Raw genomic sequence first — 72,089 nt, forward strand, 5'->3', positions numbered from 1 at the left:
CACAATGTAATTTACAATTACCTTCAAATTTTTCTTTTTCTTTTTTATCTTCTAATCTCTTATTTTTGTGTAAGGAATCTTGCTCTACCTCCAAGACTGGGGTGTAGTGCCACAATGATGGCTTATTAATTTTCTAACTGCTGCACTCAAGAAACCTCTCTCCACAACCTCCTGAATACTTGGTAACACAGTTACATTACATGCTACCACAAGGAGTAGTTTTTTTCTTTTCTTTCTTTTCTTTTCTTTTGTTTGTTTCTTTCTTTTTTTAAAAATTTTTGCAGAGTTATGTTACCTAGTATAATTTGGCTTCCTGCATTCAAACAGTCCTCCTACCACAACCTATTAAAGTGCTAGAATAACAGATATGAACCTCTGCTAGGGCTTATTTCTTCCATATTTTAAACCAGTCGCGTTTCTAAAAAAAAACAAAAAACAAAAAACAAAACCATGATTATTATTGTGTACTGCCCCTTTAAAAATAAATCAGTGAATATATTATATTCAAGGTAATATTTGTTTCTTTATCCAGGTTCACAGGAAAGTTTGACTGCTTTTATTTAACACTTTGGCTATCAAGGCTGAACTGAGAGGCAGTCCTCTTTTTTCTGTAACCTAGAAGAATTTTTTTTTTAGTGCTGTTTCATTTATAAAAATTCTTATTCAGTGGTAGTGATGTCAGAGTTCCTATAATATTTTTGGAGAAAAGTTTTTATAACAAAGTCAATTTCTTTAATACATGAAGGCTGTACTAAGCATCTGTTTGGGGTACTGCATTTTGATAATTTTTATTTTCTAGATTAAATGCTATATGGATATTAAAATGTATACTGAATATAGTTAAATATCAATAATGATTGATATCTGTAAAAACCACCATGATTTCTCTTGTTTAATCTAGAAACAAAAATCTGTACCTTATCTGATTTTTGCCATCAATATTCTTTCATCAGAATTTTACAGTTTTTTCAATAAAAATACTTTTGCTTCTTGTACATCCCCACCATAATTGTGTTTAAGGTCATAATTTTATACTATTTATTTATTCCCTTCTACTACTTTGCTTTTATTTACTGGTAGTAAATATCAAATTTCCCATTTTACATTTCCTTGATGAATTCTCAGATAATTCAACTTCTGCTTTTGTCTTTTGTTGTGTATACATTTAAGAAAATCTGTTTTTCACAAGGAAGACTTTATTTTCATGGGATTTTATATAATTTTGAATATTCACTGTGATATTTTTAACCCTTAATTTATTTATAAATATATTACTGAATTATAAGCCATTTGAGTTTTCACATGTTTGGTTAATGATTTATATTTTAAATAACTTATCATCAGAAGGTTTTCTGTGAAGTTGGAAGTTTTCCATATCTGTGTCTAAATGTAACTATCATGCCTGAGGAAGTGATATAAAGTTACTAATTTTTAGTTCATTAATATTAAATCTGAGTAACTGTATTCATGTTTCAACAGGTAAAGCTTGGCTGCCATGGTTCTGCATTGAAAATACAGCACTGTATATTTGTATTAAAATGCTTGGCAAGATGTTATCGTAGTGCACTTTTGGAACATTTTTATGTGAACTTGAAGATATAAATATTTGATATTTGCATAAAGAGTATATGTGTGTTCATATGTGTGTTGATTAATTGTTTAGCTTATGTATTCTATAGGCTCACTGCAATGTCTGTATTACAAGCAGCAAGAAAAGTGTGAAATACCTGTTTTTGAGGACCTATTTAGGTGCTTCTTTCAATTCTATGTTTAATTTGTATTAGCATTCCATATAAACTATTTTTATAATATTACTAATGATTCGATATAAATATATATTTTTAGAAGCATGCTTTTTCATTTGTAATAATGCTTCTTTCTTACATTATGACAGTACATTAACTTTAGAAATTTTTTTTTTTTTTTTTGAATTGGAGTCTCACTCTGTCGCCCAGACTGGAGTGCAGTGGCTGCTCCCGGCCACCGCAGCCTCAACCTGCTGGGCTCCGGCGATCCTTCCGCCTCAGCCTTTCAAATAGCCGGAATTACAGGCATGTACTACCACGCCCGGCTGATTTTTTGATTTATTGTAGAGATGAGATCTCGCTGCCCAGGCGGGTCTCGAACCCTCGGGTTCAGGCAATCCACTCACCTCAGCCTCCCAAAGGAGCGGGATTACAGGCTGAGCCACCAAGCCCGGCTTAACTTTAGCAGTTTTTTTGAGTTTCTTTTGCATGGTCTATGTTTTCATGTCCTTATTTAAATTTTTCTTTAGGCTTATGTAAGGAGTGTCTCATTGAAAGAGCAAAGAGTTATTTTATTATAAACATTCTTGGTATTTTTTAAAATAAAAAGAATTTTATTTCTATATACTGAAGTTATCTCATTTTAAGTATATTTATTTTTATGGGAATATCTTATTTAAAAGAAATAATTATAATACAATAGAGTATATGAATTGAAAATTAGCAATTTTTAAAATTCCAATTCATTAATTTTGTCTTCTCCATTTTTATTGTTGACTTTATAATATACAGATTGGCTTATTTAATGTGCTTTAAATATTCTTTTATTAGTGCCCTGCATTTTACAAAATAGCCTTCTTAAACAGTGAAGAAATGTAACATTCTTTCCTATTGTTTGAATGTTTGTGTCTCCTCTAAAACTCAGGTTGAAATTTAAACCTTATTGTGATGGTATTAAGAGGTGGACCATATTGTGATGGTATTAAGAGGTGGACCATAAAGTACCTCACAAAATTATGACGTTTTGTCATCACGAATATATGTGTGCCTTTAAAAAGTTCTGGAGGGAACAAGCATTCACATTTTTTTCCCTTCTGCCTTTAGCCTTGACTTTAGCTAGAAGTATCACCTTGAAAGCAGAGAGCAGACAAACTACCAAGATTATTATTATTATAATTTTTTAGGGGGGGTTGGAGTCTCACTCTGTCACCCAGACTGGAGTGGTTGGCCGCTCCTGGCCACCGCAGCCTCGACCTGCTGGGCGACAGTGATCCTGCCGCCTCAGCCTTCCGAGTAGCTGGAACTACAGGCGCGCGCCACCCCGCCCGGCTAATTTTTTATTTATTGTAGGGATGAGGTCTTGCCAAGATGCCCAGGCGGGTCTCGAACCCATGGGCTCAGGCAATCCAGTCACCTCAACCTCCCAATGCACAGGATTACAGGCTGAGCTACCAAACCCGGCTTAGTAAGATTATTAATCGTGTACTTTTCAGCATACTGGTCTGTGAAAAATAAATTTCGATTGTTTTCAAATTGCCTGTTACGTTTCATTTTGATATAACAGCATGAAAAAACTAGAGCACAACCCCCTTTGATTTATTGATTATGCAACTACCAATCCCACTTTTGTGCAAAGGTGATAATGTTCAGGTCCCACAGTTGAGTGAAAACGTGGTATTCAATTCATTGTTTCTCTCATAGATAACTGAATATGATGATCTTCAATTCCTTCCAATTTGCTTAAAAGTCCATGATATTGTACTTCTTAATGACTGCATAATACTCCATTGTGTATGTGAACTAAATTTTCTTTATCCAATTCATTTTCAATGGACAGTAAAATTGTTGCCATATTTTGCTATTGTGAATAGGGTGAGGAAAAAAAACATATGTATGCAGTTGTATTTTTTAAAATTTTCTTGTAGAATAATTTATATTCCTCCTGCTATGTCCCCAGGAAGGGGATTGCTGGATTGTAAGGATAGTCCATTTTTAGTTCTATTAGAAATTGACACACTGCTTTTCATAGAGTTTGAAATAGCTTGCACTAACAACAGTGTAGAAGCATTTCCTTTACTCCACAATTACACCAGCATATATATTTTTTAAAATTATTAATAATGACCATCTTTACTGGAGCTAGGTGGTATCTCATTGCACTTTTGATTTTCATTTATCTCATGATAAGTGAGGCTGTGAATTGTTTTTAATGTATCTACTAGCTGTGTGTATAGCTTCTTTTGACAAGAGTTCTCTTGTCTTTACCCACTTTTTATTAGGGTTTTTTTTCCCCCATTCTGCTCCTTTGAGTTCCTTGTAGATGCTGCATATTATGCCTTTGTCAGACACATATTTAGCAAAGGTTTTCACCCACTCTCATGGTTGTCTTTTAACTCTCTTGATAGTTTCTTTTACTGTGCAAAAGTTTTTCAGCTTGATGAGATCCCACTTGTCTATTTTAGTGTGATGGCATTTGCTTTTGGGAATGTGGTCAAAAATTCACTGCTTATTCCAAATTGCTTAAGAGTGTTTGCAACTTTTTTTTTAAAGATTTCTACATTTTGAGGTTTAATCTGTAGGGTCTTTGGTCTTTTTATAGTTAATTTTTGTGTATGGTGATAGGTAGTGTTTCAGTTTCATTCTTCTACATGTTGGTCAGCCAGAAATCTGGCAAAGACCCTACAAGGAAAGATAATTACATAACAATCACCTTGATGAACATAAAGACAAAAATTCTGAGCAAGAGTCTAGCCAATCATATTCAACATCACATCTCAAGGATCCTCTACCATGATGAGATGAGCTTCATTCCAGGGATGCAGGGTGGTTCAACATTTGCAAGACCATAAATGTAATTCAGCATATTGAAAGAGGTAAAGCCAAGAGCCACATGATTTTATCACTGGATGCTAAAACAGCATACGACGAAATCCAACATCCCTTCTTGATAAAATCCCTCAAGCATCTAGACATAGAAGATACATTTCTCAAAGAGTAAGAGCCATCCAAAATAAGCCCACTGACAACATTTTGCTCAATGGACAGAAACTAGAAACATTCTTCTCTAAAATAAGAACAAGACACAGATGCCCCTCACTTGACCTGTTCAAAACAGTGCTGGAAGTCCTCATGAGAGCACTCAGGCAAGAAAAGGAAATTAAGGATATCTGTATAGAAAAAGAGAAAGTTAAGATACCTCTCTTTGTGGATAATACTATTCTTTACCTTGAAAACCTCAGAGAGCCTGTCAAAAACCATCTTGCACTGATAATCAATTTTTGTGACTCTTGGGGTACAAAAGTTATCGCATTTCTACACACCAGCAACAGGCAGACAGAGAACCAAATAAAAGGCACAATCCCATTCACAATAGCAACAATAAAAATGAAATAACTTGGCATCAACTTAACCAAAAAGTGAAAGAGCTTTGCGATGAGAACTACAAAACAATGTTTAAATAATTCAAGGATGACACAAACAAATGGAAAAATATCCCACACTCATTGATTGGAAGAATCGGTATTGACAAGATGTCCTTACTACACAAGGCAATCTACAGATTCAATTCAATGCTCAACAAATTACCAAAATAATATTTCTCAGACCTAAAGAATATGATGCAGAAATTCATATGGAAACAAAAAAAGAGCACAAGCAATCACAAGTTTCCTGGCAGCTGGGCCCACCTTCTCTGTTCCCTTCGGAAAGAAAGGAGTGTGTCAGCTACTGCTTTGTGGTCGTCTTGAATCCTTAAAACTTTGAAAATTAAGTTATTTGCCATCCTACTACAAGAATATTTTAAACTTTTATTGACTTTTAAACCACCCTTCACACTTAGAATACTACGTATACTATGTATTGTCATTATTAAAATAGTAATAGTAATATCTATTTAGATTATATATGTATGTACACATACATACATTTTTATGTCATATTGAGTAAATATCTACACCTGTTTTTGCCTTGTTCAAACTTTTATAATGCCTTTGTATAAGCATAGAGTTCATTAAAGTTAAATTCTCAAACTATAAAAACCTATGCTGTTACATATTAAAGAGACATGAGACATAGTAATTTGTCGCATAATGATATTTTTTGTCAATGTTATACCTATTATACTATTGTTGTGACATACACTTATAATGGATCTAATTTATGTGTCTGATGATGCTGGTGTGAACAAATGTTTTGCACACTCAGTTGTATAAGAGTACAAGGAGGAGACTGCTAAAAAATGGAATTTGTTTACAAAAATATTTTGTATTTATTCTTACATGTTTTAACTTCAGTCACCTTCAAAGTACTCATTATTTGATGCAATTCACTTATAAAGATGCTTTGTCACTACTCAGAATAGTTTTTTAAACTCATCGGTTTTGATGTCTTTAGTGTTTCTGCCATTTTTTGTTACACTTGTTCCACAATGGCAAAACATTTCCCTGTGATGATTTTTCATCTGGTGAAACACAAAAAGCCATTTGGGATGAGATTGGGTGAAATGAGAGAATGAGGTAGTGGCTCATGTCATTTTTATTAAAAACTTTACTGTCGCACATTGTTCATATAAATTCCCAAGACAAATGGCAAAAGAATTGAAAAATCTTAAAAAAAAAAAACACCTCACTGAAGCTGAAAATAGCCTCTCAAAACATTGCTTCTTAGTGTGCTGATGCCAGTGGGTTCTTGGACACTTACCTAGATGGGGAAGCCTGTACTGCAAGGGACCCCCCTCCCCAAAAAAAGGTTGTTGTTTTTTTTTTTTTTTTTTGCTGGAGTGTCTTTCTGTGTATAGCACATACAATTATGTACAGTACATAATAATTTATAATACAAATTATGTGACTGGTTTATATATTTTCTACTTTATACTTTTTAATTGTTATTTTCTAGTGTACTCCTTCTGCTCATAAAAACAATTTACTGTAAAACAGCAGTTTCAGGCAGATCCTTCAGGAGGTGTTGCAGAAGAAGGCATTGTTATCACAGAAGGTGACAGCTCCATGATTGTTATTACCCCTAAAGTCCTCTAGTGGGACAAGATGTGGAAGTGAAGGAAGTAATATCAGAAATACTGGCCTGTGGAAGCATAGGCTAATGTGTACACTCCTGTGTTAGCTTTTTATAAAAACTTTGAAAATTAAAAAACAGTAAAAAAATATTTTAAATAGAAAAAAGTTTATAGAATAAGGATATTAAGAAAATGTTATTTGTATTGTTGTTCATTGTATCTGTGTTTTAAGATGTATTCTTACAAAAGTCAATAACTTATACATAAAGTTTACAAAGAAAAAAGAGACAGTAAGTGAACATTAATTTATTTTGAAGAAAAAAATATTTTTATGGCTTTATTGTAGCCATAGTGCACAATGTTTATGCAATTGCCTGTAGTGTGAAGTAATGCCCTAGACTCTAAACTCACTCAACATTCACTTACTGACACCCAGAATAACTTCCAATTCCTGTCCTACAACTTTCATTCCTGTTAAGTGACCTGAGCAGTATACCGTTTTTTAACTTTTATACAGTGTTTTAACAGAATCTTTTCTATGTTTGTATACGCAAATCCTTACCATTGTTTTATAATTTTCTACAATATTCAATAGACTAGCATACTGTACAGGTTTGTAGCCTAGAAGCCATTGACTACCTTATATAACATAGGTGTTTAATAGGCTATATCCTCTAGGTTTGTGTAAGTGCTCTCTATGTAGTTTAAAAAAATGAAAAAAAAAAAGTCAAATCTTGCATTTCTCAGAACATAACTCCAAAATTAAGGAACACATGACTGTGTTATGTTATCTAATTGAAAAATACTATGTGGATGTTCATAAGAAGAATAGTAGATGTTAGTATCTCAAATTTAAAAAGAGAACATTAGCGAGTGTTACATTATTTTGTGCTTATAATGAATAATTTTGATTTTATCGTTTGACTAATAGAAAAGATATCAATGTAATTTACAAAATTGTATTACATATGTACCTAAAAATAAATTCATTTCTAGTAGAAATACACACATGTAAATAAGCATATGTAAGTATCCGACTACTAATTCAGTTCATACAAATATATTAAAATATAATTAACAGAAATATTTATATAGTTAGCCCCTATTAACCATTCTCTTAAAAGGCTCAAGTAATTGTTCTGATCCCAAGGAAAAAAATAGAGATTTAAATTTTATTTTTCTAGATTTTAGATTCAATCTTTTAAAGGTTGCATGGAATATGCTTTGAAATTACAAAACACCAGAAATTCTATTTATACTGGATGCAAGAGGAAAAATAATAAAATCATTTTGAGATTTCCAACAAGATGGTAATGGGAAAAATTGGACTGTGGGAATCTCCACAAAGAATGACTGCTGCAGCTGGTCTCATGCACCATACCACCACTGTCTCCACAGGGATTGGCTGCTGCAGTCAGACCCATGCCATGTGCTGTCGCCCCTGCAGAAAAGGTGGCTGCTGCAGCAAGTCCCACACAGCCCCCCTTGGTTGAAATTGTTTATTTTTGAGAACTTTGAATATTGTACTCCAAGTTCTCCTAGCCTGAAGTGTTTTTGTGGATTAATCTGCTGTTATTCAATTGGTCTTCCCTGGTAGGTAGTCTGAAATTTTTCCTTGGTGCTTTTAGGATTTTTTCTTTTATACCTACTTTGTTTTGGCAATATTATGTGCCTGGGAGTTGGCCTTCTCATTTGTTGTCTTGCTAAAGTTCTCTGAATCTCTTGTGTTTGAATTTTAGAATCACTGATGAGATGAGGGAAGTTTTCTTGAATCATAATATGGAATGTTTATTCCAGGGTGGTGTCTGTCTCTCTTTCTACCTCAGGAAGTCCAATTACTCCCAGGTACTCTCTTGAAGTAATCATTCATTTCTTGAAGCTTTTGTCTGTCTTTAAGCTTCTTTTCTATGTTTTTGAAAGTTTTGTTTAGTTCTATATTTTGGTCTTCAAGTTCTGAGATTCTGTCTTTTGCTTGGTTAATTCTGCTTTCCATGCTTATTAGTTTATTAATTTCAATCACAGTATTCTTTACTGCTATCTCAGTTATCAACTCCTTCCTATTTTTCTCTTGTATCTCCCCCATTCTTTTTATTCTCTCTATTAATGTCTTGATGTCTGCTTTTGTAGTCTGTGACCATTCTGGGAGTTCTTCATTGTTTGCATTGTGAACTCTGTTTCCTCATTATCTGATCTCCCAGGGGTCTGTGTCATATGTATATTCTTTTTTTTTTCTTCATTTGTGTAGATTTTCCATCTAATTTTTCCTTTATTTCCTCTGATTTCTTTAAATCTGCTCTTCAGGGGTGGTGGGGTTTCTTTTACTTCTGTTTGCTCAATCTCCTATTCTTCCTTGAGTTAATCCTCTGGCTTTGTTCGATTCTGAAGCTGGAATGTAGGCTGGGAGTATAACTTTCGCAGTTTTGAGTTTTATTTGATGGGGGAGATGTGATTCAAAATGTATCTGCAGATCACAGTATCCACTGACAGGTGTATGGATACACTGGAACCTGCTTCCCACTGCCTTGCATTCTATTCATGAAGTGGGAGTATTAATTTGCTCCCTGAAGGTAAAATGATGTAAGAAAAGGGAAAGAAATGGAACTGGGTGGGGGACGGGAGGAGGGGAAGTTGGAGACAGAAGAGAGTAAGAGGAAAAGAGACAAAGGTACCCACTAATAAATGAAAATAGACCTGAAGACAGATAAGAGTAAGCGAAAACAAAAACAAACACAAATAAACAAACATAAAAACAGTAGCAACAACAACAAACTAGGGCACACAAAAATACAGACACACAAGCTGTCCTAACTCCTCATGATGTACTCTTCCCTTATACAAGCATAAGGTCTTAGATTCCAAGTTGGAATCTGGGTAGAGCTGTGTGGGCAAGGCACTGCAGGTCTCTTGCCTGGTCACAGTGCTCCAGATGATCTCTGGTTCTACTGCAGCCAGGTCCAGCTGGGGTAGGCAGAGTGTGACATAGTTGGGTGCTGGGGGTAGGCGTTCACATGGAGCTTGGACCTCTTTTTTCTTTCTTTGTTCTTAGGTCCCAAGCTGGAGGCTGCACAGAGCAGGGTGGAGCTCAAGGGGCAATGCAGATCTGTGCCTGGTCTTGGTGTTCCAGCTGTTCTCTGGTCCTGCTGTGACCAGGGTTGTCCACGGAGGTGGAGTTTGAGACTACTGGGCGTTGCTGGTCAGCATAGTTTGCAGGGTGGCTGGGGTATGGTGGTTCAGCCAACAAGGGAGCCCAGTGCTCCAGGGTGAGGGAGCTGCAGGCCTCCCTGGGTGGTGGAGGCTTGGGGCAGGGCTGGGTTCTGCAGCCAGGGAGGGAGGCTGGAGCTCTTTGGGTGGCCGCAGCTTGGGGCAGAGAGGGTGCTTTAGTCAGGGGGGCCACCCAGAACTCTGAAGGGAAGGAGTTGAGGGCCTCTGTGGGTAGTGGTGACTTGGGGTCGGGTGGGGCGCTTCAGTCAGAGAGGTGGCCCAGAGTTCCGAGAGGCGGAGCCAAGGGCCTCCATGAGCAGAGGCAGCTTGAGGCACCTCTGGGCGCTTCAGCCAGGGAGCCGGTCAGGAGATCTGAGGGGAGGGTGCTGAGATTTTACACGGGCAGTGGCAGCTTGAGACCTAAAGTATTATTTATGTGAATATTATTTATTCTATTAGAAACTTCTGGACTTCCTATAGCAGCCAATATGGATTGGAGTCAGTCATAGCAGTGGTGATCATCCTTAGGTGTCAAGAAATGACTCAATTTTCAAACATAAGTTTTTTAATGGTGTATATAGAATAAAAAATATGAAAAGATAAATTCAAAGAATAATATAATAAGAGTAAGATGAATTACAAACATAAAGAAAAGATTTAAAGTTAGTAAACTTTGATATAGTTTAAAGAATGTACTACAGTAGGCCCTCCTTATGTGCAATTTTATTTTCTGTGATTTCAGTTACTCAGGATCAAAACCACAACCAAAAAATAGCAAAAAAAAGTTAGAAACAATTAATGATTTTTAAATTCTGTAATGTTCTGAGTTGTATGAGCAACTTTTTGAAGTAAACATCTGTCCCACCTGGGACATGAATCATGGCTTTGCCAGAGTATTCACACTGTCTATGTTAATACTAGTCACTTAGTAACTGTCTCAGGTATCAGATGGAATGTCTTGCCAAGGTAGTGCTTGTGTTCAAGCATTTAGGTCTACTTAATAATGGCCCCAAATGCAAGAGTAGTGATGTAGGCATATTGTTATAATTATTTTATATTATGGTTATTGTTTATCTCTTGTGTAAGCAAAATGTATAATAAGTTAAACTTTATTATAGGTTTGTATGTATAGGGAAAACATAGTTTATACAGGAATTTGTACTATCTGGGGTTTCAGGCATCTCCTGGGGTCAATGTCTCCCACCAGGATAAGAGGAAACGACAGTATTCCATTTTCATGATAATCAACTCTTTGTAATATTATACGAAAAATGCCATTATCTGGATTCATAGTATTCATTCTTACAATATATGGAAAAATGCTCTTGTTTCATGCAATAATCCTACAAAATATAACAGAATTATCAATTTTTATTCATTACTAGGTAGGAGAATCAGATCGTGGTCAGCATAAGTGTGTAATAGTATAATCAGATGCACTTGAGCCACACGTAGGTGTCCATCTTCACAAAAATATAGTTGTAAGCATATACTTTAGTATTAAAGCACCTGAGTTTAGTAATTTTTTTTTTTTTTTTTTTTTTGAGTTGGAGTCTCACTCTGTCGCCCAGACTGGAGTGCAGTGGCCGCTTCCGGCCACCGCAGCCTCGACCTGCTGGGCTCCGGCGATCCTTCCGCCTCAGCCTTCCAAGTAGTTGGAATTACAGGCATGCACTACCACACCCAGCTGATTTTTTGATTTATTGTAAAGATGAGGTCTCGCTGCCCAGGCGGGTCTCGAACCCACGGGCTCAAGCAATCCACTCACCTCAGCCTCCCAAAGGCGCGGGATTACAGGCTGAGCCACTGAGCCCGGCTTGAGTTTAGTAATTTTATGTTGCATTAAATGGAAGTAATATGATTGCATGAGTCTGAAAATAAATTTGATTGTGTGTTTAAAGCTGCCATGCTGATCTATTTCACAATTCATTAATGTTTAATCCTTCCCAGATACATTTATTTTTAACAACATGAATCTAAAGATTAAATAATTTGTTTAAAAAACAAAATCAAGCCGGGCTCGGTGGCTCATCCTGTAATCCCGCGCCTTTGGGAGACTGAAGTGAGTGGATTGCCTGAGCCCGCAGGTTCGAGACTCGCCTAGGCAGCGAGACCTCATCTCTACAATAAATCAAAAAAAAAAAAAAAAAAAAATCAACCAGGCGTGATAGCACATGCCTGTAATTCTGGCCACTAGGAAGGCTGAGGCGGAAGGATCGCCGGGGCACAGCAGGCGAGGCTGTGGTGGCCAGGAACGGCCACTGCACTCCAGTCTGGGCGACCGAGTGAGAATCCAACTCAAAAAAAGTAAATAAATAAAAATTTTAAAAATAATAATAATAATAAATAAATAAATAAAATAAAATGTAGGAATTTAAGAACTAATGCAGGAAGTCAAGAATATATTTGTAGATGATGGTGTCTGTGCCAGCTGCTAAGTTGGAACTATAGTAATGTCTCATAATAATTAGTGGTTAATATCAGTAAATACTTGATAATGTATTCATAAGTTTTATAATTTATTCTATCATAATAGAGCAACATAATAAGGATATGAAGGAAAGACGTACGCAATGTTTAAAATTTAGTACTCTCGTCTAAAATTGGCTTTTAAACTGCTCTTAAGAGTTAAGAGACACTCTTAACAAGGCTTAAGTTGGCAATATTTGTGATTGGAATCGAAAAAAGTTTATATATGTAGTAACTCTCTACACTCTATGGTTTGTAGAATATAAAAACAGTTTCTCAGAGGCACTTGAAAATGAACAAGTTAATGACACATGTCCAAAGTTGATTTTGTCCGTTTAATAGGAGCTCAAATCTCCTGTAGTTTGGAGGTGTGTAATAAGAAAAACTTATTTCAAAATAGCCCATGCATGAGAATTTCCTGTTCAAACCTTCAGTGATTGATGAGAAATCAACGTTTTCCATTCTTATCTCATTGTGGGTCTTCACAGGACAGTATGTGAAGATCACAGACATTATTTCTACTTGTTCTGGATATACAGCTTTAAATTTTACCTTTTATTCCAGCCTTTCCACTAAAGGATTTGTGATGTTCTGGGACAGAAGGTACTTGCAGCAACTTTCCATCTCTCTACTAGTCTACCTCCTTTAGTGGGATATTGCAAACATTAGATTTGATGTAATGGAGGTGCAATTCACACACAAATTAAAATCAGAGTGTAAATTTGCTATCTTTATTTGAATAAGTCAGTATAGAACCCTGGAATGTGAAATATGTTGGAGAATTTCTTAAAATTTTCAAATTATTGTATGTGGAAAGTAGTTAATTGCATTCACAAATATTAGGGTTTGTTAGTCAATATTACTTACATGACCTGTAAATAGAATAACTATCAAGTAATTTTTGATTTTTGTTATCAGAACATTGTGTATCTTTGAATAATATAATATTTTATATTTAGGTTAGCCATTGTACAGAGATTGTTAAAGTAAATAAATTAATGAAAGATAAATACACTATTATCAGACCCTAAAGTAGATTGTTTAAAATCAATTTTTGATTTTTAACAAAAAAGAGGATGAGGTAGATTAGATAAAATACTAAATTTCATTAAAAGTATTTTGAAAAATACTTTTTAAAAGTTGGTCAAAATATTGCAAAAGGATATATCATATTTATGTAAGAGACTTCTCGAATGATTTATTTTTCATGCTTTAACTGACATGATTGGAAAAAATAACATACTAATTGTGATGAAAATAATAAATATAATAGCTGATATTTATTGAAAACATTATGTGCCAATTTGGTAAATGTTTTGCATGCATTGCATTTTATATTCTCTTATGTTCACTTTTCATTGATAAGCCGGGTTATTAAATACTGAATAACTTTTTAGAGGGCACACATTATAAACTTCAAAGTCAGAATTAATTCTAGACCTCTCAAACTCCAGATTCCATTGACTAAATTACAAGATTAAATTATCTGAATTATTGCAAATATACAACTAAGATGACCTTGACTCATTTTGACAGTCAAGAAATCTTTTTGTAATGTTAAACCAAGAAAGTTTTTACATAAATGTCTATATTTTTATTTATTGTATTTTGAATTTACATTTTAGCTAGGAAATAATAGCAATATGTCTATGAAATAAGTATTTTTTCAAAGTTTTAATCTCTCCAATACTGTTATGCATGTTTATGTCATGTAATATTTTCCAAAATATAAAAATTGTTACATTCTTAATAATTTATGAGAACTCATCAGTCTTTCAAAAAAACCATTTGTAACCATTAATTCATTTCAATAAGTGACTGAAAGCTATCAAATAAATTTCATTAGCAAAGCTATAATGTATATGTCAACATTCAAGTTTTCCATGTACAGAAAAGTCTTAACATTCTTTGGATTTCAAAATTACGATAAACTATATTAAAATTTTTTTTTTCTTTTTTTTTTTGAGTTAGAGTCTCACTCTGTCACCCAGATTGGAGTGCAGTGGCTGCTCCCGGCATCCGCAGCCTTGACCTGCTGGGCTCCGGCGATCCTTCCGCCTCAGCCTTCCAAGTAGCCGGAATTACAGGCGTGCGCTACCACGCCCGGCTGATTTTTTTATTTATTGTAGAGATGAGGTCTCTCTGCCCAGGCGGGTCTCGAACCTGCGGGCTCTGGCAATCCACTCACCTCAGCCAAAGGCGCGGGATTACGGGTTGAGCCACCGAGTCCGGCTTAAAAATTTTAATACAGGAATTGTCTTGTATTGACATTAAAATATATTTGTGAATCAGACTTAACTAATTTATATATTTTAATTCATGAATTTTTTTTTGGTGTACTAATTTATTGCTTTTCATTGCCCCAGCAATAATAATTTGTCAAAAGTATAAACCTTTAAAAAAATATGTTTTTCTCTAAGAAACTTGTTTAAGTCTAAGGAAATTAGAGTAAAAACTGTACATGCCTCTATGAAAATTAAGTATTGGTAGTTTCTCTCCATTTTGCTCCTTTTGACTGTGCTAGGCATGTTGTCAATATAAACTTTATATTGACCTCTTAAGAACTGTTATTATACAGAAGAATTCCTGATAACACACAGCAAGAAAGTAATCTACTCAAAACTGAATTTGCCCCCAAACCCAAAGAACCAGGAGAGTAAATCTAAGGGCAATAAAAACTCCAATTTAGTAACTGAACAGGAAATAACCTATGCTGAATTAAGCCTTCAAACTGCTTCTCGGGATCTTCTAGACAATGACAAACTTTCCACAACAAAGGTAAGGCATTACATAGATCCTCAATATAATTGTCCAGGATGAGCAGCTTGGGTAACAGGATATGGTTTAAGAGCAGGTAGCGTTTACATGTTTTTTATTTGTGAATATCAGAGTTCCAAGACAAGTTATGCTATATTAAAATAAAATATGGATGCTATTTTTACCCGGACATTGTTGACATCTGTAGTTTTTGTATAGCAAATCACAGAGCATTCTATTTACTCAAAATGCAATGATGTACTCTAAGAAAAACATTATGGTGGGTTATGCATTTTGGGGTCCAAGTTTATATACATGATTCTTATGCATGTGGGTTCTCTTGTCTGCAAATCTTCTCAATAACTATCTCCATCTGTTTTTTCCCTGTGTTTTTATTTCTCTTGCTATAGATTTATCGTCACCTCCAGAGAAGCTCATTGCTGGCATCCTGGGAATCATCTGTTTGGCATTAATAGTGGCCATGGTAACAATACTTATTATTCTTTGTATGTATATTTTGGAATAATAAAGAAAAGCTTCTCACCTAAATGAATACAAGTGCCTCTAAATATTTTATAATATCAGGGAATAGAATTCTCATTTTTACATTTGTTTTTGAACTACATGTGGATGATTGTTCTGAATTTGTAAAAAGTATAAATGAAAGAATAATTATAAAAAAAAGTCTTTGCTTTAAATTAGGTGGGTATGTTCTGATTTCAAACTCCAAAAAGATATTTTACAAATTGAAAAACCTTACTGAGAAATAGAAATTAATTTTTGAAAGTGGGTTAAATCAAGTACTGTATAAGACATTGAATTTGGTTCTTTGTACTATTAAAATATTTTTTTTAAATCTCAAATAAGCCGGGCTCGGTGGCTCAGCCTGTAATCCCATGCTTTGGGAGGCTGAGGTGAGAGGATTGCCTGAATCTGCAGGTTCGAGACCCGCCTGGGCAACTTGGCGAGACCTCATCTCTACAATAAATCAAAAAATTAGCGGGGCGTGGTAGTTTCAGCTACTTGGAAGGCTGAGGCGGAAGGATCGCCGGGGCCCAGCAGGTCAAAGCTGCGGTGGCCAGGCATGGCCACTGCACTCCAGTCTGGGTGACAGTGAGACTCCAACTCAAAGGAAAAAAAAAAAAAAATATATATATATATATATATATGCTTGATAGTATGAGATTATAGTGTATTTTTGGAACATTTTCATGTGAACTTAAAAATATAAATCTTCTGCATGTTAAGAGAATATACGTGTGTGTTCATATATGTGTTGGTCAATTGCATAGTTTAAACCTTCTAGAGGCTCACTGAAATATCTGTGTTATAAACTGTGCAAGTGTTAAATCCTTGCTTTTGATGACCTATTTATTTCTTTCTATTCTATCTTGAACTTGTGTTACCCTCTACATATAAATTACTTATAAACTATTACTAATGACAAAGTAATAAAAGCATTTTTAAGATGCATGCTTCTTCATTTCCAATAATGCTTTTCTGTTACATTATGACAGGAAATCAACTACAGCAGTTTTATGAGTTTGTGTTGCATGATATATGTTTCAATGTCTGTGTTTAAATTTTTCTTGATACTTATATTAAGTGGATGTCTCATTCAAAGAACAGAGTACCATATGTTCACACTCATAAGTGGACTGTGAAGTTTACCATGATACTATAAGAAGGGAATGGCAGCAGTGGGATACTGCCGGGGCAGAGGTGGGGAGGACACATCATCAATACGGGTACCTGATCTCAAACCAGGCAAAGTGGGTCCCAAAGGGAGGACAAACTTCTTCTGTAAGATGTCCACTTGTATACCTAATCCTGAATTGAGCCCCATATCTTTAAAATAAAGTATAAAAAATAAAAAAGGGGTGTCTCACTAAGACAGCCAACAGTTATGTTTAATATGAACACCTTTTGCATTTAAAAGATTATGCTATTTGTATATACTAAAGCTGTCCAATTTTTAAATATGTTTATTCTAAATACTTTATTTGCATGCAATTGCATTATTTAATATAATTAGTTTAATACAGTAGGTAATTTGGATAGCACATTATCAAGTTTTTTAATTCCAATTTATCGCTTTAATCTTTTCACAATATTTTATTGTTTATAATATATAGATGTGCTAATTTAATGTGTTTTGAATATTCTTTTATTAGTATCCTGCATTTATACATTCCTTACTCATTAATGTCTAAGAAATTAGCACAAATAACCTACTTAGTGGAAATATGTAACGTTCCTTGCTATTGTTTGAGTCTACCCCAAACTTCATATTGAAACTTAATCCCTATTGTGGTGGTATTAAGATGTGGGCCTTACGTTAAGTGATAAAACTATGAGGATTTGCCATCATCAATAGATTTGTGCCTTAGAAAAGTGATGGAGGGAACTAGCACTCACCTTTTGTTTTTATCCCTTCTGCCTTCAACCAACTGAAGGTACAACAGCAAGCATCATCTTAAAAACAGAGAGCAGACCTCACCAGACACCAACCCAGCCAGCATATTAATCTTGAGCTTTCCTGTGTACATGACTGTAAAATATATATATATACCTATTGTTTACAAATTGGCTAGTATGTGGCATTTTGACATAAGGGCACAAATGAACTAAGGCCACGCGCCACTTTTATTTATTGATTATGCTGTATTTGCCTTCTGAATTCTAGTACAAATATATTTTAAAGTTTGAAATTTTGTTATTAATATTGTATCCATTCAATATGAATTTATGTAGTACATAATTTCTTTGCTCAATTCTCCTTTTTTGCTTATCCAAAATTTTATTGGGAAGAAGTACAGCATCGTTAAAAGATATAGATCTTCGAAATATATATATATATATATATATATATATATATATATATATCTTTAGGTGTATATTTAAATCTTATTTTATTGTAGAGATGTGAGGTACAAATAAGAATTTACCTACACAAGTAAGCTACATGCAGGTGAAAGGTGAAGTTTGGGACTCCATCTGGCCCATCTGGCTTCATTTACTCTGCATTGGGACCAGGCATCCTTTGTGTTGTCACATGCCTGCCTCCTTGCCTCTCTCTCCTAGAAGTGACCAGTGATTGTCCATCTCTCCCTTGTGCTAAAGTGATTATGTTCAGTCCCACATATGAGTGAGAACATGTGGTATTCAGTTAATTTTTTTCTGTGACAGATATTTAAGTGTGATGATCTCCAAGTCCATCCAATTTGCTGTGAAGTGCATGCTTTTTTCTTCTTTATAGCTATATAATACTCCATTGTGTACATGTATATTTTCTTTATTCAGTCCACTTTTAACAGGCAGTAGGATTGGTTTTACGTTTTTGCTATTGTGAATAGTGTAGCAACAAACATGCATATGCAAGTGTTTTTTGGTTTTTTGGGTTTTTTTTTTTTTTTTGTAGAATTATTTATGTTTCTTCAGGTATAACCCCAGGAAAAAGACTGCAGGATTGTATAGAAGATCAATTTTTGGCTCTTGTAGGAACTACCACACTGCTTTCCATAGAAGTTGAACTAGCATGCACTCCCACCAACAGTTTAGAAGTGTTCCCTTTACTCTGCACGTGTGCTAGCATCTATTGTTTTTTGATTTATTAATGATGGCCATCCTTACAGGAATTAGGGGGTATGTCACTGTAGTTTTTATATTCATTTCTCTGCTGATTAGTGAAACTAAGCGTTTTTTCAAGTATCTGTTGACTGCTTGTGTATCTTCTTTTGAAAAGAAGATACATTATTCATGTCCTTTGCCCATTTTTTTATAGGATTGTTTGTTTGTTTTTTCTTTCAGCTAATTTGAGTTTCTTGTAGATCCTGAATGTTAGGCTTTTGTCATATACATAATCAGCTAATAATTTTTTCCCTAACTGTGGGTTGTCTCTTTACTTTCTTTATGGTCTCTTTTGCTGTGCAAAAGATTTTAAGTTTGAAGAGGTATCACTTGTCCAGCTCAGGTTTTATGGCATTTGCTTTAATTTTGTATTGGTCATGGATATACTGCCTAATTTGATTTTCTTAGGGTGTTTTTTATGTTTTCTTTTAGAATTCTTAAGGTTTGAGATTTTACATTTAGGTTTTTAATGCATTTAGAGTTGATTTTTTATATTGTGATAAATAGGGATCCGGTTTTTTTTCTCTGCACGTGGTCAGTCAGTAACCTGGCAAAGTTCCATAAGCAAAGAAAATTATGGACCAATCAACTTGATGAACAAGTTATAAAAACTTTAAGCAAGATTCTAGAAAATTGGATCCAACATCACATCTTAAGGATCATCCACTATGACAAGGACGGCTTTATTCCTAGAATGCAGGGCTGGTCAAAACTCACAAGACCAAAAATATAATTCAACGCATTAATAGAACTACATGATTATATCATTAGATGCCGAAAACATTTAACAAAATCTAGTATCCCTTCTTGATAAAATCCCTGAAGCACCTAGGCATAGTAGGAACATTCATCACAACAGTTAGAGCCATCTATGTTAAACCCATAGCCAATATTTTGTTCAATGGGCTGAAATTGAAAGCATTTCCCCTAAACATGGGGACAAGGATGCCCATATTCATTCTGCCTGTTCAACATAGTACTGGAAGTTCAAGCCAGAGCAATCAGGTGAGATAAGGAAATCAGGAGTACCCAAATAGAAAAAGGGGATGTTAAGCTATCCTTCTTTACGGACTATATGATTCTATACCTTGAAAATCCTATGGAGTCGGGTCTATTAAGAGCCACCTCACACTGATAATTGACTTTAGTAAAGTCTTAAGGTACAAAATGAACAGGCAAAAGACAGTTGCATTTTTATGCTCCGACTACAAACAGGCCAAGAACCAAATAAAAACACAATATCACTTACAGTGGCCACACACAAAAAGAAATACCTTGGCGTTCACCTAACCGGGAAGAGAAATATCTTTAAAATGAGAACTACAAAAAATGCTCAAGAAATCAAGGATGACACAAACAGATGGAAAAATATTCCATGCTCATGGACTGGAAAAAACAATATTGTCAAGGTTTCCATCCCACCCAAGGCAATCTACAAATTTAATGCAATACTCACAAAGTTACTAATATCATTTTTTTCAGACCTAAGAAACGACAATAGAGAAATTCATATATTAAAAAAAAGAGCACAGATCCTCAAAATAATCCTTAGCAAAATCAACAAAGTGGAAGATGTGACACTTCCAGACTTTTAAAGTTTACTAGGAGTCTCAGTAATTAAAACAATAGGGACTGTTATAAGAAAGGCACATAGAAGCATGGAATAGGACAGAGGTTTGAGGAGAAAAACTCAGCCTCATAACCAACTCTTCTTAGAAGATATTTACATTGTATTCAATTTAGATATACAGTCGTAGTAACTAATTCTATTTAAAATATATACATTTTTTAATTTTAGAATTGTGGAGCACAAATGGGGATTTGCTACATAAGTAGGCAGCATGCAGGTGAAGTTGGAGTTTCTAGCTGGCCCTTTCTCTTCTTGGTAGTGGTTCAGGTACCCAATGTGTTGCCATGTGCCGTCTTCCCTTTTTTCTAACACCCTCATTTAGTGGTGCCTCGTTACTGCAAATTTGACCCTGGGCTTATGTGGTTAGTGTTCAGTGCCTGCTTATGAATGACAGTTTGTGTTATTTAGTTGTTTCTATGAAAGCTCACTTAGTATGATGTTCTCCAACTGCATCCAAGTAACTGCAAGGCCATGATTTTGGTCTTTTATTTGGTTGCATAATATTCATGGATATGTGCCACATTTTCTTTATTTAGTCAAACTTCCACAGGCATCTGGGTTCATTCCATGTTTTTGGTATTGTGAATAGGGCAGTAGTAAACATGCATGTGCAGATGTGTTTTTGGCAGAGAGATTCATGTTCCTCTGGATATACTTTTAAGAGAAGGATTGACGAATTTTAGAAAGCCCAATTTTTCGTTCTTTGCGAAATTGCCACACTGCTTTCCATAGAGGTTGCACTAGTATACATACCACCAACAGTACAGAAGCATTCCCTTTTCTCCATAGCCATGCCCCCACATATTGTTATTTTATGTATTAATAATAGTCATCCTTACCAGAGTAACGTGGTATATTATTATAGTTTTGATTAACATTTCTCTGATATTAAGACTGAGTATTTTATTCATGTGTTTCTTGGCTGCTTTTATGTCCTCCTTTGAGAAGTGTCTGTTTATATTCTTGACCCTCATTTTTAAATGAGGTTGTTTGTTTGATATCCTAGTAGATCATAAATGTTAGGCCTTTGTCAGAGGCATAACTTGCAAATATTCTTTTTTCCTATTCTGTGTTTAGTCTTTTTACTCTCTTGATGGTTTCTTTTGATATGCAAGAGCTTTTAAATTTGATAAGGTCCCACATGCCTATCTTAGGTTCTGTTGTATTTGCTTTTGAAGATTTGGTCATGAATTCATTGTCTAAGCTGATGTTCTGAAGGATGTTTTCTGTTTTCTTCTAAGAGGCTTAAGTGTGAGGTTTTACATTTATGTTCTTGATCCATTTTGAGTTGATTTTTTAATGAAATAGGTAGTAGTCCAGTTTCATTCTTCCGCATGTAGTCAGTCAGTTTTCACAGCAACCTATGCAAAATATGTTTTCTTTACCTAATGATTTTCATTGATGGCTTTTTTGAAAATAAGTTTTTTAAGACTGTTTTTTTGTTTTCATAATCATTTTTTCCTGTTCCAGTGATCTATGCGCCAACTTCTGGACCAACACTACACTATTTTAGTTACTGTAGCTTTGTAATAAAGTTTAAGGTCTAGAAGTAGGATAACTCCAGTTTTGCTCCTTGTGCTGAACATTGCTTTGGCTATTCATGCTCTTTTTTGTTTCCATATCAATATCCGTATTGTAGTTCCTTGTTCTGAGAAAAATAATGTTGGCAATTTGATAGTGGTTGCATTGAATCAGTAGATTGCCTTGGATAGGATGGACATCTTCACAATACTGATTCTTTCAATTGAGGATCATGGGACATATAGTTTTTAATTTATTTGTATTATCCTTTATTTCTTTAGCAGCATTTTGTAGTTCTCATTGAAAAAAGTCTTTCTCTGGTTAGGTAGATCCTGAGGTATTCGTGTGTGTGTGTGTGTGTGTGTGTGTGTGTGTGTGTGTGTGTGTGTGTGTGACTATTGTGAATGAGATTGTGTTTTTATTTGTTTCTCAGCCTGCTTGCTGTTGGTGTATAGAAATGTAACTGTCTTTTTCACATTGATTTTGTAGCCCAGGAGTTTACCAATTCATGTATCAGTACAACAATGCTTTTGACAGACTCTGTAGGATTTTCCAGGTATAGAATCATATCAACTGTAAAAGTGATAACAACTTAGTTTCCAATTTAAATGCCCCCCTTCTTTCCTTCTGTTGTCTGATTGCTCTGGCTTGGACTTCTACTATTATGTTGAATGTGGAGGCATTAGATTTTTTGGCATCCTTGTCTTGTTTCAGTTCTTAGGGACCATGCTTCCAGATTCTGCTCATTAAACAAAATGTTGACTGCAGGTTTGTCATAATTGGCTGTTACTGTTTTGGGAAATATTCCTTCTATGCCTAGGTGCTTGGGGGTTATTATCAAGAAGGGATGTTAGATATTGTCAAATTTGCTTCTGCATCTGTTGAAATAATCATCTGGTTCCTGGTTTAAAAATTGTTAATGTGCTGAATTGTGTTTATGGTCTTGGGAATGCTGAACCAGCCCTGCATTCCAGAAATGTAGCTCACTTGGTCAGGGTAGATGATCCCTGAAATGTGTGATAATATCCAGTTTGCTAGAACCTTGTGGTTAATTATTGAGTGTATATTCATCAGGAAAATGGGTCTGCAATTTTCTTTCCTTGTTGGGGTATGCCAATTTGGGATCAGGATAATATTAGGCTCATAGAATGAGCTGGGGAAAATTTTTTCCTTCTTGATTTCCAGGAATATTTTCAATATAACTGGCATACGCTTTTCCTTGTATGCCCCATAGAATTCAAGTTAAAAGCAATCTGGTTCAGGACTTTTTTGATGGGAAGGTTTTTTATAAGTGAGTAAATTTTCTGGATTGTTATTGGACTGCTTAAGGTTTCAATTTCTTCTTGTTTCAACATTGAGAGATGTGTAATGCCAGGAAATTCTCTATTTCCTCTGTTATTTCTAGTTTATTTTTGTATAGATGTTCATAGTAATCTGTGATAGTGTTTTCAATTTCTTCATGGTCAGTAGTGACCTCAACTTTTTCATTTCTGTTTGTTTGCACTTTCTCCCTCTCTTTATTTAGTCAATCTTGTCAGGGGTTTATAAATCTTATTTATCCTTTAAAAGAATTAGCTTTTTGTCTTACTGATCCCTTCCATTATGCTTTTGTCTTCTATATTCTTCAATTGTGACTTTATCTTGATAACCTGGATTTTTTTCTACTGAAATTAGAATTTAAATTTTCTTGCTTTTCCAATCTCGTTAGGCATGATGTTAAGGCTGTTTACTTTTGATCTGCCTGTTTTCTTGATATGGGTGTGCAGTGCTATGAATTTTCCTGTCATTACTGAATTTGTGGTATCTCAGAGATTTTGATAAGATGTATCTCTGTTTTTTTTTGTTTGTTTGTTTCCAGGGATCTTTTTATTTCTGTCTTGATTTCTATGTGACCCTAAAGTCATTCAGCAGCATATTGTTTAATGTTCATGTGTTTATGTGCTTTGGCAGGATCTTGTTGGTGGCAAAATGTATTTTTATTCCATGTGCTCTGAGAAAATGTTTGTTATTATTTCAATCTTTTGAAATTTGTTCAGACTTAATTTATGCCCGAGATGTGATCAATCTTGGAGTATGATCCAAGTGCTGATGACTCAAATACTGTCTTTATAGTTGTTGTGTGGAATGATCTGTAGATATCTATAAAATTCACTTGGTGAAATGTTGAGGTAAGGTTCCAGATTTTCTTTTTTGCTTGTTTGTTTGTTTCAATGATCTGTCTAGGTCTATTGGCTGGGTATGAACTCTCTGACTATGATTGTGTTCGTATCTATGTCGTCTCTTAGTTGATTTAGCAATTGGTTTATAAAACCAAGTACTCCTGTGTTGGGAAATATGTTTAAGATAGATAAGTCTTGTTGCTGGGGTGAGTCTTTTATAGTTATGCAGTGCCCTTTGTATCTTTTAATATTTGTATTGGTATGAAGACAGTTCAGAATAACTAGCACTGCCCTTTTTTCACAATTGCCTGGAAGATCGTTTCCAGGTTTTTACTTCGAGTCTGTGGGTGTCCTTCGAGTGAGATGGGTTTCTGGGTTTCCTGGAGGTAGAAGAATGTTAGATCATGTTTCTTTATCCAGTTTGCTACTGGATGCCTTTTTAGTTCTACATTAAGTTCATTCACTTTCAAGATCATTGTGTGTAATTTGTGTGAGAATTCATCCCTATCACAAGGCTCTTTAGGGGTTAACACACACACACACACTTACACACACACACACACCTACACCGACACACACACACACACACACACACAAATGATCTGTATGCTCTGCTAGTTCTTTGCTTCTTTTTGCTTTGGTGATGGATATAATGATTTTTTGTTTCTGTGCTCAAACCCTTCTTTGAGAATGTTTAGTCTGGCACTCTAGTCTCTTCTGGCTTGTAGGTTTTCTCCCGAGAAGTCTATGGCAATTATAACAGGTCTTCCCCAGTGAGTAGTCTAATCATTCTCTCTAGCTGCCTTTACGATTTTTTTCTTTCCTACTTACTTTGTGGTGGTAGATTACAATGTCTCTTGCGATTAGTCTTCCCATGTAATACTGTGAAAGAGTGCTCTTGAATCTCTTGCACTTGGATAATTATCTTTCTAGAGAGATATGAGAAATTCATTGGATAATCTCAAGGAAACTTGTTCCGCGGTGGACTCAATATTCCCTTCTGTTTTGAAGATACCAATCAATTGTTGATTTTTTTTTTGTTTTACATAGTCTCATACTTCTCATAGACTTGCTCATTTTTTCAACATTTTCTTCTTGTTCAAGGTAGACTTTGTTAGTTCAATGTTTTGATCTTTAAGCTCTGAGAGTTTTACCTCTCCCTGATTGACTCTGTTCCCAAGATCTATTGCTGTACTTTGAAATTCTAGGAGGGAATTCTTCGTTTCCAGCATTTCAGAATGGAACTTTCTTATATTGCTCAATTCACCTTTTACTTCTTGCACAACTTGGGTGAATTTAGTCAAAATTTTACTGCTTCATGCTGTTCATGTAAATTGCCAGTGTTAAAATGGACAAATGCATAGAAAGAATCTCCAAAAAAAAAAAAACAAAACACTGAAGCTGATCATAGCCTCTCAAAATATTGCTAGCTACTACACTAATGCCAATGCGTTTATGGATACTTAACAGGGGAAGCCTGTACTACAAAGGGTTCACCCTAAGAAAATCCTCTGGCTTTTGGGGGGATCCTTCATGCAGAGTCATACCATTACTTACAGTACTTAACACTTGAAAGCATAATACTGTTACTGGTTTATGTGTTTTCTATATTATACTTTTCAATTGCTATTTATTGCACTCTTTCTACTTATAAAAAATTGCTAACTGTAAAAACAATAGCTTAGGCAGATCTTTCAGGAGGTGCTCAAGATCATAGAAGATGACAGTTCCATGCATGTTATTGTCCCTGAAGACATTTCAGTGGGATAAGATGTGGAGATAGAAGACAGTACACTGATTATCCTGGCCCAGTGTAGGCATAGTCTAATGCATGTGTTTCTACCTTAGCTTTTCATAACAATTTTGAAAAGTAAACAATTATGATGAAAAATTTCAAATAATATCAGACTTATAGAATGAGGATATTTAGAAAATATATTTGTATAGCTGAACAGTGTGTGTTTTTAGACATGTAATTTAAAAAGAACCAATATAGCTGGGTTCGGTGGCTCAGCCTGTAATCCCGTGCTTTGGGAGGCTGAGGTGCTTGGATGGCCTGAACCCGTGGATTCAAGACTCGCCTGGCAACTTGGTGAGACCTTATCTCTACAGTAAATCAAACATTAGCGGGACATAATAGCGCGTGCCTGTAGTTCCGGCTACTTTGAAGGCTGAGGTGAAGGATCGCTGGAGCCCAGCAATTCGAGGCTGCGGTGGCCGGGAGCATGCCACTGAACTCGAGTCCGGGCAACAGAGTGAGACTCCAACTCAAAAATAAATAAATATATAGATAAATAAATAAATAAAAGAACTAATAAGTTAAATATACAGTTTATAAAGTAAAAATTTACAGTAAACTAATATTAATTTATGATTAAAGAAAGAAAAATATATGTATAGCTTTAGTGTAACCTCACTGCACAGTATTTATATAATTTATTGTAGTAAATTACTGTAATTCCATAGACTCCAAAATCACTCAACTCTCACTGACACCCAGAGTAACTTCCAGTCCTGCAAGTCCCATTGGTGGTAAGTGCCCTGTACAGCACACCATTTTTATCTTTTTATGTTTAGATACACAAATATTTACCATTCTGTTACAGTTGTCTACAATATTCAATAGAGTAGCATGCTGTGTTGTTTTTATCCTACAGACAATAGACTATACCATCTAGCGTAGGTGTGTAGTAGGCTATATAATCTAGGTTTACGTAAGTCCTGTCTATGATGTTCACACAATGACAGAATCATCAAGTCTTGCATTTCTAAGACGTTTTCGCATCATTAAGTAATACATGAATATAATGCTATTTAATTGGAAACAATAAGTGAGTATTTGAAGGAAGAATGGTAGACATTAGTATCTCAAAGTTAAAAGAAAATGTTGGTGAATGTCACATTATTTGCTCTCTTTAATTAATAACTTTTTTGTTATATTTCTATGTTAAGACTAACAGAAAATATATTAATGTAGTTCATGAAATTGTAATACACACATGTAAATAAATATATTTCAAATAGAAATACGCACAATATGTACACAAGTGTATAAACAGATTATTAATTTTGTTTATAAAAATATTTTAAAAATAATTAACATAAATATATATATGACTAGCCCACAGTTGTCATTGTCTTGGAAGGCTCAAATAATTAATCTGATTCCAGTGACATACTTATGAATTTTAATTTTATTTTTTCTAGATTTTAGAAAGCTAATTTTTTAAAATTCAGTCTTTAAGAGGTACCATGGAATATACTTTGGAATTACAGACAACAGACATTCCCTTTTTTCTTGATATGAAAGTAAAAATAATAAAATAATTTCAACTTTAATTAAACTGGATAATTTGAAGTTTTTCTTCTGATATTCACATCATTGAACTTTTGTTTCAAAATGCTTTTTCTGTTCTTCCTACTTTTAGTTAGGTGACATTTAAAAAATTACTTAACTCCTTCTACATAGTTTGACTTAAATTTAGCTATTTACATAAATATTTCTAAGAAACATAGGTAACTACTTATTATTGGACAATAGATCAGTGAACAATAAAATGAGTGGTTATTCATTATTTCAATATCTGACATAGTCATATATTTCAATAGGGTTTAACATTTTATCCTTCCAAAAGACATTTATTTTCTTTAAGCAATATGATCAGCTTATTAACAAATAATAAAATTGAATAATGGAATTTTACAAATGAGAGAAATCAAGAAGATAAATTTGCAAATTTAACTTCAGAAATTGATTTCACTTAAAGTTAATAAAGTAGTCATCCCTCATAATAATTAGTGACAAATTAAATTCCTATGGATAGGGGGATTATAATTTTTTTAAAAAATTCATCATAATAGCAATAATATTAAATGTTTAAGAAAAAAGTATGTAATTTCAAGTTTGTCTAACTGTGGAACTTATATGTCAAAGATACTATTAACAGGGCTTAAGATTTCAGTGTTTGTGATCGGGATGGAAAACATTTCATAGTAAAGTTTTTGTTCCTTTTCGTTATGCTAAATATAAAAATAGTTTCTAAGAGGCACTTGAAGATGGACAAAATAAATGACACATTAGGAACCAAAGTCTCCTATATTCTGAAAATCTGTGAGTGTGTTGAGAGAGACTGATTTTACATTAGTTAAAGTATGAGAGTTTTCTATTCAAATCTTAAGTGACACATTTCTGAGATCTACCGTTTCCACTCTTGCTTCAGTTTCAGTCTTCACAGGGTAGTGGTGAAGATCACAGATATTTTTTTGCTTCCTCATGAGAATAACCTGCCCTCTCCACTAAAGAATGCAGGACTTTCTGGTGACAGAAGGTATGTGTTGTTATTCTTTTCTTTCTCTAGTAAAGCATTTCGCATAGTAAAAAAAAAAAAAAATTATACATGCTAGATCCAATATAAATAAGTTTAAATTAACTTAGAATGAAATCAAAGTAGAACACTGGCATTTTTAACTTGAATAAATTATGGTGAAAAATAAGACTAATGTATAAAATATTTTTTCAAAATTTATTAAACCATTTAAATTATACCCTGTAGAGAATTAGGCAACTATATACATACATTATATTAGGTTTGTTAATCAATATTATTTAAATCAAAACTTGCAACCATTAAGATAATGAATAATTACTTTTGGATTTTGTAATCAGTAAAAGTTATAAAAATAATATATTTAGCTGAGCCATTAAAGATAACATTTTTAATATATATATACATCAAATTAGGAATGCCATGTATAATTTACATACACATTTTTAAGTAAATGAAAGGAGGTTTATATTCAGTATAAATAAACATGAGCTAGTTTTCATAAAATTCTATCTGAACTCAATTATAAATAATTGGAAGATTTTTAAAATTTGAGAAAAAATTGCAAATAAATATGCATCACACTGATATAACAGACTCCTATTTAGTGAATTATTTTTTATGCTGTAACTAAATTTTTAATGATGACATATAACTTTCAAGTCAGAAATAATTCTGGATCTCAATGTCTAGATAACTTGATCAGAATTATTCCAATTGCTTGTACAAGTAAAATGATCTTAATGATTTGGACACAATACGGTATTTCTTAAAGTTTGAATGTTAACGTAAGTCACTAACTAAATGTATTTTAGAGTAAGAAATTACCATATGAGCTATTATTGCTCTTTCATTTTATAGCACTAAATCTTTAATGATTAATAAACGTAAAATTTCCTAAAATTAGTGGTTTTTTTCCAATATACTGTTTTAATTTTTATCCCATCTATTCTAATGGTGTTAAAATATTTCTGTAGAATCTGTTAAATTAATTTAATTTGTTTAGTCATTAACTCACTATTTTTCACTAATTTCTTGTCCCACTAATAATATTATATCTAATGTGGAATAATTTTTATTTACTCGATCATGATAATTTTTTTTAAAGCTTTAAGGAAATTGGAACCAGATTTTACAGTATTTGCCTGCAAAATAAATATTATTACTAGCCCCCAATACATCCCGGTGACTATATCAGGGATCTTGTCATTTTATGTCATTTATTAACTTATCAAGTAAAGTTACCATAGAGCACAGTCTCTGACATCACATATCTACAGAGATGAAGAAACAAAGAAGAACCTACTCACAATTTAATCTGTCCGAGGACCCAAGAAGCAGCAAAAAAAACCCTAAGGTCGGCGAATGCTCCATTTCAGTAACTGAACAGGAAGAAACCCACATGAAATTAAACCTTCAAAATGCTTCTCTGGATCATCAAGAGAAACACATGACCTACCACAAAAAAGGTAAAATGTTTAGGCAATCTTCAATATTACTCTACTAGGATCTGCAGTTGAAGAGCAGAGTCATGTGAAAGATTAGGGAATATTTTTCATTCATAGTATCAGAACTCAGAGTCAGGATATGATATTTTAATATGAAATATGAAGGCTAATTTTATTCAGGCATTGTTGACTTTATAGACCTTGATCAAAAAATAACAGAGCATTGGATTTACTGAAAATAAAATGTTGTATTTTGAGAGAAAGCTTAGTGTGGCAGATACTTGTTTAGAAATCAGAGTTTTTCCAGGTAATTTTCTGCACACGTGTGTTCTCTCATATGCAAACCTTCTATTTTTACTGTCCTTTCTCGGTTTTTCTATTTCTCTCTGTGCAGATTTACCATCACCTCCAAAAAAGATTACTGCTGAGATCTCGGCAGTAATTTGTATTGTTCTGACGGCTTCTGTGCTAAAAACAATAGTTCTTATTTCCTGTAAGTATATTCTTGCATGATTGTTAAGAGAAATTACATTTTATTGATTGGCATGCATCTAAGCATTTCATCATATTAGGAAAAAGGGCTCTCATTTTGAAATATATACTTAACCCAAAGTAAAATATTTACTCTGAGTTTTTCAAAACTATAATCATTGGAAAAAAACGGTTGTTTAAATCATACATATATGTAATTATACACACATATAATATTGCATTATTTTTATAGTATTTAAGACATGTTTCAAGGTTAAAACATGTTTAAAAATGCAAATTCATTTCTGAAAGTTGTTATACAAAATACTGCAACAAATGATAAATTTTGGTGTTTCAGGCTTTTTATTTTTTTTTACAAAGATCTAATTATTTCATTACATTTTCTAAAAAAATTAGGTATATTTCATATTTCTTAATTCTTAATGTAACATATATTTAAGGTAAGACACTAAAATTATTATATATTCTTTATGTATTAATTTTTAAATATTACTTTTATTTCTATAGTTTATGTAATACTGGAGCAGAATAATTCTTCTCTGATAACAAGAACCCAGAAGGGAAAATACTGATTTTCAAATTTCTGGAATTAATATAGTTTACATTTTGTCTCTATTTTAAGGCACTCAAAATTATAACAGATTTTGAGGGGGAAATAATATAATTATGCTATTTATGCTAATAAATAAAAATTATAGAACACTTCCTTGTCTTCAACAATAAACAGAAATACTCACTTGAGGTTCCTCTGCTCTCCTTTTGTCTATTCGCTCAAATTTTCTAGTGTCATAGTATGATAAGTGAGAAATAATTTTACTATCTGAAAAAGTAGTCCCTACTTCTCAATTTTTTGAAATAATTTCGGGTGTGATTTGTACAGCTTCTTTGTGCACCTTATAACATTCTGCAGTAAAAGATTTTAACCATTCTAGTAGATGTGTAGACACATCTCATTATTGTTTTAATTTGCATTTCCCTAATGATATATAATGATCCATTTATATATTTGCCATGTGTATATTTCATATGATGAGAGTTGGGTTCAGATTTTTTACTCATTTTAATTTTTTTCTTATTGTTTACGTGTCAGCATAATTTGTATATTTTGGATACAAGTACTTTACCATATATGTGCTTTGAAAAAATTTTCTCTCAGTCTGCAGGGTTATCTTTTCATTTTGTTAACACTGTCTTTTGCAAACTAAAGTGATTGATTTTAACTAAGTTCAATTTATTTTTTCATTGAATGGCCTTTGCTCCCTGATTAAAGTTCAGTTGTCTTCATTTGTGGATGCTTCCTGTCTTATGACTTCTGATCATGATTTTTAAAGAATATTTCTCACCTTTTTCATAAAGGAATATTTTTAGAGTACTGAGTATCATCTGAGTTTTCTTGATGGTCATAGCCTTTTGTAGTGACTGCAAACTCTAAGAAAACTATTGAACTCTCACATTGTCTTTTGCTTGAGAGCATTATTTATTTTGTGGTAAATAGATACTAGACGCATATCAATTTATGTCATTGCAATTAATTTCATCTGTACTTTATATATATAAACTGTATGTATAATTGATGATTTACTTCCACTCAACATAACCTATTAATTTTATATGATGAAGGGTCGGTTCACATGTTTTGCAAATTGAAAAACCTTACCGAGAAATAGAAATTAACTTTTGAAAGCGGCTAAATTAAGTACTGTATGAGACGGTGAATTTGTTCTTTATACTGTTAAAATATTTTCCCCAAACCTCAATTACTTCATATATTTTTTCTTTGTGCAATCCTACATTTTTCATTATCCGAATGCCCATTCTGGAGTACAGTGGCATGGTCACGGCCACCCCAGCGTTGACATGCTGGGGTTTGAGGATCCTTCAGCCTCAGCCTTCTAAGTAACCCAACTACAGGTGCACACTACCACATGCGGCTAATTTATTTTATTTAATATAGAGATGAGTTGCCTGTGCTGGTCTGAAACCTGTGGGCTCGGGCAATCCACTAGGTTCGGCCTTCCAGATTAGGTCTCTAAGTCTGGCCTAATTTATCAAATTCCAAAGAAGCTAACATCATTATGACTTATTCAGATACTAATTTTTTATAAAAGATTATTTTAAATTTTCTACCTACAGCAACACAGAAGCAGACCAATTCTTTTCAAAATGCAAGCACGCATAAAAAAGTGCATAATGATTTCGAAAGTTCTGATAATAAGAGTTTATATTTTGTACTGATCTTTAGTCATGCAAAAATAGCCAGAGATTTAGTGAGGGAAATAAATTACAAAATTTAGCAATAAATGTCTGTAAATGAAGATTATAAGAACATATTTTCTTTTCTTTAGCTATAAATCTAAATACTCATTCAAAATCACTATACCCTATTTTGTTTTGTTGCAAATTCCTATTGCTATAAAATCATGAGATAAATAATTTTACTTTAATAAAAAAAGTATGTTCAGTGATTTCAAGATGAGTGCAATGTGACCTTTTGTCTGTTGGTTGACTTCATGTGTGAACACAATTAAGGCACAAGAGACTGTCTCTTTACATTGTGTATGTGTATGAGTAAATGGGTTTTTAATTTTGTGTACAACCTGTGAGGATACCTAGATATGTTACGTGCATATATGACAAGACTTTGTACATTAAGTTTCATTTTAAAGTATTCATATTGTGTCTGGATAGTAATTTGCAATATTTCCTCAGCACATAATTGTAGTTGACCAGAAGAATGGTTTACATATTCCAACAGCTGTTATTACATTGGAAAGGAAACAAAAACTTGGGAGCAGAGTATGATGGCCTGTGCGTCTATGAACTCCAGTCTGCTTGATATAGATAATGAAGAAGAAATGGTACGGCCGTCAATGTTTCAAATACTTTATTGAAAGTGTATTTCAGCCACTAACATACATATACGAATACATATACATATACATATATATATATGTATATATATATATGTGTATATATATATCTGTTTTTATTTTTTTTTTAATTGGAGTCTCACTCTGTCACCCAGACTGGAGTGCTGTGGCCGCTCTCGGCCATCACAGGCTTGACCTGCTGGTCTCTAGCGATCCCTCCGCCTCAGCCTTCCAAGTAGCTGGAACTACAGGCGCGCGCTACCACGCCTGGCTAATTCTTGATCTATTGTAGAAACAAGGTCTCGTCAAGTTTCCCGGTCAGGTCTCAAACTTGCGGGCTCAGGCAATCCTCTCGCCTCAGCCTCCCAAAGTGCTGGGATTACCGGCTGAGCCACTGAGCCCGGCTCAGTCTTCTATTTCCACCATTCCCAGCTCTCCGTTGCTTCTGTTTTTTATTTGTTGTATAGCTCATAGATGAATGTAGTAGGGAGTAATACAGAGAATGCATATTTACCACCTTGTCTTGGAACACTGTATTCAATAAAAGTGAAATCAGATAAAAACGGGGGCTCATATAGCTTTAAATGATGTCGTTGGTCTAAGAAACAAGTAAAGAAGAGTTTGGAGCGTAAGTCATTTATTTTATTGATGGCAACTTCTTAAGCCACTTCTAAACCACAACTCTGAATATGTATGAAAAATATATTGATTTAGTCACAAAATCTGTAAAACGAATGTACACACTGAAACTTATAAAAATCCATGCTGCTAGTTTTGGCAACATGGGTGACTATTAAATTATGTGAATCACAGTTTTTTAAGTTAGCTTGAGAAGAAGGATAAAATTATTAAGTTAAACATTTGAGTTCTCTTTAGATCAACCCTATTCAAAAGCATATATAAAAATGGTTAACAACCATATAAAAATACTCAACATCACAATCATCACAGAAATGTCAGTGAATATTACAATGAGATGTCAACTTATGCCAGTCAAAATGACTATCAATAAAGAGAAAAAAGTAACAGATGATTATAAGCATTTGGGAGAAAACAGAACATTATACACTGTTGGTGGGAATGTAAATCAGTAGATTATCTATGGAAAACAATCTGGAGATTTTTCAAAAATAAAAGCAGTACTGTCTTTTAATCTAGCCATCACACTACTCGGTGTCTACACAAATGAAAACCAATTATATCAAAAAGAAACTGTTGGGAGCCGGCCACGGAGGCCCACTGAGCGTTAGGGATCAGGGAGGGCCGTGGACCTCGAGACCGCTAGGACGTGTTCTAGAGCCGTAGACCCCATTTTCCTCCCCCTTTTGTCATGCAGCACAAGAACAACCTAAAGGAACTCTGCTGGCCTAAGCTGAAGACTCTGTGACTGTGACAGGCATAGCTGACTCTAGAAACCCATTGTTCCTGTTTCCCATAAACTGCGGTTTCGGCCTAGGTATTAGATATAATTCAAATTCAGGTCACATTTGGGAGCCTTTTATACAGTACAAGCTTCTTTATAAGATTTAAAAGAATATTTATAGAATTAGTATATACTTAGGGAGAGCTGTTTGCAGCTTTTCAATGGTGAAAATGATTTTCGAGAGTGGCCCAGCACAGAGTTTGGGCTGGGCCACATTCCTGAGAGCCCAGCATGTACTTTGGACTGGGCTGCATTCTTTTGGGCCGGCTTTAGCTACAGTTAGTGTAAGGTCTCTTTTCTACCTATTATAGAAATTGAATTTATTTTATTCATAGAAGGTATTGTAGAATAGGTCATGCTACGAATCAAGTTAGTTCATACATAATCAATCATAATATTTTTAGGTTTAATAAGAATATAGTTAACTTTAAGAATTTTCATCGTCTCCACTTTCTACTATCGAAGTTTTTGCCTTAGTACATTTGCAATCTACATTTAGGTTTTAGAAGCTTTGCTGCTGCTAATCAACTTTATATATTAGAATTAAGAATTGGAAAACTTTCATAGAAATTAGGATAGACATATAAGACTTTGGAATAGCCATTTTGTTAAGAGATTGTAGTCTATTGTTCCAAAAGGTGGCCCACCGTGGACCTTGGACTGGGCCACATCCTGTAGGACCCAGTGTGATCTTTGGACTGGGCCACATTCTTTAGGAAATTGGCTTAAGCTGTAATTAAGAGCTTCTGTAGCATTGTATAAGTGGTAGAGTTTAATTTAGTTGTCATGGGTATTGAGTGAGCTTTAGAAGTTATTGATTATCAGAACATCATTAGACTAGTAAGGATTGTTACACTGCTTTTGAAGAACATTAACTAGCAAAGGGAACAATGAGATAATCTTGGGGTTTGTTCCTCCTCACACCTAAGCATCTGGTGGGTGGGGGATGCCCCTCCCCCCGCACCTGGCTTTGTGTTCACATGAAAGACTTGTGAAACTGCCTGTGTAAAATTTGGGGATAAATACCTGCTGTAACTTTCAATAAACGGCTTCTGCTCATTTCACTGAACAGTTGTCCACTTTCTTTCTTTCTCTTTCTTCCTCTTTATATCTACCCTTCCATCTTTCTTTCCTTTAATATCTATCCCTACAGATTCGCCGACGCCACCACATCTTCCAAGGGACTCCCCAAAACTTGCAGGGGCTGGCCCCCTGCAAGAAACACTCACTTATACATTTTCTCTTGCATTATGCACAACATCAGAGATATGGACGCAATCTAAGTGTCCATTAACAAATGCTTGAATAAAAATGTTTGAATAAAAATGTACTATGCATATGTATATGCACATACAACATATGTATGTGTGTTTATATATACACACACACTTACACAATAACACACACACACACAGACACATACCCTGAGAAACACTCCACAACCGAAAAAAAGCAAATCATGACTTTTGCAGCAACAGGAATAGAACTGGAGGCTTTTTATCACAAGTGAAATAAATAAGAAACAGAAAATCATATACCACATGTCCTCATATGTAAGTGCAAGATGAATAACTTGTACAAATGGACATAAAGAGTGAAATACAGACACTGGAAGCACTGAAGGGTCAGAGAGTGGGAGGGGAATGATGGATGAGAAATTATTTAATGGGTACAATGTACAGTTTTCAGATGATGGTTTTACTTCAACCCTGAACTTCGAAAGTTAGTACAATGTTGAAATAAATATTACATAATGTGCTACAGTACACCCTCTAAACCAAAATTTCACTCTCTGTGGTTTCATTGCTTAGGATCAACTACAGCCAAAAGTATTAGAAAATTTCAGGAAAAAACAACTCATGAGTTTTAAGTGTGAACTGCTCTGAGTAGCATAATCAAATCTTTGGTAGTATTGATCATTCCCACCTGAAACATGAATCATTGTTTTGTCTGGAGTATCCATACTGCGTATGCTACTTGGTGTCTGTCACTTGTAGTCATCTATTTATCAGATCCAGTGTCTTCATAGTGCTGTGTTACTTAATAAGTTCTTAGTTTACTTAATAAGGGCCTCAAATGCAAGAGTAGTGATGTAAGCGTATTGCTATCATATTTTGTGAAATTATTGGGTATTGATAACCTCTGGTGCCTAATTTACAGGTATGTATGTAGAGGAAAAACATAGTATTTACTTGTATGAGAATTGACACTATTCATAGTTTCAGGAATCCACTGGAGTTAATGTCTCCCTAAAAGTAAGGGGTGGTCTTCAGTTTTGTTTAATAACCTACTATTATAATGCGGTAAATGTTCTAACCTCTTTTCAGGATATTATTTTCTTAAAATACATGGATAATTCTCTTATTTCACAGATTGTTGCCCCAAAATAAAATGCATTGTGGCTTTTTCTTCACTGCAGGATAACAGAATATTTTACTCAATACAACTGTGCAATGATACACTTACAACTATTTGAGGCAGAAAAATGTGGAGTTCCACAACTATATATTTGTAAGGATACGTTTCAGAATTCAGACTCCTGAGCATGGAGTCTATCAGGTAATTATATATTTTATTAAATTATAATAGTGTTTTGATCACATAAGTCTGAAAATGAATTATGTTGTTTATTTCAGCAATGAAAATACATTTCAAAATGAGTTACTAAAGTATAATATACACACCACCAAATGCAGATATCACCTCTGTTGTACCTGACTCCTTTTCCTGGACATTAGATTTGTGTCACTAAACCTTTCTAAAAGTTACATGTTATGTGAGTCTGTTTGTGTGAAATATCAAGAATAGGTAAATCCAGAGACAGAAAATAGAATAGCGGTGACCAAGGGCTTAAGGTGAATTAGAAAGTGACTGCCAATAGCTACGGTGTTTCTTTTTTATAGTGGTCTTTGTTGTAACAATATGAATATATTAAAATTTTTAAGTGGTTGAAATTTGTATTATGTACATGACACCTCAAATAAAAAATAAATGCTCACTTTTTGTAGTTTATAAATGGGATAATTGGGTTTCACATGAATATATGAGATGTGCCTCCCTAATCTTAATATGAAATGGGCATATTACTCATTTGGCAAGAAATAAATAAATAATGACATCAAAAATCTCTCATGGGATTTACATTTGGGACTGCATTTAATCTGTCACATAATTTTTAAAGATTATGGTTCTTTGTAGTGTTGACTTCCCAACAAAATTCAGGCTTTGATCTCAACGTTTAATTTTCTGTAATTTCTCTGTTTCACACGTTTGGTTTTTTTTTTTTTTTTTTTTAGTTTTGAAGTCACACAGTAATATACGTATTTTACTTTCTTGTTTTTGTAAATGGCACCTTTATTTTAAAATTTATTTTAGAAATGTGTGTTGCTACAGTTGTAAATACCATTGAAGTTTGCACGTTGATCGTATATTCAGTTGCTTCATTGATTTTATGTATTAACACGATAATTTCAAGTATAGATTGCTCTGTACTTTCTAAATAATCAGTTATTTTATCTGTAAATAATTACACTTTTATATTCTCTCTCTAGGTGTAAGGATTTTCTTTCTTGAAATAGTTTCACTGTGAGGGGTTTATTTCTTATAAATAGAAGGTACAATAAAAGTTCTATGCATATCCTATGCATTATTCCCTGTTTGGTAAAAAAATTTCATTTATGTTTAGAAATTTTCATCTTAACTTTCTCGAAGGAATATAACAATATTCTAAATTTTCTAATCAATTTTTTATCTAATGATATTGCATTTATTTTATTCTTATCAGTATATTTTCTCCATGTAATGTTCACAATGTAAACTACAATTATCTTCAAAGTGTTTTTTCTTTCTTTCTTTCTTTTCTTTTATTCTCTTATTTTTGTGTAAGGAGTCTTGTCTACCTCCAAGACTGGGGTGTAGTGGCACAATGATGGCTTGTTGTATTTTCTAACTGCTGCACTCAAGGAATCCTCTCTCCTCAAGGTCCTGAATACTTGGTAACACAGTTACATTACATACTACCCCAAGGAGTAATTTTTTTCTTTTCTTTCCTTCCTTTTTTTTCTTTCTTTTTTTTTTTTTTTTTCAATTTTTGCGGAGATATGTTACCTGGGATGTTTTGGCTTCCTGGATTCAAACAATCCTCCTACCACAACCTACTAAACTGTTGGGATAATAGATATGGACCTCTCCTAGGGCTTATTTCTTCCATATTTTAAACCAGTTTTGCGTCTCTAAAAAAAAAAAATCATAATTGTTATTGTGTAATGCCTCTTTAAAAACAAATCAGTGAATATATTATATTCAAGGTAATATTTGTTTCTTTATCCATGTTCACAGGAAAGTTTGACTGGTTTTATTCAACACTTTGACTATCAAGGCTGTATTAAAAGACAGTCCTCTTTTTTCTGTACCATAGAAGCTTTTTTTTTACTTTTGTTTCATTTATAAAAGTTCTTATTCAGTGGTAATGATGTCGGAGTTTCTATAATATTTTTATAGAAAAGTTTTTATAACAAAGTCAATTTCTTTAATACATGAAGGCTGTACTAAAGTTTCTGTTTCTGGTACTGCATTTTGATAATTTTTATTTTCTAGATTAAATTCTATATGGATATTAAAATATATACTGAATATAATTAAATATCAGTAATGATTGATATCTATAAAAACCATAAAATTTTATCCTGTTTAATTAAGAAACAAAAATCTGTGCCTTATCTGATTTTTTTGTCAATATTCTTTCATCGCAATTTTAGTTTTTTTAAATAAAAATACTTTTGCTTTTTGTACATCCCCACTGTGATTGTTTTTAAGGTCATAATTTTGTACTTTTTATTTTTTCCTTTCTAATGCTTTGCTTGTATTTACTGGCAGTTGCTATCAAATTTCCTATTTTAAATATCCCTGATGAATTCTCAGATAATTCAATTTCTGCTTTGTCTTCTATTGTGTATACATTTAAGAAAATCTGTTTTTCACAAGAAAGACTTTATTTTCATGGAGTTTATAAAATTTTGAATATTCATTGTGATATTTTTAGCCCTTAATTTATTTATAAATGTATTACTGAATTATAAGCCGTTCGGGTTTTCAAATGTTTGGTTAATGACTGATATTTTAAATAACTTATAATCAGAAGGTTTTTTGTGAAAGTGGAAGTGTTCTGTGTGTGTGTCTATATGTAACTATTGTGATTGAGGAAGTCATTTAAAAGCTATAATTTTTAGTTAATTAATATTAAATTTGAGTAACTGTATTCAAGTATCAACAGGTAAAACTTGGCTGTCATGGTTCTGCCTTGAAAATACCTCACTGTATTTTTATATTAAAATGTTTGGCAAGATGATATCTTAGTGTACTTTTGGAACATTTTTATATGAGCTTAAAAATATAAATATTTGATATTTGCATAGTGTATGTGTGTGTTCATATGTGTGTTGATTAATTGTTTAGCTTAAGTCTTCTATAGGCTCACTGCAATGTCTGTATTATAAGCAACAAGACAAAAGTGTGAAATCTCTGTTTTTGAGGATCTGCTTAGATGCTTCTTTCAATTCTATGTTGAACTTGTATTAGTATTCCATATAATCTGTTTTCAAATATTACTAATGATTCAGTATAAATGTATATTTTTAGAAGCATGCTTTTTCACTTCCAATAATGCTTATCTCTTATTTTATGACGGGACATTACTATAGCAGTTTTATTTGAGTTTCTTTTGCATGGTATATGTTTTCATGTCTTTAAATTTTTCTTTAGGCTTATATTAAAGGTGTGTCTCATTAAAAGAGAAAACAGTTATTTTTATTATAAACATTCTTGATTTTTTAAAAATAAAAATAATTTTATTTCTATATACTAAAGTTATCACATTTTTAAGTATATTTATTTTTTGGAAATATCTTATTTAATATAATTAATTATAATACAATAAACTATATGAATTGAAAATTAGCAATTTTTAAAATTCCAATTCATTAATTTTATCTTCACCACTTTGTTTACTTTTTAACATACAGATTTGCTTTTTTAATGTGTTTTAAATATTCTTTTATTAGTGCCCTGCATATTAGAGAATATCCTTCTTAAACAATGAAGAAATATAACATTCCTCCTATTGTCTGAATGTTTGTGCCTCCTCTAAAATTCATGTTGAAACTTAATCCTTATTGTGGTGGTATTAAGAGGTGAACCTTATGGTACGTGACAAAATTATGAGATTTTGTCTTCACGAATAGATGTGTGCCTTTAAAAATGCTGGAGGGAGCAAGCATTCACTTTTTTTTCCCTTTTGCGTTATGTCATGATTTTAGCGACAAGTATCATCTTGAAAGCAGAGAGCAGACTTCAGCAGACACTAAACTGCATGATTATTAATCTTTCCAGCCCATAGATCTATGAAAAATTAATTTCTATTGTTTTCAAATTGCCTGTTAGGTGTCATTTTGATATAACAACACGAATCAAGTAGAGCACAATCCCCTCTGATTTATTGATTATGCAACTACCAATCCCTCTTTTGCGCAAACGTGATAATGCTCAAGTCCCACAGTTGAAGGAAAATATGTGGTATTCAATTCTTTGTTTCTGTCATAGATAAGGGACTATGATGGTCTTCATTTCCTTCCAATTTGCTTCAAAGTCCATGATATTGTTCTTCTTAATGACTCCATAATACTCCATTGTGTATATGTATCTGTTTGGCATTAATAGTGACCATGGTAACAATAGTTATTATTCTTCATAAGTATATTTGGAAAAATAAAGGAAAGCTTTTCACCTAAGTGAATAGAAATGCCTCTAAATATTTTGCAATATTGGTGGAATAGAATTCTCATTTTTACATTTGTTTTTGAACTACATGTGGAATGATTGTTCTGAATTTGTAAAAAGTATAAACTAAAGAATAATTATAAAAAAGTATTTCTTTTAAATTAGATGTATAACCAGGATCGGTGGCTCAGCCCGTAATCCTGCGCCTTTGGGAGGCTGAGGTGAGTGAATTACCTGAGCCCGCGAGTTCGAGACCCACCTGGGCAGCGAGACCTCATCTCTACAATAAATAAAAAAATCAGCCAGGCGTGGTGGCGCATGCCTGTAATTCCGGCTACTCGGAAGGCTGAGGCAGAAGGATCGCCGGAGGACAGCAGGCCTTGGCTGCGGTGGCTGGGAGCAGCCACTGCACTCCAGTCTGGGCAACAGAGTGAGACTCCAACTCAAAAAATAAATAAATATAAATAAATTAATTAGATGTATATATTCTGATTTCAAACTCCAAAATGATGTTTTACAAATTGAATAGCCTTACTGAGAAATAGAAATTAATTTTTGAAAGTTGGTTAAATCAAGTACTGTATGAGATATTGAATTTGGTTCTTTGCACTATTAATTTTTTTTTCAAAATCTCAATTACTTTATATATTTTCTGTCACACAGTTCTGTTTTTCTATATCCGAACAATATACCAAATTACAAAGAAACTAATATTCTTATGACTTACTCATATACTAATTTTGTAAGAGATTATTTTAAATCTTCTAGCTACAACAACACAGAAGCAGACCAATTCTTTCCAAAACGAAAGCAACCGGAAAGGTATGTAATGATTTCCAAAGTTTTGATGATAACAGAGTTTTAATTTTGTATTGTTCTTTTGAAATGAAAAAATAACCAGAGATGTATTCAGGAGAAAAATTAAAAAATTTAGCAATAGATGTCTGTAAATAAAGAATATAGGTGCTTATTTTCTTTTCTTTAGCAATAAATATAAATACTAATTCATAAACACTGTACCCTTTTTTGTATCTGTTGCAATTTCCCATTGCTATAAAATCATGAGATAAGTCATTTTACTGTTATAATAAAGTATGTCTGTTCACTGACTTAAAGATGTGTGTAATGTGACCATTAGTCTGCTGGCTTGTTTCATGTGTGAACACAATTAGAGGATGAAAGTCTGCTGCTTTACAGTGTGTACGTGTGTGAGACAGTGGGTTTTTAATTATATGTACCATCCTGTGAGAATATCTAGATATGTTATGTACATACAAGACATTATTTGTAAATTTACACTGTAAGTGTCATTTTAAAGTAGTCATATTGTTTCTGGGTAATTTACAATGTTTCCTCAGCATATAATTGTAGTAGTTCAGAGAAATGGTTTACATATCCCAATAGCTGTTATTACATTGCAAAGGAAACAAAAACTTGGGAGAAGAATATGATGACCTGTGCTTCTATGAACTCCAGTCTGCTTTATATAGATGATGAAGAAGAAATGGTAGGACTTTAAAAGTTTCTAATACCTTATTAAAAGCTTATTTCAGCCTGTAAAATATTTGAGGAAATAAACCATTTTCTTGTACATATTTTGTTGAATTATTTTCAACTAAGCAGATTATATTGCTTGACTTTAAAATAGTTTATTTGTATTCACCTTCTGTTAATGCATATTTCATTACTTTTTCATAGAAACCATGCTTCCATACATGCTTGAATTCTAAAACACATCTTGCTATTTAATTTTGCTATAGATGAAGAAAACGAAGTATATCTTAATTGTGCAGGTTGATCACAAAATGAATAGACTCATGAAATACAAACATCATGAAACAGAAGTGTGCAGCACCAGCCCTGCTCTTCTATATGTAATCATCACCGCTACCTCTTCTCAAAACCATTGGCCTGTGTTTTAATATTACAAAAATTGCTAAGTCAGGTGTTAGGTAACAGTAGACCTACTTCATTTTCTCTGTTGGTGGACATTTGAAGATTCCAGCCCACTCTGTTGAGCCCTGGGCCTCAGGTTTCAAAGCATTTCAGCATTCCATTTCAAACATTATTCAAAAAACAAATGTATAAATGGCCAACGAGCATATAAAATACTCAAAATCACTAATTATCAAATAAATGCAAATGAAAACTACAATGAGATGCCAACTTACACCTGTCAAAATGACTATCAATAAAGGGGAAAAAATAACATGATCACAAGCATATGGAAAAAACAGAACATTATACACTGTTGGTGGAAATGTAAATTCGTACGACATCTATGGCAAACAGTTTGGAGATTTTTCAAAAATAAAAGCAGTACTATTATTTAATCCGGCAATCACACTACTAGGTGTCTACACAAATGAAAAAAATTATATCAAAAAAGAAATATTCACTTTCACGTTTCCTGTTGCATTATGCACAGCCTCAGAGATACGGAAACAATCTAAGTGTCCATTAACAAATGCTTGAATAAAAATGTTTGAATAAAAATGTACTATGCATATATATATATTTGCACATATACCATATGTATGTGTGTATATATATGTACACACACACATACACAATAACACACACAAACAGACACATACCCTAGGAAATACTCCACAACCCAAAAAAAGCAAATCATGACTTTTGCAGCAACAGGAATAGAACTGGAGGCTATTATCATAAGCAAAATATATAAGAAAACAGAAAATCATATACCACATGTTCTCATATGTAAGGGAAAGATAAATAGCGGGTACAAATGGACATCAAGAGTGAAATACAGACCTTGAAAGCACTGAAGGGACAGAGAGAGGTGCGGGGGATGATGAATGAAAGATTATTTTATGCGTACAATGTACGTTTTTCAGATGATGGTTGTACTTCAACCCTGAACTTCACTACAAGGCAATATATACATGTAACAAAAACATGCTTGAATACCTTGAATTTACATAAAAAATGTAGAAACTACAGAAATTTTTTTAGGTTTAGTATATTGTTTAAAAAATTAAGGATCTTATGAAAAATACACTATTTGTACTTTTAAAGCTAATACAATCTATCATAATGGTTACTTACATGAACATTTTTTATTTTCTGTTAGAAACTTCTGACCTCTCTCGTACGTGAAGCACGGATTGGAGTCTCCCGTAAGAGCGGTGATCATCCATGGGTGTCAGTAAAGGACTCAGTGTTCAAACATAAGTAAGTTTTTTGGAACAGTGCTATAAAGAGAAAAAGTATTAAAAAGGGAGAAATTCAAAGAATAATATGAATGAGCTTATGTTGATTTTTAAACATGAGGAAAGATTTTGAAAGTTAGTAAAATGTTGAAATAAATATTACTTAATCTGCTACAGTATGCCCCCTAAACCACAATTTCACTCTCTGTGGTTTCATTGCCCAGGATCAACCGAAGCCAAAAGTATTAGTAGAAAATTTCAGGAAGAAAGCAATTCATGAGTTTTAATTGTGAACTGCTGTGAGTAGCATGATCAAATCTTTGGTAGTGATCTTTTTCACCTGAAACATGAATCATTATTTTGTCTGGCATATCCATACTGTGTATGCTACTTTGTGTCCATCACTTGTAGTCATCTAGTTATCATATCCACTGTCTTCATAGTGCTGTGCTACTTAATAAGTGCTTAGCTTACTTAATAAGGGCATCAAATGCAAAAGTAGTGATGTAAGTGTATTGCTATAATTATTATGTTAAATTATTGGGTATTGATAATCACTTGTGCCTAATTTACAGGTATGTATGTAGAGAAAAACCATAGTATTCACTTATATGAGAATTGGCACTATCATGGTTTCAGGAATCTACTGGAGTTAATATCTTCCTCAAAGTAAGGGTTTAATAACCGACTATTATATTGTGATAAATGTTTTAAATTCTTTTCAGGAAATTATTTTCTTAAAATACATGGATAATTCTCTTATTTCACAGATTGTTGCCCCAAAATAAAATGAACTGTGGCTTTTTCTTCACTACAGCATAACAGAATATTTTGCTCAATAGAACTGTGCAAAGATATGCTTACAACTACTAAAGGCAGACAAATGTGAAGTTTTACAACTATATAGTTGTAAGCATACATTTCAGAATCAAACCCCTGAGTTTGGAGTCTCTCAGGTAATTTTATATTTTATTAAATGAAAATAATATTTTGATCACATAAGTCTGAAAATGAATTATTTTGTTTGATTCAGCAATGAAAATAAATTTCAAAATGAGTCACTAAAGTAGAATTTACATACCACCAAGTGCAGATTTCACTGCTGTTGTGCCTGACTCCTTTTCCTGGACATTAGATTTGTGTCATTAAACCTTTCTAAAAGTAACATGTTATGTGAGTCTGTTTGTGTGAAATATCAAGAATACACAAATCCATAGAGACAGAAAATAGAATAGCGGTGGCCAAGGGCTTCAGTGACTGCCAATAGCTACAGTGTTTCTTTTTGATAGTGGTCTTTGTTGTAATTCTATAAATATATAAAAATTTTTAAGTGGATGAAATTTATGCTATGTACATGACACCTCAAATAAAAAATAAACGCTCACTTTTTGGAGTTTATAAATGGGATAACTGGGTTTCACATGAATATGTGAGATGTGCCTCCCTAATCATAATATGAAATGGGCATATTACTCATCTGGCCTGAAATAAATAAATAATGACATCAAAAAGCTCTCATGGGATTTACATTTGGGACTACATTTAATGTCACATAATTTTTAAAGATTATTGATCTTTGTAGTGTTGACTTTTCCAACAAAACTCAGGCTGTGATCTCATTGTTAAATGTTCTTTAATTTCTATCACAAATTTGTATCTTTTAGTTTTGAAGTCACACAGTAATATAGATATTTTACTTTCTTGTTTTTGTAAACGGCTTCTTCATTTTATAATTTATTTTAGAAATGTGTGTTGCTACAAGTGTAAATACCATTGAAGTTTGCACGTTGATCGTATATACAGTTGCTTCATTGATTTTATGCATTAACACTATAATTTCAAGTATAGGTTGTTCTGTATTTTCTAAATAATCAGCTATTTTATCTGTAAATAATTACTTTTATTTTCTCTCTCTAGGTGTAATGATTTTCTTTCTTGAAATAGTTTTGTTGTGGCCAAGAGTTCGATCCGAGAGACCACCAAGAGCCAATTCCGATGAAATTTCAAAAGGGTTTTTATTTCGCAAGCTCGAGCCTGGACCTCTTCTGGCAGCCGGTGCAGCCGAGCTCACACAGAGGCTCCCAGCTCTTCAAACAAGCAGTTTTTATTGCGGTTGCAGAAGGGAGGGAGCATAGCGCGGGACTTTCAGCGTCCTTGGTACTTGATTGGCCTTTATGGTTCTAGCAGACCTCAGGTTAACCACGGTCTGTCAACTGGGGAGGTTGCTGAGACATTTGGAAACTTTTACAGATAACCTTTCAGTACTTGGCTGTCACTGGGGGATGTTAGTGGTAAGGGGCAGCTATAATTCGTGGTTTTTCCTGTAGCTGAGGCTGGCTTCCTCTGAAACTGCAAGCACCTGCAAGCTGCGCTTTGTTGAAAGCTTTATGAGCAGAAATGGCTGTGCTATTGTTTTTTAACTGATTAATAATATAGTATGATTATACCTTTTTGTTTAAGCTTATAATAATAATCATGGTCCATGCCCTCTCAGTTTCCCTGTGAGAGGTTTATTTCTAATATCTAATGATTTTTAATATCTAATGATATTGCATTTATTTTATTCTTATCAATATGTTTTCTCCATATAATGTTCACAATGTAAACTACGATTATTGCTGGGGACCAACCGCAAAGGTCTGCCTTCTGACATGGTCGAGGAGACTGATGACCCTGAACCGCATGGCACGTCCGGGAAAGCGGTGGTTCTACTTCTCCTGCTTTGTTATTCGTGCTGCTGGTGGAAACCCTAGAGGCTGAGAAACTACAGTTAATTCAACAACCACAGAAAAAGGACTCTGGAGGATTGCAGGGAATTTTATCTACTCACTCCGTGGTTATAAGCACAGAGAGAAAAAATCATAGTCCATCCTGCAGTTTTACGTCCAAAAATCCCCATTAGATTACTAGACAAAATTTATACCGCCTTAAGGGATCCCCCAACACTATGTTAAGAAACCAGGGCTAGCATGACAGGGGCCCTGAAGGTCGGCCTGCGAATGTGCAGGCAGGAACCCACTTCCCTTGCCAAGGAACTGTAGATGAAAGCTATAGATATCACGAGCTCCTTAGAAACAAACTGGAACCATTCTGTCTTGATTGGAGGCGAGTCAGAGAGACATGGAGTTGCTGCCAGTGGCCTAACAATTGTAAATTGTTGTGCCAGCTTTACTGGCAGTAACCCAAGTAATGTCAGCGTTTTGGAGATTGGTTTTTCTATAGCTACACAAATAAAAGTTTAGTTCCTTGTGGCAGAAAACATTTGTTACAGTGTACCTGGCCATAGTTAAATATATGACAGGTTGACTTTGCTGTTACATGATTTCTAGGAAAAGACTAGATATTAGTTTTAATATGTAGATAATGCTTAATTTTGAAAGGTCATGGGTATTCAAGTATAGGGTAATGGTGTTTTGTGTTTTGAATGTGTTTAGTTTTAAAGGGATAATCGCATAAGTGTTATGCTTCATAGCTTTAAGGAAAACAATTGTAACTAATTGTTTAGGAATAAAAAGAGTACGTGAAAGGTTTCACATAACTGTCCACCTAACTGTAAAAATATGAGAATAATACTCAGAAGGTTGCACATGACCATCATTAATGTTTTAAGAAACCTGTTTTGGAAACTTAAGTAATGTCAAGAAAAGGTTTTTCATGTATGTCACCCAAAAGGTTATGTAATAAAAAGGCATATAAATCACAGATTTACTGGCAATAAACGAGCCGTCCCACACATGCGCTGGGTCTGTTTCCACCAACACATTTGCCGACGCTGCTCATCCTTCAGGAAACCCTGAAACTGCTGGAGCTGGACTCTGGTAGATTATCTTCAAAGTGTTTTTTTTTTCTTTCTTTCTTTTCTTTTATTCTTTTATTTTTGTATAAGGAGTCTTGCTCTACCTCCAAGACTGGGTGTAGTGGCACAATGATGGCTTATTGCATTTTCTAACTACTGCACTCAAGGAATCCTCTCCCCTCAACCTCCTGAATACTTGGTAACACGGTTACATTACATACTACCACAGAGTGTAATTTTTTTCTTTTCTTTCTTTCCTTTTCTTTTTCTTTTATTTTTGCAGAGATATGTTACCTAGGATGGTTTTGCTTCCTGGATTCAAACAATCCTCCTACCACAACCCACTAAAGTGCTGGAATAAGAGATATGAACCTCTGCTAGAGCTATTTCTTCCATATTTTAAACCAGTCTTGCGTTTCTAAAAAAAAAAATCATAATTGTTATTGTGTAATGCCCCTTTAAAAATAAATCAGAGAATATATTACATTCAAAGTAGTATTTGTTTCTTTATCCACGTTCACAGGAAAGTTTGACTGCTTTTATTCAACACTTTGGCTATCAAGGCTGTATTGAAAGCCAGTTTACTTTTTTCTGTACCCTAGAAGCATGTTGTTTCTTAGAAGCATGTTTCTTCATTTGCAATAATGCTTTTCTCTTATATTCTGAAGGACATTAACTATAGCAGTTTTATTTGAGTTTCTTTTCCATGGCATATGTTTTCATGTCTTTATGTAAATTTTTCTTTAGGCTTATATTAAAGAAGTGTCTCATTAAAAGAGAAAACAATTATTTTTATTGTAAGCATTTTTGGTATTTTTTAAAATAAAAATAATTTTATTTCTATATATTAAAGTTATCTCATTTTTAAGTATATTTATTTTTATGGAAATATCTTATTTAACATAATTAATTATAATGAAATAGACTATATGAATTGAAAATTAGCAATTTTTAAAATTCCAATTTATTAATTTTATCTTCATCATTTTTATTGTTTATAATATACAGATTTGGTTATTTAATGTGCTTTAAATATTCTTTTATTAGTGCCCTGCGTTTTACAGAATAGCCTTGTTAAACCGTGAAGAAATGTAACATTCCTCCTATTGTTTGAAAGTTTGTGTCTCTTCTAAAATTCAACTTGAAACTTAACCTTATTGTGGAGGTATTAAGAGGTGGCCCTTATGGTACGTGACACAATTATGAGTTTTTGTCATCATGAATAGATGTGTGCCTTTAAAAAGTGCTAGAGGGAACAAGCATTCTCTTTTTATTTCCGTCTGCCTTTAGTCATGACTTTGTTGGCAAGTATCATCTGGAAAGCAGACAGCAGACCTCAGCAGACACTAAACTAGCATGATTATTATCTTGCACTTTCCAGCCTACAGATCTGTGAAAAATAAATTTCTTTTGTTTTCAAATTACCTGTTACCTGTCATTTTGATATAACAGCATGAATAAACTAGAGTACAATCCCCTTTGATTTATTGATTATGCAACTACCAATCCCTACATTGCACAAATGTGATAATGTTAAGGTACCACAGTTGAGTGAAAACATGTAGTATTTAATCCTATGTTTCTGTCATACATAACTGAATGTGATGGTCTTCAATTCCTTCCAATTTGCTTTGATGTCCATAATATCGTTCTTCTTAATTACTGCATAATACACCATTGTGTATATGTACCACATTTTCTTTATCCAGTCCATTTTCATTGGGCAGTAAAATTGTTTCCATGTTTTGCTATTGTGAATAGGGTTGGGAAAAAAAAAACAAAACATATGTACACAGGTGTATTTTTGTTTAAATTTTCTTGTAGAATAATTTATGTTCCTCCGGGTATATCCCCAGAGCAGGGAATGCTGGATCATAAGGATAGTTAATTTTAAGTTCTATTAGAGATCAACACACTGTTTTTCATAGAGTTTGAAATCACTTGCACTGCCAACAGTGCAGAGGCAGTTCCTTTTCTCTACAGTTACACCAGTATATATTGCTTTTTTAAATTATTAATAATGACCGTCTTTACAGGAGTTAGGTGGTATCTCATTGTACTTTTGATTTTCATTTATCTGATGATGAGTGAGGCTGGGAATTGTTTTCAATGTATCTAATGGCAGTGTGTATATCTTCTTCTGACAAGTGTTCTCATGTCCTTTACCCACTTTTTATTAGGGTTATGTTTTTTTTGTTTTTTTTGTTTTTTTCCGTTCTTCTCCTTTGAGTTCCTTTTAGATGCTGGAGATTATGCCTTTGTCATACACATATTTAGCAAATGTTATCACCCATTCTATGGGTTGTCTTTTAACTCTCTTGACAGTTTCGTTTACTGTGCAAAAGCTTTTCAGTTTGATGAGATCCCACTTGTCTATTTAGTGTGATGGCATTTGCTTTTGGTCATTTGGTCAAAAATTCATTGCTTATTACAATGTTCATAAGAGTGTCTCCTACTTTTTTTTTTTAAAGATTCTTTGTTTTGTTTTGTTTTTTGAGTTGGAGTCTCACTCTATCACCCAGACTGGAGTGCAGTGGCTGCTCCCGGCCACCGCAGCTGCGACCTGCTGGGCTCCAGCGATCCTGCCATCTTATCTTAGCCTTCAAAGTAGCTGGAACTACAGGTGCGAGCTACCACGCACGGCTAATTTTTTTGATTTACTGTAGAGATTAGGTCTCGCCTAGTTGCCCAGGCGGGTCAAGAAACCGTGGGCTCAGGCAATCCACTCACCTCAGCCTCCCAAAGGCGTGGGATTATAGGCTGAGCCACTGAGCCTGGCCGGCTCAGCTCATACTTTTATAATGGCTTTGTATAAGCATAGAGTTCATTAAAGTTAAATTCTAGAACTATAAAAACCTGTTGTTACATATTAGAAAGACATGATATGTAGTAATTTGCTGCATAATGATTTTTTTTTTGTCAGTGTTGACCCTCTTATACAATTGTTGTGTCATATGCTTATAATGGATCTAATTTATGTGCCTATGATGATGCTGGTGTAAACAAATGTCTTGCACATTCAGTTGTATAAGAGTATAAGAAGGAGATTGCCAAAAAATGGAATTTGTTTATTAAAATATTGTGTATTTTTTCCTATGTGTTTTCACTTCAGTCACCTTCAAAGTACTCACTATTTGTTGCAATCCACTTATAAAGATGCTTTTTCACTGCTCAAACTGGTTTTTTAAACTCTTCGATTTTGATGTCTTTGGTGTTTCTGCCATTTTTTGTTTCACTTCTCCCACACTGGCAAAACATTTCCCTGTGAGGATTTTTTCATCTGGTGAAACACAAAAAGCCATTCAGGATGAGATTGGGTGAATAGAGAGGATCAGGTAGTGTCATTGTTATTCAAAATTTTAACATCGCACATTGTTCATGTAAATTGCCTATGACAAATGGGCAAAAGCATTGAACTTTAAAAAAAAAATTCACAGAATCTGAAAATAACCTCTCAAAGCTTTGCTTCCTGGTGTGCTGATGCCAGTTGGTTCCTGGACACTTACCTAGATGGGGAAGCCTGTACTGCAAGGGACTCACCCTGCCCCGCAAAAAAGGGTTTATGTGGTGGAGTGTCTTTCCATGTATAGCACAATTATGTACAGTACATAATATTTGATAATACAAAGTATGTTACTGGTTTATATATTTTCTACATTATACTTTTAAATTGTTATTTTCTAGTGAACTCCTTCTGCTTATAAAAAACCAGTTTGCTGTAAGACAGCAGCTTCAGGCGGATCCTTCAGGAGGTGTTGCAGAAAAAGGCATTGTTATCACAGAAGGTGACAGCCCCATGCATGTTATTGCCCCTAAAGCCCTCTAATGGGACAAGATGTGGAAGTGGAAGGAAGTAATATCGGAAATCCTGGCCCTGTGGAGGCTAATGTGTGCACTCTTGTGTTAGCTTTTAATAAACATTTTGAAAATTAAAAAAGCAAAAAATATTTTCAAATATAAAAAAGTTTATAGAATAAGGATATTAAGAAAATATTGTTTGTATTGTACAACGTATTTTTGTCTTAAGATGTATTATTACAAGTCAATAACTTGTATGTAAAGTTTATTAAAAAAGTGACAGTAAGTGAAAATTAATTTATTATTGAAGAAAAAATATTTTTATGGCTTTATTGTAGCCATAGTGCTCAATGTTTTTGCAATTCCCTGTAGTTTGAAGTAATGCCCTAGACTCTAAAGTCACTCAACACTCACTTACTGATACCTAGAGCAGTTTACAACTTTCTGTCCTACAAGGTTCCTTCATGTTAAGTGACCTGTAGAGTGTACCGGTCTTTAACTTGTATACAGTCTTGTAACAGAATCTTTTCTATGTTTGGATATACAAATCCTTGCCATTGTTTTATTATTGTCTACAATATTCAATAGACCAGCATACTGTACAGGTTTGTAGCCTAGAAGTCTTTGACTACATCATATAGCATAGGTGTATAGTAGGCTATATCCTCTAGGTTTGTGTACGTGCTCTCTATGTAGTTCACAAAATTTTAAAAAAGGTCAAATCTTGCATTTATCAGAACATAACCCCATCATTAATCAACTCATGCCCGTGTTATGTTATTTACTTGAAAAATACTATGTGGATGTTCATAAGAAGAATGGTAGATGTTAGTATCTCAAATTTAAAAAGAGAACATTAGCGAGTGTTACATTATTTGACACTCATAATGAATAATTTTGTTTTTATATTTTGACTAATAGAAAATATATCAATGTAATTTAGAAAATTGTAATACATATGTACATATAAACAAATTCATTTCTAATAGAAATACACACATGTACATAAGCATATATAAGTATCAGACTACTAATTTAGTTCATACAAATATATTAAAATATATTTAACAGAAATATTTATATATTTAGCCCATATTAGTCATTCTCTTGGAAGGCTCAAGTAATTGTTCTGATCCCAAAGAAACAAATAGAGACTTAAATTTTATTTTTCTAGATTTTAGATTCAATCTTTAAGAGCATGGAATATGTTTTGAAATTACAAAAATTCAGACATTCTATTTATACTTGATGCAAGAGAAAAAATAATAAAATAACTTCGAGATTTCAAGCAAGATGGTGATGGGAAAAGTCGGACTCTGAGAATCTCTGCAGAGAACGGCTGCTAAAGTCAGTCCCATGCACCAAGTCACCACTGTTTCCACAGGGATTGGCTGCTGCAGGCAGACCCATGCAATGTGCTGTTGCCACTGCAACTGCCTCCAGAATAGGTGGCTGCTGCAGCAAGTCCCACGCAAGCCCCCTTCGATGAAATTCTTTACCTTTGAGAACTTTGAAGATTGGGCTCCAAGCTCTCCTAGCCTGAAGTGTTTTTGTCGATAAATCTGCTGTTATTCGAATTGGTCTTCCCTGGAAGGTAGTCTGACGTTTTTCTCTTGCTACTTTTAGGATTTTTTCTTTTATACCTTCTTTGTTCTGGCGATTTATTATGTGCCTAGGAGTTGGTCTTCGCATTTGTTGTCTTGCTGTGGTGCTCTGAATCTCTTGTGTTTGAATTTTAGCATCACTGATAAGATGAGGGAAGTTTTCTTGAATAATAGTATGGAATGTTTATTCCAGGGTAGTCTCTGTCTCTCTTTCTGCTTCGGGAATTCCAATTATTCTTAGGTTCCTTCTCTTGAAGTAATCACTCATCTCCTGAAGGTTTTATCTGTCTATAAGCTTCTTTTCTATGTTTTGGACAGTTTAGTTTAGTTCTATATTTTGGTCTTCAAGTTCTGAGATTCTGTCTTCTGCTTGGCTAATTCTGCTTTCCATGCTTATTAGTTTGTTATTTATTTCAATCAGAGTATTCTTTACTACTGTTATCTCAGTTATCAACTCCTTCCTATTCTTCTCTTGTCTCTCCTCAGTTCTTTTTATTCTCTCTATTAATATCTTGATGTCTGTGCTTGTAGTTTGTTACCATTCTGGGGCCCTTCCTTGTTTGTATTCTGAACTCTGTTTCCTCATTGTCTGATCTCCCAGGGTTCTGTGTGAGACCTACATTCTTCTTTTGGTTTTTCTTCATTTGTGTAGATTTTCCTCCCACTTTTTACTTATTTCCCTAGGTCTTCTTTCAATCTGTTTTTCAGGGGTGGTGGGTTTACTTTTACTTCTGTTGCCTCAGTCTCTTATTCTTCCTTGTAGGAATCCTCTAGTTTTGTTCCATTCTGAAGCTGGAATGTAGGCTGGAGGCTATACATTTTGCAGTTTTGAGTTTTATTTCATGGGGGAGCTGTGATTCAAAATTTATCAGCAGGTCACAGTATCCACTGACAGGTGTATGGATACACTGGAACCCGCTTCCCACTGCCTTGCAAACTGTTCTTCAAGTTTGAGTATTGATTTGCTCCCTGAAAGTAAATTGATGTAAGAAAAGGGAAAGAAATGGTGCCGGGAGAGGGGGAAGCGGAAGGTGGAGACAGAAAAGAGTAAGAGGAAAAGAGACAAAGTTACCCACTAATAAATGAAAATAGTCCTGAAGACAGATAAGAGTAAGATAAAGCAAAAACAAACACAAATAAAGAATCAAACAGAAAACAGTAGTGACAACAACAAACAAACTAGGACATACAATCATACAGACACACAAGCTGACCAAACTCCTTATGATGTACTCTTCCCTGACACAAACATGAGGTCTTAGATCCCAAGTTGGAGGCTGGGCAGAGCTCTGTGGGCAAGGCACTTCAGGTCTGTGCCTGGTCATAGTGCTCCAGATAATCTCTGGTTCTACTGCAGCCAGGTCCAGCTGGGGCAGGCAGAGTGTGAAATAGCTGGGTACTGGGGGTCAGCATGTCACATGCAGCTTGGACCTCTTTTTCTTTCTTTGTTCTTAGGTTCCAAGCTGGAGGCTGCACAGAGCTGGGTGGAGCTCAAGGGGCAATGCAGGTCTCTACATGGTCTCCGAGCTCCAGCTGTTCTCTGGTCCTGCTGTGGCCAGTGTTGTCCAGGGAGGCGAAGTTTGAGACTAATGGGCGTTGTTGGTCAGCATAGTGCGCAGGGTGGCTGGGAGTGGGGTGGTACAGCCAACAAGGGAGCCCAGTGCTCCAGGGTGAGGGAGCTGCAGGACTCACTGGGTGGTGGAGGCTTGGGGCGGGGCTGGGTTCTGCTGCCAGGGAGGGAACTCCTTGGGTGGCGGCAGCTTGGGGCAGAGAGGGGTGCTTTAGTCAGGGAGGGGACCCAGAGCTCCGAGGGGCAGGAGCTGAGGGTCTCTGTGGGTAGTGGTGGATTGAGGCCGGGAGGGACGCTTCAGCCAGGGAGGGGAGCCCCCCGGAGCTCCGAGAGGTGGAGCTAAGGTCCTCCATGGGCTGTGGCTCTTGAGGCAAGTCTGGTTGCTTCAGCCAGGGAGGGCACGTGGAGCTCTGAGGGGTGGGAGTCAAGGGCCTCTCAATGGGAGCCAAGGTCCTGTGTCGGTGGCAATGACTTGAGGTGGGGTGGGGCACTCCATTCAGTGAGAGGGCCTGGAGTTCTGAAGGGAGAGTGCCGATGTCCTCCAAGGGCAGCGGCAGCTTGAGGCCTAACTTATTATTTACATGAATACTATTTATTCTGTAAGGTACTTCTGAACTTCCTGCCACTGTCAGTGTGGCAGTGATCAACTTAGTTGTCAATAAATGACTCAATTTTCAAACTTAAGTAAGTTTTTTAATGGTGTGTATAGAAGAAAAACATAAAAAGCACAAATTCAAAGAATAATATGTGTAAGATGAATTATAGACATAAAGAAAAGATTTAAATTTATTAAATTTGATATAAATATTAAAGAATGTACTACAGTAGATCCTCCTTATTTAGAATTTTTATCTTCTTTGATTTCAGTTACTCAGGATCAACCACAGCCAAAAAATATCAAAAAAATGTTCTTGAAACGATTAATGATTTTTAAACTGTGTAAAGTTCTGAGTAGTATGAGCAACTTTTTGGAGTAAGCATCTGTCCCACCTGGGACATGAATCATTGCTTTGCCAGAGTATTCACTATCTATGCAACTGTCTATTAGTTACTTAGTAGCTGTCCCAGCTATCAGATGGAATGTCTTGCCAAGGAGGTGCTTGTGTTCAAGGCATTTTTAGTCTACTTAATAATGGCACCAAATGCAAGAGTAGTGATGTAGGCGTATTGTTATAGTTATTATTTTATATTATGGTTGTTTATCTCTTGTGCAAGCAAAATTTATAATAAGTTAAACTTTTTTGTAGGTATGTATGTATGTAGAAAACATAGATTATACAGGAATTTGTACTATTTGGGGTTTCAGGCTTCAACTGGGGTCCATGTATCCCACCAGGATAAGGGGAAACTACTGTATTCACTTTTCATGATAATCAACTCTTTGTAATATTATATGAAAAATGCCATTATCTGGTTTCATAGTATTCATTCTTACAATACATGGAAAAATGCTCTTGTTTCATCCAATAATTCTCCAAAATATAACAGAATTATCAATTTTTATTCATTACTAGGTAGGGGAATCAGATCCTGGTCAGCATAACTGTGTAATACTATACTCAGATGCACTTGAGCCACACGTAGGTGTGGATCTTCACAAAAATATAGTTGTAAGAATACACTTTAGTATTAAACCACCTGAGTTTGGAGTAATTTTATATTAGATTAAATGGAAGTAATATGATTGCATGAGTCTGAAAATAAATTTGATTTTGTGTTATAATCTGGCATACTGATCTATTTACAATTAATTAATGTTTAATCCTTCCCAGATACATTTATTTTTAACAAGGTGAATCTAAAGATTAAATAATTTTTTTTTTAAAAATAAAATCTAATGCAAGAATTTAAGGACTAATGCAGAGAAGTCAAGAAAACAACTTTGTCGATGGTGGTGTCAGTGCCACCTATAGTAAGTTGGAACTGTAGTAATTTCTCATAACAATTAGTGACTAATATCAGTAAATACTTGATAATGTTATCATAAGTTTTATAATTTATTCTATTATAATAGAATGACACAATAAGGATATGAAGGAAAGACATACACAATGTTTAAAATTGAGCACTCTCGTATAAAATTGTTTTTTAAACTGCTGAGACACTCTTAACAAGGCTTAAGTTGGCAATATTTGTGATTGAAATCGAAAAAAGTTTATATATATAGTATCTCTCTACACTCCAAGGCATGTAGAATATAAAAACAGTTTCTCAGAGGCACTTGAATATGAACAAGTTAATGACACATCTTCAAAGTCTATTTTGTCCATTTAATAAGAGCTAAAATCTCCTGTAGATTGGAAGTGTGTAATAAGAAAAACTTATTTCAAAATTGCCCAAGCATGAGAATTTCCTGTTCCAACCTTCAGTGACAGATAGATGAGAAATCAACTTTTTCCATTCTTACCTTATTGTGAGCTTTCACAGGGCGGTCTGTGAAGATCACAGACATTGTTTCTACTTGTTCTGGATATATGCCTTTAAATTTTATCTTTTATTCCAGCCTTTTCACTAAAGGATTTGTGACGTTCTGGGACAGTAGGTATGTGCAGCAACTTTCCATCTCTCTACTAGTCTACCTCATTTAGTGGGAGATTGCAAATATTAGATGTGATGCAATAGAGGTGCAATAAAATCAAAGTATAAATTTGATATCTTTATCTGAATAAGTCAGGATAGAACCCTGAAATGTGAAATACGTTGGAGAATTTCTTAAAGTTTTCAAATTATCATCCGTGGAAAAGTAGTTAATTGCACTCACACATATTTGGGTTTGTTGGCCAATATTATTTACATGACCTGTCAATATTATAACTATCAATTAATTTTGGATATTTGCAATGAGAACATTGTGTATCTTTGAGTAATATAAAATTTTATGCTTAGCTTAGCCATTGTACAGAGATTGTTAAAGTAAATAAATTAGTTAATGAAAGTTAAATATACTATTATCAGACCCTAAAGTAGATTTAATAAAATCAATTTTTATTTTTAATAAAAAAGAGGATTAAGTAGAATACATAACATACTAAATTTTGTTAAAAATATTTTGAAAAATTTTTTGGGGGTGGGTGGTTAGAGTCTCACTCTGTTGCCCAAACTGGAGTGCAGTGGCCGCTCCCGGCCACCGTAGTCTCGACCTGCTGGGATCCGGCGATCATTCTGCCTCAGCCTTCCAAGTAGCTGGAACTACAGGCGCGCGCTACCATGCCCGGCTAATTTTTCAATTTATTGTAGAGATGAGGTCTCACCTGCCCAGGCGCGTCTCGAACCCGCGGGCTTAGGCAATCCACTCATCTCAGCCTCCCAAAGGCACGGGATTGCAGGGTGAGCCACCGAGCCCGGCTGAAAAATAATTTTTAAAAGTTGATCAAAATATTGCAAAAGGATATATCCCATTTCTGTAAGAGACTTTTCTAATAATTTATTTCTCATGTTTAAGTGATATGAATCAGAAAAAATAACATAGCAATTGTGATGAAAATAATTAAAATAGCTGCTACTCACTAAAAATATTAAGTGACAGTTTGGTAATGTTTTATATGCATTACATTTTATATACTCTTATGCTCACTTTTCATTGATAAACTGGGTTATTAGATACTGAATAACTTTTTAAAGGGCACACATTATAAACTTCAAAGCCAGAATTAATTCTAGATCTTTCTAACTCCAGATTCTATTGACTAAATTATTAGATTAAATTATCAGAATTATTGCAAATACCCAATTAAATTGACCTTGACTCATTTTGACAGTCATAGAATCTTTTTGTAATGGTAAACCAAGAGAGTTTTTACATATATGACCTATATTTTAATTACTGTGTTATGACTTTACATTTTAGCCAGGAAATAATAGTCAATACGTCTATGAAATAAGTATTTTTTTAAAGCTTTAATCTATCCAATCCTGTCATGCATGTTTATTATGTCGTAATATTTTCCAAAATATAAAAATTGTTACATTCCTAATAATTTATCAGAACTCATCAGTCTTTCAAAAAAACTATTCTGTAACAATTAATTCATTTCAATAAATGACTGTAAGCTATCAAAAGTTCATTAGCAAAACTATAATATATATGTCAACATTCATGTTTTCCATATACAGACAAGTCTTAACTATTTAATTTTACTATATATGTATAAAACTAAGTATATCTTAATTGTGCAGGTTGATCACAAATGAATAAACTCATGAGATACAAATATCATGAAAATATCATTGATTTTCAACCAATTCCCCCTTCCTTGGCCTCCCAAAGTATTAGAATTATAGGCATGAGTCACCACACAGACCTATTTCTTTCCAAATGTTATTCCAGTCTTGCATTTTAAAAATAAAAGGAGACTTGTTATAGTGTATTGTTCCTTTAAAATAAATCAGTTAATATATTTAAAATAAGATTTGTTTCTTTATCCATGTTCCAGGAAAATTTGACTGTTTTTATTTAACACTTTTGCTATCAGGACTGTATTGAAAAGCATTCCTTTTTTTCTGTAACCTAGAAGCCTTTGTTTAAGAGTCTTGTTTCATTTTTAAATGCTATTCAGTAGTTATGACATCTGAGTTCCTATAGTATTTTTTGTAGAAAAGATGTATAACAAACTCAATTTCTTTAAAATATTCAGGTGCACTAAGTTTCTGTTTGTTGTATTACATTTTGATAAATTATATGTTTTAGAAACACATTTAATATGGATACTAATATGTATACAGAATATAGTTTAGTTATCAATTTCATATCTATACAAATTGTGATGATTTCTCACGTTGAATCTAGAAATAAAATATCTGTACCTTTTCTGAATTTTCTTTAATATTCTGTTATGATATTTTTACAGCTAAGTGAAATATTTTTGACTCATACATTTCCACTGTAATTTTGCTCTACGTATTGATTTTGTGCTATTTATTGTTTTCCTTCTACTACATTGCTTGTGTTAATGTCAGTAAATGTCAAATTTCCTGTTTTTAATTTCATTGATGAATTTTCAGATATTTCAAAATATGCTTTTCTCTTTTATAGTGTATGCATTTAACACAATAAGTTTTTCACAAGAAAGACTGTATTTTCCTTGTGATTCTTATATAATTTTTAATATTCATTGTGGTATTTTTTTGGTCCTTAAAATATTTATAAATATATTACTACATTGAAAGTTATATGGGATTTCAAACTTTGGATTATTGACTTCTATTTTAAATACACTGTAGTCAGATTTTCTGTAAAGTTGGAAGTGTTCTGTATTGTGATTGAGAAAATAAAAGTGACTCATTTTTAATTAATTAATATTAAATTTGAGTAGCTTCATATTAAGTGTCTGCTAGTAAAGATTGGCTGCTAATGTTATGGTATTGAAAGCACACCACTGTATTTTTGTATTAATATGCTTGATAGTATGAGATTGTAGTGTATTTTGGGAACATTTTCATGTGAACTTAAAAATATAAATATTCTGCATATTAAGAGAGTATATGTGTGTGTTCATATATGTGTCGGTTAGTTGTATAGTTTAAATCTTCTAGAGGCCCACTGCAATCTTTATTATAAACTATGCAAGTGTTAAATCCCTGCTTTTGATGACCTACTTATTCCTTTCAATTCTATGTTGAACTTGTGTTAACCTATGCATATAAATTACTTATAAACTATTACTAAAGACAAAGTAATAAATGTATTTTTAAGACACATGCTTCTTCGTTTCCATCAATGCTTTTCTGTTACATTATGACAGGAAGTCAACTACAGCAGTTTTATGAGTTTGTGTTGCATGGTATATGTTTTAATGTCTCTGTTTAAATTTTTCTTGAAACTTATATTAAGTGAATGTCTCATTCAAAGAACAAAGTACCACATGTTCACACTCATAAGTGGACTGTGAACGTTTACCATGATACTATAAGAAGGGAATGGCAGCAGCAGGACACTGCTGGGCGGGGATGGGGAGGACACATCATCAATACGGGTACCTGATCTCAAACCAGGCAAAGTGGGTCCCAAAGGGAGGACAAACTTTATCTGTAAGATGTCCACTTGTATACCTAATCCTGAATTGTACCCCGTATCTTTAAAATAAAATATAAAAAAGGAGTGCCTCATTAAGACAATAAACAGTTATGTTTAATATAAACCCTTTTTGCATTTAAAAGATTACGTTATTTGTATATACTAAAGTAGTCCAATTTTCAAATATATTTATTCTATATGCTTTATTTGTATGCAAATACACTATTTAATGTAATTAGTTATAATACAATAGTTAATTTGAATAGTACATTATCAAGTTTTTAAGTTCTAATATATTGTTTTAATCTTTTCACAATATTTTTATTGTTTATAATATATAGATTTGCTAATTTAATATGCTTTGAATATTCTTTAATTAGTGTCCTGCATTTATAAATTTCTTACTCATTAATGTCTAAGAAATTAGCACTCATAACCTACTTAGACAGTGGAAAGATGTAACGTTCCTTGTTGTTTGAGTCTCCTCCAAACTTCATGTTGAAATGTAATCCCTATTGTGGTGATATTAAGAGGTGGGCCTTATGTTAAGTGATTAAACTATGAGGATTTCTCATCATCAATAGATTTGTGTACTTAGAAATGTGTTTTTATTCCTTCTGCCTTCAGTCAGTTGAAGGTACAAGAGCAAGCATCATCTTAAAAACAGAGAGCAGACCTCACCAGACACCAACCCAGCCAGCATATTAATCTTGAGCTTTCCTGTGTACATAACTGTAAAAAATATATATCTATTGCTTACAAATTGCCCAGTATGTGGCATTTTGTCATAATGACACAAATGAACTATGGCCAACTGCCACTTTTATTTATTGATTATGCTGTATTTGTCTTCTGAATTCTAGTACAAATATATTTTAAAGTTTGAAATTTTGTCATTAATATTTTATCCATTCAACATAAATTTGTGTAATACCTAATTTATTTTCTCAATTCTCCTTTCTGCATATCTAAAATTTTATTGGGAAGAAGTTCATCATCTTTAGAAGATATATATGTATATATCTTCTAAATATATATGTCTTTGAATAACAATATATTTAAATCTTATTTTATTACAGAGATGTGAGGTACAAATAGGAATTTACCTATACAAGTGGGCTACATGCAGGTGAAAGGTGAAGTCTGGGCCTCCATCTAGTGTTTCTGCCTTCATTTACTCTGCATTGGGACCAGGCATCCTTTGTGTTGTAACATGCCCGGCTCCCTCCCTCTCTCTCCTGCAAGTGACCAGTGATTGCCAATCCCTCCCTTTTGCTAATGTGATTATGTTCAGTTCCCACATATGAGTGAGAACATGTGGTATTCAGTTATTTTGTTCTGTGACAGATAATTAAGTGTGATGATCTCCAAGTCCATCCAATTTTCTGTGAAGTGCAGGCTTTTTTCTCTTCTTTACAGCTGTATGATACTCCATTGTGTATATATATATTTTTATAATCAATATTTTTTAGTATGATGTTGTGGGGTACAGTTAAGGGTTAGGTATACAAATACATTTCATTCAGGCACCGTATTGTTAAGAGGTGCTTCCCCATCCCCAGACAGATATTTACTACCGTTAATCCCATCTCCCTCCCCCCACCATAGTTTCCCACTACTGTCAGTCATTTTCTTATAGTATTAGGTTGGATGTTCAAGGTCCATTATAAGAGTGAGAACATGTGATACTCAGACCTTTGTTTTTGTGAGAGGTCACTCAGTATTATAGACTCTAGTTCCATCTAGGTTGCTGCGAAATTCATGATTTTTTTTCTTTTTTATGGCTGTGTAGTATTCCATCGTGTATATGTACCACATTTACTCAGTCCACTTTTGATGGGCAGCTGAGTTGGTATTACGATTTCCTATTGTGAATAGAGTAGCAATAAACATGCATGTTCAGGTGTTTTTTTTGTAGATTTATGTTCCTCCAGGTATAATCCCAGGAAAGAAATTGCAGTATTGAATAGAAGATTAATTTTTGGTTTCTTTAGGAACTACCACACTGCTTTCCATAGAAGTTGAACTAGCATGCTTTCCCACCAACTGTTTAGAAGTGTTCCCTTTACTCTGCACATGTGCTAGCATCTATTGTTTTTTGATTTATTAATGATGGCCATCCTTACTGGAATTAGGGGGTATCTCACTGTAGTTTTTATATTCATTTTTCTGTGGATTAGTGAAGCTGAGCGTTTTTTCAAATATCTGTTGACTGCTTGTGTATCTTCTTTTGAAAAGTATCTGTTCATCTCCTTTCCCCACTTTTTTATAGGATTGTTTGTTTGTTTTTTCATTCAGCTCATTTGAGTTTCTTGTAGAATCTGGATGTTAGGCTTTTGTCATATACATAATTAGTTAATAATTTTTTCCCTAACTGTGGGTTGTTTCTTTACTTACTTGATGGTCTCTTTTGCTGTGCAAAAGATTTTCAGTTTGATGAGGTATCACCTGTCTAGCTTAGGTTTTATGACATGTGCTTTAATTTTGTAATTTGGTCATGGTTTGCTGCTGCCTAATTTGATTTGCTTAGGGTGTTTTCTATGTTTCCTTGTAGAATTCTTAAAGTTTGAGATTTTACATTTAAATTTTTGATGCATTTACAGTTAATTTTTTATATGGTGATAAATAGGTGTCTGGTTTTTGGCTTCTGCATGTGGTCAGTCAGTAACCTGGAAAATGCCCAGAAGCAAAGAAAATGATGGACCAATCAACTTGATGAACAAGTTACGAAAACTTTAAGCAAGATTCTAGAAAATCGGATCCAACATCACATCTCAAGGATCATCCACTATGATCCTTGACTTCCAAGGTTGACTTTATTCCTAGAATGCAGAGCTGGTCAACATTCACAAGACCAAAAATATAATTCAGTGCATTAATAGATGTAAAACCAAGAACTACATGATTATATCATAAGATGCAGAAAACATTTAACAAAACCTAGCATCCCTTCTTGATAAAAACCCTTGAGCACCTAGGCATAGAAGGAACATTCATCAGAACAGTTAGAGCCATCTATGATAAATCCACAGTCAGTATTCTATTCAATGGGCTGAAATTGAAAGCATTCTCGCTAAGCATGGGAACAAAACAAGGATGCCCATATTCACTCTGCCTGTTCAACATAGTGCTGAAAGTCCTAGCCAGAGCAATCAGGTGAGACAAGGAAATCAGGGGTATCCAAATAGAAAAAGAAGATGTTAAGCTATCCTTCTTTGTGGACCAAATAATTCTATACCTTGAAAATCCTATGGAGTCTGGTCTATTAAAAGCCTCCTCGCGCTGACAGTTGACATTGGTAAAGTCTTAGGGTACAAAATCCACAGGCAAAAGACAGCTGCATTTTTATACTCTGACTACAAACAGGAAAAGAACCAAATAAAAAACACAATATCATTTACAATGGCCACACACAAAAAGAAATACCTTGGCATTCACCTAACCAGGGAAGAGACATATATTTAAAAGGAGAACAACAAAAAGTGTTCAAGGAATCACACAGCAGATGGAAAAATATTCCATGCTCATGTATTGGAAGTATCACTATTGTCAATATTTCCATCGTACCCAAGGCAATCTACAAATTTAATGCAATACTTACCAAGTTACTAATATCATTTTTCTCAGACCTAAAAATGACAATACAGAAATTCATATAAAAACAAAAAGCACTGATAGTCAAAATAATCCTTAGCACAATCAACAAGTAGAAGATATCACACTTACGGACTTGTAAACTTTACTAGGAGGCTCAGTAATCAAAACAGTCTGGGATTGGTATAAGAAAGGCACATAGACCAATGGAATAGGTCAGAGGTTTTGGGAGCAAAAACTGTCTCAAAACCAACTCTTCTTAGAAGATATTTACATTGTATTCAATTTAGATAGACTGTAGTAGTAACTAATTCTATTTAGTATATATATATATATATACACACACACACACATTTATTTATTTATTTATTTATTTATTTATTTTTGGAATTGTGGAGCACAAATGAGGATTTGCTACATAAGTCAGCAGCATGCAGGTGAAGTTTGAGCATCTAGCTGGCCCTCTCTCTTCTTGGTAGTGGTTCAGGTACCCAATGTGTTGCCATGTCCCACCCTCCATTTTTCCTCCCTCCCTCATTTAGTGGTGCCTCATTTCTGCAAATTCGACCCTGCACTTATGTGACTAGTGTTCAGGTTCTGCTTATGAGTGACAGTATGTGTTATTTAGTTGTTTCTATGAAAGCTCACTTAGTATGATGTTCTCCAACTGCATCCCAGTAACTGCAAAGGCCATGATTTTGGTCTTCTATTTGGTTGCATAATATTCATGTATATATGCCACATTTTTTTTATTCAGTCAACCTTCCACAGGCATCTGGGTTGGTTCCATGCTTTTGTGATTGTGAATAGTGCAGCAATAAATATGCATGTGCAGGTGTGTTTTTGGTAGAGGGATTTATGTTCCTCTGGGTATATTTTGAGGTGAAGGATTGCTGAATTTTAGAAAGCCCAGTGTTTTGTTCTTTGAGAAATTGCCACACTGCTTTCCGTAGAGGTTGGACAAGTATACATACCACCAACAGTACAGAAGCATCCCCTTTTCTCCACAGCCATGCCAGCACATATTGTTATTTTATGTATTAATTATAGGCATCCTTACTGGAGTTATGTGGTATATTATTGTAGTTTTGATTAACATTTCTCTGACAGCGAGACTGAGTATTTTTTTCATGTGTTTCTTGACTGCTTTTATGTCCTCCTTTGAGAAAAGTCTGTTTATGTCCTTGACCCCCATTTTTAAATGAGGTTGTTTTATCACTTTCAATTTGCTTGAGATGCTTGCAGACCATGGATGTTAGGCCTTTGTCAGATGCATATAGCAAAATTATTTTTTCCTATTCTGTGGTTAGTCTTTTTACTTTCTTGATGGTTTCTTTTGATGTGCAAGAACTTTTAAATTTGATAAGGTCCCACATACCTATCTTAGCTTTTGTTGCATTTGCTTTTGAAGATTTGTCATGAATTCATTGTCTAAGCTGATGTTCAGAATGATGTTTTCTGTTTTCTTCTAAGAGTCTTAAGTGTGAGGTTTTACATTTATGTCCTTGATCCATTTTGAGTTGATTTTTTAATGAAATAGGTAGTGGTCCAGTTTCATTCCTCCGCATGTAGTCAGCCAGTTTTCACAGCAACATACGCAAAATATGGTTTCTTTTCCCCAATGTTTGTCATTGATGGCTTTTTTGAACATGAGTTTTTTAGGGACTGTGTTTTTATTTCCAGAATCCTTCTTTCCTGTTCCATTGATCTATATGCCAACATCTGTACCAACACTACACTATTTTAGTTACTGTAGCTTTGTAATAAAGTATAAGGTCTAGAAGTGGGATACTTCCAGTTTTGCTCCTTGTGCTGAGCATTCCTTTGGCTATTCATGCTCTTTTTTGCTTCCATATCAATTTCCATATTGTCTTTCCTTGTTCTGAGAAAAAAAAATGTTGGCAATTTGGTGGTGGTTGCATTGAATCTGTACAAGGCCTTGGATAGGATGGACATCTTCACACCACTGATTCTTCTAATTGATGATCATGGGATAGATAGTTTTTCATTTATTTGTATTATCCTTTATTTCTTTTATAGGATTTTGTAGTTTTCATTGAAAAAAGTCTTCCTCTGGTTAGGTAGATGCTGAGGTATTTTATTTGTGTGTGTGTGTGTGTGTGTGTGTGTGTGTGTGTGTGTGTGACTATTGTGAATGAGATTGTGTTTTTATTTGTTTCTCAGCCTGCTTGCTGTTGGTGTATAGAAATGCAACTGTCTTTTTCACATTGATTTTGTAGCCCAAGACTTTACCAATTCATGTATCAGTACAAGGATACTTTTGACAGACTCTGGAGGATTTTCCCAGTATAGAATCATCTCAACTGTAAAAGGGATAACAGCTTAGTTTCCTTTTAGATACCCCTGCTTTCCTTATCTTACCTGATTGCTCTGGCTTGGCCTTCTACTATTATATTGAATAGGAGGCATTAGATCTTTTGTCATTTTAGTCTTGTTTCAGTTCTTAAGGAGAATACTTCCAGATGCTGCCCATTAAACAAAATGTTGGCTGCACTTTGTCATATTTGGCTCTTATTGTTTTGAGAAATGTTCCTTCTATGCCTAGGTGTTTGGGGGTTATTATCAAGAAAGGATATTGGGTATTGTCAATTTTTTTTCTGCATCTATTGACATAATCATGTGGTTCCTGGTTTTATAATTGTTAATGTGCTGAATTGTGTTTATGGTCTTGCGAATATTAAACCAGCCCTGCATGCCAGAAATGTAGCTCACTTGGTCATGGTAGATGATCCCTGAAATGTGTCATAATATCCAATTTGCTGGAACCTTTTTGATAATTTTAGAGTGTATGTTCATCAGGAAAATTGGTCTGCAATTATCGGTCCTTATAGGGCTTTTGCCAGTTATGGATCAGGATAATATTAGGCTCATAGATGAGTGGGGGAGAACTCTTTTCTTCTTGATTTCTGGAATATTTTCAATATAACTGGCATACGGTTTTCCTTGTATGCATTGTAGAAGTCAAGTTAGAAGCCACCTGGTTCAGGGCTTTTTTTGATGAGAAGGTTTCTTATAAGTGAGTAAATTTCCTGGATTGTTATTGGACTGCTTAAGGTTTCAATTTCTTCTAGTTTCAACACTGAGAGGTATGTAATGCCAGGAAATTCTCTATTTCCTCTGGATTTTCTAGGTTATTTTTATATAGATGTTCATAGTAATCTGTGATAATGTTTTGAATTTCTTCATGGTCGGTTGTGACCTCAACTTTTTCATTTCTGTTTATTGGCACTTTCTCCCTCTCTTTTTTTAGTCAATCTTGTCAAGGGTTTGCAAATCTTATTTATCCTCTTAAAGAATTAGCTGTTTGTCTTTCTGATTCCTTCCATTATATTGTTGTCTTCTATATTCTTCAATTGTGACTTTAGCTTGATAACCTGGATTTTTTTCTACTGAAATTAGAATTTAAATTTTCTTGCTTTTCCAACTTCCTTAGGCATGATGTTGAGGCTGTTAACTTTTGATCTGCCTATTTTCTTGATATGGGTGTGCAATGCTATGAATTTTCATGTCATTACTGAATTGTGTCGTCTCAGAGATTTGATAAGATATATCTCTGTTTTTGTTTGCTTCCAGGAATTTTTTTATTTCTGTCTTGATTTCTATGTGTCCCTAAAGTCATTCACCAGAACACTGTTTAATTTTCATGTGTTTATGTGCTTTGGCAGGATCTTGTTGGTGGCAATTTTTTTTAATTCCATTTTGTTCTGAGAAGATGTTTGGTAATATTTCAATTTTTTAAAATTTGTTCACACTTGATTTATGCCCGAGATGTGATCAATCTTGGAGTACGATCCAAGTGCTGATGAGTCAAATTGTGTGTGTGTGTGTGTGTGTGTGTGTGTGTGTGTGTGTGTGTGTGTTGGAGTCTCAACTATCGCCCAGACTGGAGTGCAGTGGTTGCTCCTGGCCACCGCAGCCTCGACCTGCTGGACTCTGGCGATTCTTCCACCTCAGCTTTCCCTATAGCTGGAACTACAAGCTACCACACCTGGCTAATTTTTGATTTAATGTAGAGATGAGGTCTCTTCAAGTTGCCTAGGTGGGTCTCAAAACTGCTGGCTCAGGCAATCTACTCACCTCAGCCTCCCAAAGTGCGGGATTATAGGCTGAGCCACCAAGCCGAGCCAAATATTTTTTTTATAGTTTTGCGTGGAATGTTTTGTAGATATCTATGAAATTCATTTGGTGAAATGTTAAGGTTCCAGAATTTCTTTTTTGTTTGTTTGTTTGCTTGTTTGTTTGTTTCAATGATCTGTCTAGGACTATTAGCTGTGTTTGAACTCTCTGAGTATGATTGTGTGTGTCTATGTTTTCTCTTAGTTGATTTAGCAATTATTTTTAAAACCAAGTGCTCCTGTGTTGGGGGATATGCTTAAGATAGATAAGTCTTGTTGGTACTGTGAGTCTTTTATAGTTATGCAGTACCCTTCGTATCTTTTAAGATTTGTATTGGTATGAAGACAGTTCAGATTAACTATCACTGCTCATTTTTCCCCAATTGCCTGGAAAATCATTTTCCAGCCTTTTACTGGCGAGATGGGTTTATGGGTTTCCTGGGGGCAGCAGAATGTTGGATTATCTTTCTTTATCCAGTTTGCTACTCCATGCCTTTTTAGTTATACATTAATCCATTCACATTCAAGATCATTGTGTGTCAAATATGTGAGAACTCATCCCTGTCATAACACACACACACACACACACACACACACACACACACGAATAATCTGTATGCTCTGTTAGTTCTGTGCTTCTTTATGCTTTTGTGATGGATGTAATGATTCTTTTATTTCTGTGCTCAAAACTTTCTTTGAGAATGTTAAGTCTGGCACTCTAGTCTCTTCTGACTTGTAGTTTTCTCCTGACAAGTCTGTTGCAATTATAAATGGTCTCCCCCAGTGCGTAATCTAATCCTTCTCTCTAGCTGCCTTTAAGATTTTTTTTCTTTCTTGCTTACTTTGTGGTGGTAGAGTATAATGTGTCTTGGGTATAATCTTCCCGTGTGATACTGTGATACTTTGAAACAGTTCTCTTGAATCTCTTGCACTTGGCTAATTACCTTTCTAGAGAGATACGAGAAATTCATTGGATAATCTCAAGAAAACTTGCTCCGCCATGGCCTCAATATTCCCTTCACCTTTGAAGACACCAATCAACTGTAGATTTTTTTTTTTTAACATAGACTTACCCATTTTTTTTCAGCCTTTTCTTCTTGTTTATGGAAGACTTTGTTAGTTCAATATTTTGGTCTTTAAGCCCTGAGAGTCTTTTCTCTCCCTGATTGACTCTGCTCCCCATGTCTGTTATTGTACTTTGAAATTCTAGGAGGGAATTCTTCATTTCTGGCATTTCAGAAAGGACCTTTCTTTTATTTGCCAATTCAACTTTTACTTCTTGCACGACTTGGGTGAATTTAGTCAAAATTTCATTGCCTCATGCTGTTCATGTACATTGCCAGTGTTGAAATGGAAAAATGCATAGAAAGTATCTCAAAAAAATAAAATAAAATCACTGATGTTGAACATAGCCTCTCAAAACATTGTTACCTAGTACACTAATGCCAATGGGTTTATAGATACTTACCAGGGGAATCCTGTACTACAAAGGGTTCACCCTAAAAAAATTCTCTGAGTCTTTGGACATCCTTCATATATAGTCATACCATTACATACAGTACATAACACTTGATAGTGTAAACTATGTACTGGTTTATATGTTTTCTATATTATACTTATTAATTATTGTTATCTATTGTACTCTTTCTACTTATAAAAAATTGCTAACTGTAAAACAATAGCTTAGTCAGATCTTTCAGAAGGCGCTCAAGATCATAGAAGATGACAGTTCCATGCATGTTATTGTCCCAGAAGATATTCCAGTGGGATAAATGTGGAGGTGGAAGACAGTACATTGGTTATCCTGGCCCTGTGTAGGCATAGTCCAATGAATGTGTTCCTATCTTAGCTTTCATAACAATTTTGAAAAGTAAAAATTTTCGATAAAAATTTCAAATAGTAGAAGGCTTATAGAATAAGGATATTTAGAAAATATATTTGTGTAGCTGAACTGTGTGTGCTTTTAGACATGTTATTTAAAAACAACCAATATAGCTGGGTCAGTGGCTCAGCTTGTAAACCCGCGCTTTGGGAGGCTCAGGTGAGTGGATTGCCTCAGCCCGTGGTTTCGAGACCCATGGTTTCGAGGCCCAGGCAACTTGACGAGACCTCATCTCTACAATAAATTCAAAACTAGTCGGATGTGATTTCACGCCTGCAGTTCCAGCTACTTGAAAGGCTGAAGCAGAAGGATCGCTGGAGCCCAGCAGGTAGAAGCTACAGTGACCGAGAGCGTGTCACTGCACTCCAGTCTGGGTGACAAGTGAGACGCCAACTCAAAAATAAAAATAATAAATAATAAATTAATAAATAAATAAAAGAACCAATAAGTTAGATATACAGTTTATAAGTAAAAATTTACAGTAAGCTAATATTAATTTATGATTGAAGAAAGAAAAATATTTGTATAGCTTTAGTGCAGCCTCACTGTACAGTATTTATACAATTTACTATAGTAAATTACTGTAATGTCATAGGCTCCAAAATCACTCAATGCTCACTGACACCCAGAGCAACTTCTAGTCCTGCAATCCCATTGGTGGTAAGTGCCCTGTACAGCATACCATTTTTACATTTTTATCTTTAGATACACAAATATTTACAATTGTGTTACAGTTGTCTGCAATATTCAATGGAGTAGCATGCTGTGTGGTTTTTAGCCTAGAGGCAATAGACTACACCATATAGTGTAGGTGTGTAGTAGGCTGTATCTAGGTTTGTGTAAGTCCTCTCTATCATGTCCACACAATGACAAAATCATCAAGGCTTGCATTTTCCAAGATGTTTCCTAATCAATAATACATGACTATAATGCTATTTAATTGCAAACAATAACTGAGTGTTTGAAGGAAGAATGGTAGACAGTATTGCAAATTTAAAAGCAAAATGTTGGTGAATGTTACATTATTTGCCATCTTTAATTAATGCCTTTGTTGTTATATTC

At 34.1% G+C, this 72,089-nt stretch overlaps 1 pseudogene; it reads left to right on the top strand.

Annotated features, from left to right (window-relative positions):
- Positions 1 to 12,829: 12,829 nt before the first annotated feature.
- On the top strand, positions 12,830 to 44,660 carry LOC110594912 (annotated as a pseudogene).
- The last annotated feature ends 27,429 nt before the right edge of the window (positions 44,661 to 72,089 follow it).

This window comes from Carlito syrichta, unplaced genomic scaffold (genome assembly GCF_000164805.1).
Source record: "Carlito syrichta isolate Samal-C Ts95f unplaced genomic scaffold, Tarsius_syrichta-2.0.1 Scaffold66924, whole genome shotgun sequence".
Lineage (NCBI taxonomy): Eukaryota > Metazoa > Chordata > Mammalia > Primates > Tarsiidae > Carlito > Carlito syrichta.